At 33.0% G+C, this 72,089-nt stretch overlaps 1 protein-coding gene, 1 long non-coding RNA gene and 1 pseudogene across 2 annotated transcripts; all 3 read right to left on the minus strand.

Annotated features, from left to right (window-relative positions):
• Positions 1-8,771: 8,771 nt before the first annotated feature.
• On the minus strand, positions 8,772-13,779 carry LOC100778616 (L-gulonolactone oxidase 3). The gene is made up of 3 exons (XM_003551100.5): positions 12,900-13,779; positions 11,296-11,554; positions 8,772-9,813 (listed from the first exon to the last, which is right to left on the minus strand). The coding sequence occupies exons 1-3, from the start codon at positions 13,602-13,604 to the stop codon at positions 8,987-8,989; spliced, it is 1,791 nt and encodes a 596-aa protein (XP_003551148.1). The 5' UTR covers positions 13,605-13,779; the 3' UTR covers positions 8,772-8,986.
• Positions 13,780-20,104: 6,325 nt separating this feature from the next.
• Positions 20,105-57,620, minus strand: LOC100779152 (uncharacterized; annotated as a pseudogene).
• A 42-nt stretch (positions 57,621-57,662) lies between these two features.
• On the minus strand, positions 57,663-58,291 carry LOC121173812 (uncharacterized). The gene is made up of 3 exons (XR_005889266.1): positions 58,208-58,291; positions 58,028-58,112; positions 57,663-57,831 (listed from the first exon to the last, which is right to left on the minus strand). It is a non-coding gene; the product is annotated as an uncharacterized lncRNA (long non-coding RNA).
• Positions 58,292-72,089: the final 13,798 nt, after the last annotated feature.

The raw sequence follows: 72,089 nt of genomic DNA on the forward strand, positions 1-72,089 counted from the left end.
TCACTTAGGGTCTTGCAAGAGTTATGACTACTATAGGAGGCATGTTTTTCTCTTTTCATTTCTTTCATTATTTTTCTTCTTTCTTCCTCTCTTATTTTCTTTCTTTCATCTTGACTTATTTCTTCCACTCTTTTTTTTTCCTTTTTCTTTTCTCTCTTGTTTTTCTTTCCATAACCTGAGGGAACTCAACTCATCTAAGATTCTATATAAAGGGTCTTTATGACTAGTACCCTCGCCATTAACACTAGATGAATGATGATTCATGTTAGTTCCTAAGTTGTGGTTCTTTCTTGTTGGGGGTTTGAAAACAAAAGGTAACAGAAACTATGGTTGAAACTAGCCAAAATAAACACTTAAAGAGGTGTGAAAGATAAGGTAAAAAACTAATTGGTAAAAGGAAAGCTATCTAGGCGGTTTGACAATGGAAGGTAAAGGAAATAAGCTATGAAAGTAAGCAAGAAAAGTAAACTAAGTGAATCCTAAGAGTGTTTGGATGACCACATCAAGGCTCCCAACAAAACACTCACTATCCTAAGGAAATATTGCCTAACATTATTACACACAAATGGAAGTTTGGTAACCTATTGGAGGCTCCCAACACACTTCCAATGAAAGGTCTTTTTGTTACAAAACTTGAAAGCAATAAAGGTAAGTAAATTGCAAATTAAAAAATTACAAAACGTCCTCAATTTTGGTGGTTGTTATCTCTTTGGTGATTCACTCAATTTGGAGTGCTTCTTAGTCCAATAGCTCTTAAGGTGGTTGGCCCCTTGCTTCTTGACTCAAATTCTTCAAGGGATGGCACCAATCCTCCTTTCCAATTCCCTATATGACAACTCACAAACAAGGAAACAAAGAGACAAGCAATAACCAAAGACCAAAAAAATGAAATGAAAGCTAAACCAATGGAGTTTTAACAAGACAATTTTTCAAGGATTACTCAACAATTAAAGCAATGAAAAAGGACATAGAAGCAAGCTAGGACTCAAAGAGAAACTTAGAATGACTCTAGAGTAGAGAAAAAAAACTATATAAAAAAAAGACTCAAAAAATCTCTAGCTTTGGCACTTGTTTTCACAGTAATTTTAAATTGAAATTTTGGAGCTAAGATTGGTATAACATAGGCACCAATTATAGAATAAATTTTGAGCCAAAACAACAAGCACACTTCCCATTCACTTTTTTTTTCTGGATATTGATTTTTCTACCAACTAGTGTGATTTTTCTTTCAGCTCAAAATTCAAAGTAACCAATTCTCAGTAATTTTTACAAGTTTGTATGTCCAAGCTACCAGCACCAGCGATTTTTTTTTTAAGCATGGTATATTGATTTCCTTGGGCTTACTTTCAACCTTCCTATGTATGTTGAACTCACTAGGATTGTTTACCACAGTTTTAGGAGTTCAATATTCACTTAGGATCAACATTTCAGCCAGCAATTCAATCACCAAAACTCAAATTCACAATAGACACAATCAAAAGGAAACCTAAAAGTTCAAGAAAAGGTTCACAATCAAAGACTCTCTAAGAATTTTGCATGAACATGTTAAGGACTAATTAACATGACAGATTTGACTCAAATCAAATAATAGGCTAAAAGAATTTCATACACTCATGAACAAATGAGTTAGACAAAGAAACAAGAAAATAAAATTCAGCACAACATAAGAAATCTTATGTGACAAGTTTCATGACTAGACATGACTTCTATGACAAAACTACAATAGGTGAACAAGTCACTCTACATTTTTGAGGTTTTCTTCTACTTTAATATTTTTGTAAGAATTTTATGGTTTAGGTTTCAGCCACAAAAAATAACAAGACAAAACTCAAAGGAACCTAAACTCAACACAATTCATGGTTCAAGAACAAGAACAAGAAATTTGAACCATAGAAAATCAAATCTAGCTTCTATAGCAAGTTTAATCGGTGGAAACTCTAAAGAATCATGTTAAAAACATTTATCACAAGACATGTGAGGATATACATGGAGAAAAAATGAAGAAACAACAATGGAAGAGAAGGTAAAGCAAAAAATTAATGGAGGTTTAAGGAGCACCTACTTGAAGCTCTTGTGCTCTGATTACCACTTGATGGAAGCTTGCTTGTGGGGCTTCTATGGAGGCTGGATCTTTGAGCTTCAATGAGGTCCTTTAATGGTGATTTTCCACCATGGAGATGCAGTGGAAGACAAAGGAGAAAAGGTGAGAGGAGGCGTCATCCACTAGGGAATAAGCCATGGAAGAAGGAGCTTCACCACCAAGATGAGCCTTGGATAAGAAGCTTTGAAGGATGCTTCAATGGAGAAAAAGAAAGAGGGAGAGAAAGAGAGAGGGGGGAGCACGAAATTGAAGGAATAAAAGAGGGAGAGAAGTGGAACTTTGAAGTATGTCTCACAAGACTCTCATTCATCAAAGTTATAACAAGTGTTACACACTAGGTAGCTTCCTTGAGAAGCTTTCTTGAGAAAACTTCCTTGAGAAGCTTCTTTGAGAAAACTTCCTTGAGAAGCTAGAGCTTAGCTACACACACCCTCTCATAAATAAGCTCACCTCCTTGAGAAGCTTCCTTAAGAAGATTCCTAAAGAAGCTAGAGCTTAGCTACACACACATCTCTAATAGCTAAGCTCACCTCCTTGAGATGAGAAGCTAGAGCTTAGCTACACACCCCCTATAATAGCTAAGCTCACCCCCATAACAAAATACATGAAAATACGAAAAATTCCCTACTACAAAGACTACTCCAAATACCTCAAAATACAAGGCAAAAACCCTATAATACTAGAATGACCAAAATACAAGGCCCAAACGAAGGAAAAACCTATTCTAATATTTACAAAGATAAGCGGGCTCATACTTAGCCCATGGGCTCAAAATCTACCCTAAGGATCATGAGAACCCTAGGGCCTTCCCTTGGATCTCTGGCCCAATCTGCTTGGAGTCTTCTATCCAATGCCCTTGCGGGGTAGGATTGCATCACCACTCCACCAAGTATAATAGGGATATAATAACCTATATATTTTCTAACAGTAATTACAGTAAAACAAAATCAAAATCATGAAACTGTAAGATCAAATCTAAATGAAAAAACCTAGCAAAATAGAGAGTGAGAGAGACAAATTGGAGAGAGAAAGCTCCAAACTGAAGTAATACATCTGCGTTTGCTAAAGAGGTTGGGTGAGGGTCTGCCTTTGTGTTCGTGAGAGCGAGTAAAATATCCCACAGATCACATGATCTCTACAAAAATCCCATGTGGATTGTATGGTCGCATTCTTCCCTAGACACACACACACAAGCATTGTTGTTATGCTCACGCAAACACGAGTTTGAGGATGCGAGGTGCAATAGTGTATTGGTGTTGGATCAAGTGGCCTCATAATAATTAAGAAGGGGGGGTTGAATTAATTATTCATAAACCTTTGCTAATTAAAAATTTATTATTCTAAGGCTTTTACTCTGTTGTTAAGTAAATGAAGAATAGAAAAGAAACTTAACCAAAAGTAAAAACGGGAATTAAAGTGCACAGTGGAAATTAAAAGAGTAGGGAAGAAGGAGACAAACACACAAGAGTTTTTATACTGGTTCGGCAACAACCCGTGCCTACATCCAGTCCCCAAGCGACCTGCAGTCCTTGAGATTTCTTTTCAACCTTGTAAAAATCCTTTTACAAGCAAAGATCCACAAGGGATGTACCCTCCCTTGTTCTCTTTGAACAACCTAGTGGATGTACCATCCACTAGAACTGATCCACAAGAGATGTACCCTCTCTTGTTCTCAGTCAACAACCCAAGTAGATGTACCCTCTACTTGTACCATAAAGGATGTACCGTCCAATGTGTTAAGACAAAGTTCTCAGGCGGTTAAACCTTTGAAACTTTGTGAATGGGGATACAAAAGAATTCTCAGGCGGTTAGTCCTTTGAAATCTTTTGTATATGGGAAAGGGAAGAATCAAAAGAATTCTCAGACTGTGTCGTTTTGAATTTTTTGGCAAGAGAGAAGGGAGACACAAAAGAATTCAGGCGGTTAGTCCTTTGTTCTTTTGGGAAAGGGAGAAGAGAGACACAAAAAGAATTCAGGTGGTTAGTCCTTGGCAAATTCTTTTTGGCAAAGGGAGAAGGGAATGAAAAAGATGAATAGCACAAGTTTTGTTTTCAAGGTTTGGAAAACCAGAAAACTTAAGAAAGCTTTTGCAAAGGAAGAAGAAAAAGAAGAAGTTCAAGAAGATGTTCAAAGAGATTCAAAGGTTGTAAATGAATATGTGGAAAAGTTGTTTGTAAAGGTTGTAAGTATTGTTCAAATGCAAATCAAGGTCTTGCTTTTATAGACTCTTCATGTCTGGTCAAGAAAACCATTAGAAGAGTTATAACCTTTAGAAAAACTTGAAAACCTTTGGAAAAGTTACAACTTTTAGAAAAACTTGAAAACTATTGGAAGAGTTACATCTTTTGATTTTGTTCAGAAACTATCACTAGTAATCGATTACCAAATCAGTGTAATCGATTACACAAAGCTTTTTTGTGAAAGGATGTGACTCTTCACATTTGAATTTGAATTTCAACATTCAACCACACTGGTGATCGATTATCAAATCATTGTAATCGATTACAACATTTTGAACTCAATTGGAACGTTGTAAATTCAGTTAAAAGCTTTTTGAAAACCATTTTGCTACTGGTAATCGATTACCAGAGAGTAAAAACTCTTTGGTAAAAGGTTTTGAGAAAAATTCATGTGCTACTCAGTTTTTGAAAAAACTTTTTAATACTTATCTTGATTGAGTCTTCTCTTGATTCTTGAATCTTGATCTTGATTCTTGGAACTTGAATCTTGAAACTTGATTCTTGATTTTTGAAATCAAATTTCCTTTTGAACCTTGAAGTGTTCTTGATTCAATCTTGAACTCATTCTTTGATTCTTGAAGTCATCATCTTTGTTAACATGAAGTGTTCTTGACTTTTGAGCTTTTTTTCATCATCTTTGTTAACATGAAGTGTTCTTGACTTTTGAACTTTTCGTCATCATCTTTGTTATCATCAAAACTCCTTGAATCAATCTTGATTCATCATGAAACTTGCTTCTACAATCTCCCCCTTTTTTATGATGACAACTCTGAAATCAAGAAACACACACACACACTTTTTCCTAGTCGGTCACTCACATAAATTTCCATTCTCCCCCTTTATTTTTGAGTTTATGCTTCACTTGAAATTAAGTTAATTACTTATGTGAGTTCTTGATTTAATCCCTATTTCTCTCCCCCTTTGGCATCAACAAAAAGCCAAAGTGCGTAACAAGTATGAAATATACAAATATAACTAATCATTCTCACAACAATCATGGAAAAATATAAACCAATCATGAAGCAAGAAACATGAATAGATCAAATATATATAAAAACCACATAGTCATATAACATAATTCATATTTGTTCAAACATACCATGCAAATAAAGAAATGCTAAATTGTTCAAATGTCATAATAATATAGATTATTTGGATAAGTCACTGGCATCTAGCAGTCCTAATTCTCTTCTAATGTTGTAGAATGTATCTTTACTTAGTGGTTTTGTAAAAATGTTTGCAAGTTGATTTTTAGTATCTACAAATTCTAAAACAACATCACCTTTTAGAATATGATCTCTAATAAAATGATGCCTAATTTCTATATGCTTGGTTCTAGAGTGAAGAACTGGATTTTTGGATATGTTTATGGCACTTGTGTTATCACATTTTATGGGAATGTGATCTAATACTATTCCATAATCAGATAGTTGTTGTTTCATCCATAGAATCTGTGCACAACAACTACCAGCAGAAATATATTCTGCTTCTGCTGTGGATAATGCTACACTATTTTGTTTCTTGCTATTCCAAGAAACAAGAGCAGACCCTATGAATTGACATGTGCCACTAGTATTTTTCCTATCTATTTTTGATCCAGCAAAATCCGAATCTGAGTATCCTACTAGATTGCATAAAGAATTCTTAGGGTACCATAATCCTAAATTAACTGTTCCTAATAGATATCTTATGATTCTTTTTAGTGCCATTAAATGTGAAAACTTTGGATTTGATTGAAATCTTGCACACATGCATACACTAAACATAATATCTGGCCTACTTGCAGACAAGTAAAGTAAAGATCCAATCATACCTCTGTATTGCTTTGGATCAACAGGTTGATCGAATTCATCTTTGTCAAGATAACAACTGGTGTTCATAGGGGTAGCCAAGTGTTTTGAGTTTTCCATTCCAAATCTCTTAATGAGTTCTTTGCAATACTTTGCTTGGTTGACAAAGATTCCATCATTTGTTTGTTTGATTTGTAGTCCAAGAAAGTAATTTAACTCACCCATCATGGGCATCTCAAACTCACTTTGCATATCAATAGAAAACTCCCTGCACAAAGATTCATTAGTAGATCCAAAAATTATATCATCAACATAAATTTGTACTAACAAGATATCATTATCCTTCTTTTTTATGAATAAGGTGGTATCTACTTTCCCTCGAGTGAAATTCTTTTCTAATAGGAATTTACTTAATCTTTCATACCAAGCCCTAGGTTGTAAGTGTTGTTCAAATGCAAATCAAATACATCCACGTTTGCTAAAGAGGTTGGGTGAGGATCTGCCTCCGTGTTCGTGAGAGCGAGTGAAATATCCCACAGATCACATGATCTCTACAAAAATCCCATGTGGATGGTATGGTGGCATTCTTCCCTAGACACACACACACAAGCATTGTTGTTATGCACATGCAAACACAAGTTTGAGGATGTGAGGTGCAATGGTGTATTGGGACCTGATGCGATCGTGGACAGGGTGCGGTGGGGTTGAGGGCCTGATGCAGCGATGATTGGCTTCAGAGAAAGGCTTAATTTGAGTCATATTTGTGGTTCAGGGTTCGTAGAGTGTTGAGACAACAACATGCTATCGAGGATTTTTGTTTAGAGAGTTCGAGTGTTTGGGTTAAGAAAGGAGCACATGTTTTGGGTTTTGGGTTTTGGGTTTTGGGGCGAGGGAATAAGTTTCTAGAACGAGTCTATTTTGAAATGATCTAAAAATAGAAAGGAGTGCTCATTTTGGGTTTTGGGATGAGGGAATCAGTAATAAATTGAATTGTCTTAAAATTAGATCGGTTTTACTTTTAATTGATCTAAAAATAATTATTTAGATCAATTTTCTTACAATTGTTCTAAAAGTCTTCTTTTAATTACAAAATTGGCACCACATTTTTTAAAAATGGTAACCGTTCTAAAAAGTTTTTTTTTTTTGCAGTAGATCACAATCATACTCGAAAAAAGTATATTTCACGTGAAAGCCTAATTACTTATCTATTGATTTTTGAAAGTATCATTTCATACAAAGATTAATCTTCAAAATGACTATTTTTGAACGTGATACAATAACATATCATTATATTAAAAAAATCATGTCTATTTGATTGATCTCATAAATCTTTAAATTGAAAGTTACAACAATTATTAATTTAAATAAAAAGAACTTGCAATTTCGATTTTGTCACAATAAATAAAATAAGTTGTTTGTGTTTAATGAGAATTAAGAGTGGAAACATAACAAACTTAGGTTTGATTACTTAAACGAATTTCTACAATAAACACATATACATGTATAATATGGTATTGACTTAAGCGCCAGAATATCTTTATAAGTATCCCCCCATCGGTCATACTACGAAGGCTAAAGGACTAACATGAAAGGCTACAACGATAAGGAACCAATATAACTTAAGAGGAAGAGTACCCCAAAACTATACTGCAGGTACAATATTATCCATGATTTGGGGATTTTATTTTACAAAAAAAAAAAAACTCAATGCACCCCTTAATTTTCTTGCAATATCATTTCTTCTTCCATTAGATTTTATATTTATAATGAACAAATTAAATTATGATATAAAATTGTTTTAACTATATATAGATAATATCTTTAAAAAAACAATTAAATTCAATTGAAATATAAAAGTAAAAAAATGAAAAATTGAAAGGGATGGATGATTAAGAACTTTAAGTATATTAAGAGTATATATATATATATATATATATATATATATATATATATATATATATATATATATATATAAAATTCTGTTTGATATTCTCTTCCTAAAATTCTATATTCTATGATTGCCGGTAATTTATTGGAAACACTAAATTTTGATAAGTTTTACTCGTTAAATAAGAAATAAAATCCAATAAAATTGATGTTTCAAACAAATTTCAAATAATCACTAAGAGAGTATGAAATATTTTATTTTAAGCCAAACGGTTCTAACCATTAGCCCATTAGTCCATTTTTGACAATTAGATTAAAAGAAAATGAAAGATGATGAGAAAAATATAAGGAATGCCCCTCAAATTAAAGTTTCTAGAGATTCGCTACTAATCTTACACAATGGATTTGCCTAAACATTTAAAATACACAAGTAAATGCTATTTATCCAATAATTTTAAATTTTTAGAAAACAAGTTATTGTTATTGCAACGTGTGTGCCTATTGCTATTGATGCGAACCCATATGAAACTTCCACTCCTTTGCATGCGTAATGCCGATGCTAACATTTTGTTGTTGCTTGTAAGAAATAGCATGGTTCGAATAACGTTTCTATCGCTTTGATTACATATGAAGCAAAAGAAGACTATTTTATAATCCTATTAATTTTCTTCCTTAACCATTTTTCTTTTTTCCCTCAATCATTCAAATTTATTAACGATAAACTATATAATCTTCAACTCTGAAACAGAAATGTTAAATTAATTAACATGTAGATCGACATTAACAAAATGACATTTATTCTCCGATCGGTTGATGGGGACTACGATCTGAGTACAAAAAATAAAACTACATGTAATATGATATATTATCAAAAGATATATTATTGTAGTTTTCTGACTGTAATTGCAGTCATATTGACTGTAACTACAACTATAATTTAAAACAATGATATGATATAAAGGCACACATCATACTATGGTTGATGAAATGAATGATTGTAAATATCTACATACCCTGGCTTCCTTGTAGACAAGGCCATGACTGCAATAATACCCCTTTTGTGGGCTACAATGTCTATGTTCGCTACAAATGCATAGTCCCTCCAAAGCACACCCATCAACTTTCTCTGATAATTCCTGCCCATAAAGTATCTCATCTGACCATTCACTAGAGAACACATTGAGTGGATCCATTTGTTTTTTGGCTGCAATAAACATGTTAAACTTGGGATACTTCTGATTCACCCCTAAGAATGCTATGTTCCTATTCTTAGCCCAGTGTGGCTTAGCCCCATGCTTGAAGAATGCCAATTGCTCAACTTCTTCCCACACATCTTGATTTAGCCTAGGGTTTGACGGATCGTTTCCGCGATAATAGTTGAAATCAACAACCACAGAATCTTCAGGTTGCCCTAGATAGGCACTTGAGGCTTTGATAAAGCGAATTAGCAACCCGTTGTAGTTGTCCACCCCACAGAAATTTTCTGGCTTGAGGTCTCTAAGTTTTCTCACATCGCCGGCGAAGTCTCCGAATTTCGACGCAGGGAAGATTGCTGTGCTCTCGTAGAAGAATAGCCCTTTGATTCTTGGATCCCAGGCACATGCGGTGTCAAATCTTGATGAATATAAGCATGAACCTGAAGTTTGCATTTTGCCTTGGTAACCCACTACTGGATAGCCAGTGAAGATTTGGCCATTGTTCTTCAATCCATTGCCTACTAATTTCTTGAGGCCCAAAGTAGTAGATGCCGTTAAGCATTTCCCATTTGCATTTCTGGTACTTTCTAGCAATTTTTCTGCATGGATAAAAGTTTCCACACATATAACTATGATTGGCTTAATTATATTTTTTCTTTCTGACCAAAAAGATCGGTGAGTTGGATTCTGGACATATTTATCAAACTCTTAAACTAATTTATTAACTCTTACGAGTTTATGAATCCAATTATCTTATGAAAGTTGGCTCATGAGCAAGCTCTCTTTATAATAAATTCAGTAGACTCTCGAATTTACCATCAAATTAGCGAGTCAACAAGGTAAAAATATTATACTAAAATGTAAGTCATTTTAAGTTATTTTCTATATGTTTAAGGTTCAACATATACCTTCATTTCAAGTGTCGTCTTTGAATCGAACAACCCTTACTTCTACAACAACATCAAACCCTTGACGAAAATCTTCTTCCACGACTATCACCTCCACAAGTTACTAAATATCTAGTAGTGGTGCATTACTATACTTAGTTATTTAAGTATTATAGAATTTATGATTTAATATTTTTCTTTATTATGTTATTAAAATGTTTAATTTGTATGTCATTTATATATATTTTATTATTATTTTTATATGAAGTAGACTCTTGGACTTAAAAACCTTGATTTCGGGGACTCATGAAGATCGCTCACCTCAAGCCTCACTGAATGCTTAAAAGATACTTATGGATCACCCACCAACAAGATCTTCATATTCATAGCGGGATTCAAATATGCATTCTTAGGAGATAAGTTTGATCCTTACTAAATGAATGAACCTTTATGGACCATTGGATTAATTATACTTTTACCACTTTAGAAATAATTCAAATCCTCATTTTCTACTTAAGTTTTTTTATAAATTAACTCCATCGAATTATTTTACATTTCCTACTAGTTAAACTCCATGATCAAAATATATTAAATTTTAACCAAAAAAATAAATATTAAATTAAAGTTTTCCTTATTGAAACTATAATCTCGCATGAAGTGTGGGAATTGATGTATGGTGGGCACGATCTAAGGTGAGTGGGCACGTGAGTGGCAGGTTAATTTTTAATTTTATTTTGTTGAATGGAGTGGAGGTTAATAGAAATAGTTTTATGTTTGTAGTGTATAGCTGACACGTTATGTATTTTTGGTTAGTCCTTGGGCAAACTTTCTTTATATTTTTTTAATTGATCAGATTATAACATAGCTTGCGTTGTATCTGTCATACTTAAGTGGCCTTGTGTTGTATCTGCCATACTTAATAAATATATACTTTTGTCTGGCAAAAAAAAATTATAATCCCACATTTTATAAAATACTTTGCATTTTTTTTAATTGCTCATTAATTTTTTTTACTTTTTAACTTTCGAATTTTTTTCATTTTTCAAATCCTTGGTGATTAACCTCTAATAGAAAATAAGAATTTTAAATAAAAATTATTAACAAGGAGACTTAGGTTACCTTATTCTAAAAATAATATAACTATATATTTAACTATCTACGAATGTTAGAAGTATTCGAGAGATCAATATATACCTGCTGCTCTAACTGATTCAGAGACCAAGATGGAATTGGCTTGAAATCCAATGAAGTCATAAACTGCATCACCGGAGGCATTTAAGGGAACCCTGGAGTCATATCTGTACACAACTGTGTGTCTTGATGGATACCAAGTTAAATCAGCAAATTCATACATTTTTGCATGGTCTACGTACACATCTTCGATGTGATCATCTTCTGCTGTGAAATTGTAGGTTATGCTTCTTTTGAACCTACGCTCAAGTGATAATTTTACCTGTACTTCATCAACTTTTATATTAACTCATACACATATCAAACTTAAAAACAAGGCCACTTAGAATAATTATATAGGAGTACTATGCTAGTTTGTGACTTGTGAGATCACGCTTACACATTTAGTGAGAACATTTTTTTTTTTAAGAATGCAAAAATTATAAAATTTAGTCGTAACTATATATATGTAATTGTTAGTATTAAAAGTTTGTTTGTTTTTTTTTATAGAAAAGTTAGTTAAATCATATAACTACTAAACAAACGTTATATGAATTGAATTTTTAATATTAATAATTTAAAGGTTGAATTATAATTATGGTCCTCAAATTTTTTAAATTAATGATTTTGGTTTCTTTGATTTTTAATTATAGTATTTGGTCTCTTTAGTTTTATGAATTTAATTAATTTATGATTTTAATTAACTAATAATTATGATTATTAAAAATATTAAATTAATTATAAATTAAATAAAAAATTATTAATCATTAAAAATATTAATAAAAAAACTATTAATTCTAATGTAATACTACTTTTGATTAGTGGAGTTGCGTGCAACAATGAAGATGAACGAGATCTTGGCAGAGAAGAGAAGCAGCACAATATTATACAAAATTAGAATTAATAATTTTTTATTTAATTTTTTAATAATTATTGATTTTAATTAATTTATAATTAACTTAATAACTTAATTAACTAAAATTATTTGATAATACTCTATGAGAGGATAGAAATTACCAATTTATAAGATTAAGGATCAGATATTACATTTAAAATTTAAGAAAACTAAAATCAATGAATTTAAAAAATTAAAGATCAAAATTATAATTTAGCCTAATTTAATTATGATATGATAATATATACTTTTTAAATTTTGCACAATAATTGTGAATTTTCTTTGATATAGTACTTATAGATTGACTTATTATTATGTAAGAATTCTTAATTATTGTGAAAAGAAAAATATTTAATTCCCCTAAAAAAAGCAAAAATATTTAATTGTAATCATGCATTAAATTAAAGTTAGATATTTAATTAAGAGTCTATCACAAAAAAATATTTAAAATACCCAATAATTCAAATCGGATATTCGAAGACACATCGAATCAATCATAGCGCATAGAACCACACAATTATATTTTAGTTTATAGTTTTCATGAATTTTGAAAATAAAAAGAAAAACAAAAAAATAATATTAATTATTCATTTGACATATTAACATATTCAAGTGAATTATATTTAAAAAAATAATAATAATATTAATTACTGATTAATAACAAATAAATAAAAACAATTTATTTAAAAATCCAACAATTAAAAAGTAACTGAAGAAATAATTATAAACTGACCTTGGAGATGGCACCCAGCACTCCGAGTGAAACTTTGGCAGCATTAAGCATCGGATCCTGCCCCTCCAGCCTCAAAATCTTGGCATAGCCTTCAGATTTAGAAGCAGGAACAACAACACTAACCCCAACAACATGATCATGAACAGAACCCCCTTTCCCCCACCAAGAGCTGCCATGTGCACCAGTGCTAATAAGCCCCGCAACAGTGACACCCTCCCAATACGGCGCAGCCACCAAGCTGAACCCAGCTTCCTCCACCGCGTTGATCAATTGGCGAAGTCCGACACCCGCATCGACCGTAGCGGTCATTCTGGCAGCGTCGATCTCGATGCGGGAGTCGTACTTCTCCGTGCTGATCAGCAAGGTGGCGGTGCTGCTATTAATATTGTTGTTGTTATTTTCATGTGGGCATGATAATTTGGGAATGGTGTGGGAGAATCTGGTAACAACCTTGACTTTGAGGTTGTTTCTGACGGCGTAGGACACTGCCGAACGGAGCTGTTCTTCGGTTGTTGGGTATGTCACGTTGAGGGCAGAACAGTCTTTTCGGTCGCCCCACGCGCCGTAGGAGTTGCGGAGGGTGCAGCCTGAACTGCTGCATTGGATTGGGGATTGTGGGATCAAGCCATGGACGGTTCTGACTGAACACGAGAATTGAAGTGTGTGAATTAAAATGCCCAAATACCAATAAAGCCAACCACCCATGAGAAGAAATTGATGGTGGTAGCGGTGGTGTTGATGATGGATTTTGTTTCGAATTGCTTGGTTTTGTGTTTTGTTTCGGATTGTTTATTTGTTATCATTTATATTGCGGAGATAGCGGAACAAAAAGGGAAAGATAAAGCTTGCAAGGGAAAAAATTGAATAAAATAATAGTTTCTTGAATTGCAAGTGAGGTTTTGATTTTTCATTTTTTTTATTTAGAAGGAGAGCGAATGTGGGACACGCCTAAGAATTATTAAGTATAATATATCTATATCTATATTTTATTTTGAATGAAGGAGAGCGAATGTGGGACATGCCTAAAATAATATGTTATGAATGACATGTGTCGCTTGAATTAAATTTATAATTTAAAATATATAATTAAAAATGGCCTTTTATAAATATTTTATTTTGATGTTTTATTATAGTTGATAACTCTCAGTTTAAATTGTTTGCAATATTATTTTTCAATAATTATTTCAATTACCAACTCACTTAACATATAATTAATTATTATTTATCTCATTGTATTTTTTTTAAGTCAACTAGATATAAAATCAACTATTAATAATAAACAACAATAACCAATACCTAAATGATTAAAACAGATAAATAAAAATTACAAATCATTTTTCATAGAAATGTTTAATATATATATATATATATATATATATATATATATATATATATATATATATATATATATATGTTTAAAATGTATGTTATATAAATATTAAAAAACAATATTTACCTGTCCATGACACGAGTCACCGCACTCTAGGTTTATTCGTAAAAAAAAACTACTAAATAATTCTTCTTTATTGTCTTTTACTATCTTTTATTTATTTTTATACATAAAATATCTAGACTAACAAAATTATAATTTTAGTCTCTCTTAATTAGTGACACTTATAAATTACAATAGTATTTTAGTCTTTTATCAATATCAACTTTTTCTCTTTCTTTTGTTAGAGATACGAGAAGCAACATGAAGATTAAGCTTTGAAGTTTGAAGAGTTTTATCTTTTGACATGTCCAACTCTTTGAGTGACATTTGTATTGATTGTTACATCTTAGTCTTTATCTATCCATATATTATTTGGTTAGGGAATTTTCTCGGGGAGGCTAAGGTTTTTACTAGGTTATTGGGGTTGGATAGTGATGGGACTATGGGTTAGGGTTGGTGGGTTGGTGGTGAAGGACGACGAAGTGGAAGTAGAGGAGGAGGAACCAGAAGAATGCGAAGAGGGAAGCGAGAAAGCAAAGTATGGAATTAGGGTTTTTGGTGTTTGCTTTCTCCATTTGGTTGGGGAGAATGCTCGCCACGGTGTGCTGTCTCATTGAATGGTGGTTTCGCTTGAACAAAAGAGAGTCATGGAAACGAAACCCTACGATGAGGTGAGGGAATTGGGAATGGAATGAATGAAGGTGAAAAAAGGACGAGTGAGTTAGGAGTGAAAGGGATCGGGGTTTGGGTGAAAAGAGGACGGAGTGGATGGTGAGGGAGCGGGTGCCCATGGAGAAGGGGCCAATGTGGGGGGGTTTGGAGACGAATGATAACGAGATTGCGGTTGCAGGAGAGGTAGGGTTCGGGGAGGAGGGAGACAGAGATTAAAAAGAAGATGAAAGATGAAAATAACGATGAGTGAGAAAGAGACTTCTCGCATTTCCTTCGAAGATATTCTTGCATTCTACATCGGTTTTCTAAGAACCGATGTCGTAATGCATTTTCAAAGACGATTTTCAAAGATGCCTTTAGAAATTTACAAAAATGTCGCCACTTTACTTACGACATCGATTTAATATGTGACATCCTGAAAATTTCTACCCGGAATTTTGTAAACGATACATTTTGAATAATTATATATATAAGTATTATTCATATATATATATATATATATATATATATATATATATATTCCTGGTAGAAGTATGTACATTGGGGGAAAGATACGCGGGTTAGGCTAATTAACAAAGAGAAATCCATAACTGGACAGTTATAGATTAATTCTCAATTAATTAGTCTAAAAATTATCGTTTTGCGTGCAACTTAAAATTTAACAAAACCAACCTCTGAACCACGCTCAGGGTTTCATTCTGAGCGTTTTGATATATATATATTGCTTACTTTCGAAAACGGGCCCCGACGGATGCAGAGAAACACGAGGGACTGGAACCCGAGAAATGGCACACAAATCGAGGCATGATTTTAGCATTCAAAAGGTCAAATTTTTCTCTTCTTGTGGCTGATTATGAGTCACACCAAGAGAAAAAGTAGGCCCTCTTTGTTCCACTCAAAATGGGACAAGTGGCAAGTGCTTTAAAAAAAATAAAATAATAGGAAAAGAAAATCATTTTCTCATAAAAAGCCACGTTCTCTCTCTCCTCACTCAGCAAAAAAATTCAGAAGCTCTTCTCATCTCCCACATTGCTTTTCTTCTCCCTTTCTCCTCCACCATTGTTGCCCATCAAAGCTCCAAACTTTGCTCACCATTTCTACTCCAAATTTCAAAAGGAAGCCATTTTCGGAGTCGTGAAGCGCACCACTACGTTGTGGGACTTCAAATTTCAGGTTTGGGTAGACTTCTTCTCACATAAATTTCGTGGATATTGGGTTTTTGGGAGATATGATGGGTAGTTTTACTAGATTAATGCCTTATGGTAGTTATTTGTGAAAGAATTTGTTGAAAGCATGCTAAACTTGACATGTTTGTTGTGAGCCAAATTTACCCATTCTATTTTAGGATTTTATAGTGATGTTTTGTGATGTTTGTGGGCTGAAATTGTTGGTAGAAAACTGGTAGAGATGATGGGGAGAGTTAACCTAGGGTTAAATGTGAGAATGGTAGTGATGTGAGTGGAAAAGTGTGAGGTTTTGAGGGTTTGAAAAGCTAAATTTGGGGTTAGTGGTAATTGGGGGCTAAAGTGAGTTAATCCTAGTTTAAAATGTTATTTAGGACTTGTGGGAAAGCTTGGGCTGAGCAAATGAGAAAAATGAGTGACAAAGGTGAAAGCAAGAGCCATTTATAGGGTAAATTGGGTGTTGAGGGGTCAAATTTTGAATCGGTGGAGTTTTCGTCGTAAAACCAGTTTGAACAAGTTTAAATTAATGTTATAGACCTGTTTGAGATGAGAGTTTACTCCAAAATTACCTCATTCTCATTTTCACTTCTCAAACCTTGAAAATCCACTAAATTGAGGGGTTTTAGATACCTAGATTTTGAATTGCCTTGACCTGGAGTTTGTTTTTGGTTTAAATACGTTTTATATATCATTTAGGACTTGTAGGATCCAATTTGAGCAAAATTGGATGAGGGCAAGAGGGATTTCGAAAATATGCCCTATTATGCAGAAAATTGCTGTTGAATTGTGCAGCAGAATTTTTGTTCTTGTGCAGAAAATGCTTGTGCATTGCTGGTTATGGGAAAGGTAGTACATATTGGGTTCTGGACATTTTCTAGCAAATCCCAACGGTCAAAATGTAGAATTATGTACTAGGGACCTCCAGTAAAATTTTCGAGTCGATCCAACGGTTAACGAATCAGAACAAAGAGAATGTTACTGGGGTATTTAAGTAGGGAAAGCTGTGGTATTGGAATGTGTTTTAGGCAGAGTTTTCTGCCTCTGCCCTGTTTTCTTGGTTTAGGGTAGTTCATGATGTTTGGATATTGAATTGCTTGGATATTGTGGAAACTTGGAGGGGTTGATGGGGACCCGGTGCTGAGAGGAACAAGGATAAGGGCTACGTGGGGGTACGTGAGCTCAGTTGAAGGTGGGCAACTGGGGATGGTGGGCTCATGTTTGATTTGTGGATGTGGGAGAGTTGATTTGCACCATCGCCCAATCGCCACCTAGTACAACATATGACGGGTACCCCATAATCCTACAAGCTTGAAGTGAGGAAGTGTGGAAGAGCCGGTCTTCCTACTTTTGTTTGGTTGACCACAGAGTGGTACCTGGAGATATGTCGCAGGGGTCAGGAGACCTTGGGGACGTCAGGTGGGGTGCTATTGCCCAAAACCAAGCTTGACCAATCCCGACCCAACCCAGGCATAGTCAGTCAGTGAGAACCTGTGACGTACCTAAACAGGCGAGCTCCTGGCAGTCAACCAATAAAAGAACAAAGACCACAAAGCAAGGAGGCTTGTGTGGTGGCTGGCCAGCTATGGATCTTGAGTGGTATCTGGAATTTGGCCTCTGGTAATCGATTACCAAGGATGTGTAATCGATTACAAGGCTTAAAAATGAAGACAGGAAGTTAAGATGGCCTCTGGTAATCGATTACCAAGGGTGTGTAATCGATTACAAGGCTTAAAATGGAGATAAGAAGTTGAGATGGCCTCTGGTAATCGATTACCAAGGGGTGTAATCGATTACAAGGCTTAGAAATGGAGACAGGATGTTGAGGTGGCCTCTGGTAATCGATTACCAATGTTGTGTAATCGATTACACAGAGTAACAGGGCACTGGTAATCGATTACCAGTTATGTGTAATCGATTACACAGTGTAAATTGCAGGTTTCCATGTTCAGAAGCTATGTAACTCGAGTTTGGGCACTGGTAATCGATTACATACTGTGGTAATCGATTACCAGAGAAGAAAACCCTTGAGACATACCTTTTAACTTTATGCAGCGGTTATGGGACATATTGTATTGTTACCTGTAGTTAGATTTCTTGTGAAAGAGTCTACCCCCTTTCTTTTATTTCTTGTAGATCGTGATGGCAGCACAATTAATCCATGATCGCGTGGAGATGGAGTGCCTAGAGGGAGTTTGGGAGACCCTCGAAGGCAATGAGAGGTGCTGATTCCGTGGCACGATTCGACTCACTGCTACTTCATTGGTACATCCAGAGGAACCCACACGCATGCTTCAGCGAACTGTGGAGTGGATACTACCTACTCCTACTCCATATCGACTAGTGGAGCTAGTCCAAGTGATAGAGGTGTCATCCTCTGAAGAAGACCCTGAGCAGGACCCAGAGGAGTTACCTCCTGAGCCTGTTGTGGATGCTCTTGACTTTCCAGAGGATGATGAGGACCCACTCCCTGATTTGGATTCTCCAGAGGATGTCATGTCAGCATCTGAGGCAGACTCTACGAAGGAGAGCGGCCCTGGAGGGACGACGAATAGTGGAGACTCTTCATCATAGTAGACGGCTCCTTAGACTAGGTTTACATGCTTTTTGTGGGTGGGTGTATCTAGTTCGGACTACTAGGTTTACTCTTTTGATTTTTGGGGTGGGTAGACCTATTGTATAGAAATTTTGATGATTGTATATATGTGGCTGAAGCCACCACAGTTGATACCTTTGCTCTGGATGTCACTATGTATTTTGCAAACTCCCATATTTTGGACAGTTTTAGATGATGAATGTAATTATGTTTAATCTTGTTATTTGAAAAGAAAGTGTTAACAAATTTTATTGAAAAGAGTTTATCGACCGCATTTTATTATTTCTCACGTGACGACCTAAAACGATGGCTGGTTTATTTTTCTTTTTGAAAGAGTAAAATAGTTTAGAGGTTACGAGTGATAAGAAAGAAATGACTCCGAATAGAGTTGTGAACTGGTCATTCAGGACTATATAGTGATAATTTTCCTTCTGAATTTAATTACTATGAAAAAGAGAGAGAAAAGAAAAAGAAAAAAAAAGAATCCCATGGTTTTTGCTATTTAATTTATGACTATTAAACCAGTCATTATTTAGGGACGCCACATAATACATGTGAAATTACAAAACTACCCCTAATACAAAACTAATCTAGGTGTCCTAAAATACAAGGGTTGGACAATCATGATGATGAATTAATTGAAATGTTTTAGAGAGTGATAATTAAGATTTTTAGATTTATTTGTTAGTTATATTTTAGAGATTTGATGATATATTAAATTTTAATTTAAAATTTTAAATATTTTAATCTCAATCATTTATTATATATATATATATATATATATATATATATATATATGAGGAGGATCAAATTACACCAGTACATTGTTACAACTCTTACATCATCTTATAACTTTTAACTGGATAATATTTTCTTAAGATCTATCGTTAGATTGAAAAGTTTCTTTCACATAAATCACATATAAAATGTCATATTAATATAAAATTATTTGATATATCATTCATATATATTAAAACCAGTATAATATAAATATTTTAAAATATGAATCATTTAATTATTTTTTACTGTTCAATTTTAACAAAAATCATAAATTTATATCAAATTGTAAAAATAATATAATAATTATTAAAATTATACTAATATAATTTAATTTCTTCTTTTAAATATATACTAGTTTGCAACCCGTGCATTTGGTTAACGTTTTTTTAGTTGTTTATGGACACCAAAGTGATAAAGCTAATTAATAGGGAAATGGAAATTAACAGTAAAACATTAATCTAGTTGTTCATGGATAATTAACAACAAAATAAAAATATTGTTTGTTGCACCAACAACATATTAACAGTAAAATGATAAAGACAACCTAGTCACTGTCATCATCTTCCCAATCTTCCTGCCTCCTGATTATGATATCCCAAATTTTTTCATAATACCTATAATAAATAGAGATTTCATCTCCATCATCAAAATTCATTTCTTCAAGAAAGTCATACCATGGTTGGACAACACCTTTTTCACCAATAGCAGGATTCAGCGTTTCAACTTTCCATTGCAGTGGGGGCCATGCCGCCTTAAGACTGTCTTGTGGTTGCAGCAAGCTCTAAGAGGAACTTTTGTACAATGGGGGAGTTTTTGTAATTTGGAAAAAGTAAAATGGTAAAAATGGTAAAAATGTGTTTAAAGAGATTAAGATATGAAAGTCAGCTTACCAGGGGTTCAGGATGATCCAGCATTTCCTGAGTAAGTTGAAGAGTCCACATGTGCTTCCTGGATGAATGCCTCTGCCTGCCGCAAGTTTGCCGCTCTAGTGGTGGTATGAAATGTATGTCAAAAACAGAGTGATGGTCACATGCAAAAAAGTTGATGCTGCTTGACTCAGATTTTCAAATCTTTCCGAAAGTTTTGGAGTCCATCTGCTAAATACACTTTGTCTCTGCGTTGTCTGACTCGTATTTCATAAATGGCTCCATTGTATCTGAGATGAACAAACTCAGGATAGTTTGGTGCCCATTGAGTGTGATAGAAGGCTAGAAGTTGTATAGTATTCTAAAAAAAAAGTGGGAAATATAAATGCATGTATATGTAACAATAATAGTAATGGAAGAATTGAGAAAAAAAGATGACCTTGTCATTGTTGAAGGCAGCGATGAATTGCATGATCAGTGGTGGTCGCATGATGCCATTTTTCATCTGTAATCACAGGGATATAAAACCAAATGTCAAAATAAACTTGTCAACCAAAGGAAAATTATAAAATGACAGGGATGCACAATATAAAGGTTTGTAAACAAAACACCAAAAAAGAAAAACAGCAGAAAGGACGAATGTACATACAAACAGAAACCATATGAAAGGCAAAGACATTAAATGAAAAAACTGAACAACGAAAACTATAGAACAAAACGAAAGTGGAAAACAAAAACGAAAATGATAGCCATGCACATAAAAGTTAGAAAAGAAATGACCAAGCCATGCACATAAAAGTTAGAAAAGAAACGACCAAGGAGGGCCGAACACCTTCAAGTCCAGTTTTGTTTTCAAACTTGAAAAAGAAAGAAAGGAAAATGACACAACAAAAAACAATGGCATTGCACAAAACCCCTAAACCACGTGCATCAGACACATAGCAAAAAAACCGCAAACCAAAAACCCATGAAAATAAGAATAAACGCAACAAAAAGGTAGGCGTCGTGAAGAGAAGAGTAGAAATGATTTATCTCAGTTGATGCGGTTGAAGATGTGGTGCTCATTTTGTGTATGGCGCGAAAGTAGAGTTTGGACAGAGGAATGAAAAAGGATTTGCAGAAGAAAGTAGATGATAGGCCTTTAGTATGGTATTTAATATTTGCTTCTTTCCAATGCCACACGGTTGTGAATAAATGTGATATCAATAACTGTGAATTGAAGAGGTACGAAGTAGATGAAGAGTTTTTGTTTGAATTTGAAGCCTAAGATCATTGGTATTGTAGGGCAGTAACTGTCTAAATTTATCTTGGGCCAAGATATGAGCATTGGGCCAACTTCTAGAATTGCTTGTTAACATTTTGTTTTTTATGTATTGTTGAGGGGGTATGAACGAATTATTTAAAGGTGATTATGTCATCTTGCATAACTGCATTTTTTAAATGTAGTTTTTTTGTGTAAAATAAGAATGATGTTGGTTTGAAGGAATGCAGTATATGCAGCATGATGTGCTACATTTGGACGATTGGCATGAACGGTTTTTTAAAAATATTGTTTAAAGCATAATTATCATATAAGCAGTAACATATGAACGTTAGATATTTCATCATTGAACTTTAGCAATTAAAATTTCTATATTTCGCAGAGAAATAAAGAAAATTTGTACATGTAAATGTCAAAGCAAATGTTAAGTTGTGATAAACTGCTAAATAATATAATGTTAAGTAAATGAAATTATAAATGGAAGATATTAATGTGGTGATTAAGATTGCATACCTGACAATGTTAAATTTAACATTGTAATATATGATATCATCTTTGGCTGTATGTTAGAATGTATATAAGTAAGATAACAGTTTGGAATTATTGCCAATAGATAGTACAATTTCTTGTTTGAAAATTTAGAGTTACCTTATAAGATTTTTGAAAACCTCTTTGAAGACTACATTAGTAGTAGAAGTCATATTTTTTTGGTCTTTATCATGAATAAGAACTTTTAATCCTTGCCTTGAATTGACCCTTGATAAAGCAACGTATAATTGCCCATGGCTAAAGACTGGTTTTGGCAAATAAAGCCCAACCATAGAAAGTGATTGGCCCTGAGACTTGTTAATCGTCATTGCATAAGATAACATGATTGGAAACTGTCTTCTTAAAAGCTTGAAAGGCCATGGTGATTGTGAAGGTGACATTGACATTCTTGGGATGTAAACATTATCGCCAACATTTTTGCTAGAAATGATTTCAGCTGTAATGACATGTTTGGCTAGTCTAGTAACTATTAATCTAGTACCATTACAGAGTCCTTGCGTTTGGTCTAAGTTTCTTAGCAACATTATAGGACTACCGATTTTTAGCTTGATACGATGATTTGGTAGACCAGATGTGTTTAGTGAATTGAGAAATTCAGTTGTGATTGATTGGAAATGCCAACTGTCAATGGTTTCTGACTTCTCTATATAATCAGAGCTTAAGTATTCCATTTGTTCACCTATTATATTTATTAGAGGTAGCATGCAAAGTTAAATAGAGAATAAATACTGAGTAGACCTTAGTTTTTGTAAATTTCAGATGTGCATAAATACCTGGAATCAAGGAAAGTATATAATCATTGACCTTTTCAACTGTTTCATTGGTGGAAGCTAATATTGCTCTAGATTTGAAGAATTCAGGATTACTGTGATGTTGATATAAATCTGGAAATGTTGATTTGACTATAGCATCAATGGGGTCATTATATTCAGTAATCAGTAGGTACTCAGGAATTTCAATGGTAGCATATCCATCATTTTGATTCCCAATAACTCCATCTCCAATATCTAGAATCCACTTTGCAAATTTAGTAGTTTCTTGATCATCAATTAATTGGGCATTGCCTTGTAAACGCATGTTTTTGGTGAGTGTTAAGACTTCACAGGAAGGCCACATATATGATGAATTGATTGTTGCATTTATAATGTCTGAATGACTTCCTCTTGGAATGACTGGCAGAATTTGTCAGAAATCTCCACCAAATACAATAACTTTGCCTCCAAAAATTTTATTGGGATTTTTTTTCTTTAATAATGTCTCTTAAAGTTTGATCAAGTGCTTCAAAGCAAAATTTGTGTGACATGGGTGCTTCATCCCAAATTATCATATTTGTCTGATTTAACAATTCTGCTAGCTGACTTCCTTGAAGTATATTGCAAGTTGAGTCTTCAAAAATTGGCACAAGTATCTTAAATTTGGAATGAGCAGTCCTGCCTCCTGGCAATAACAAAGAAGCTATACCGCTAGAAGCAACCATAATCACAATTTGATTTTTTGCCCTCAGTGAACTTGCTAATGTTCTCCATATGTATGTTTCTCCTGTATCTCCATATCCATATAGAAAAAACATGCCACCTTCATTGTTGTTGACAGCTTCCATAATTTTGTGATAAATTTGTTTTTGTTCGTCTAGAATAAAAAATAAGTTGAGATTTGATAGAAATGAAGAATTAACGGATGTAAAATTAGAAAATACAGATGGAATTTAACTTTGTTAAATGCAATTTATAATATATGAATTGGTAGATTACCTGTCATCGATAGAAAAAGATTTTTGAATTCTGATCTAGCCTCATCATTGTTGTAATTAAGTTCAGACAATATCAAGCTATTCTTTAGACACGATGCAGGATTTCCACCCTCAGGATATGGCATTGTAGGATAGTCTCTGAGTGATCTTTGGTTTGGATGTAGAAGTTTTTCAATTTCCAGTAATGTTAAATTTTTAAGTTGCTCATCATCAATGTGTGATTCTAACAAATGATAAAGGAGATAGTTAAACAATGCATATCTATGATGTTATTCAATATAGAAAGTTACAAACTGATTAAAACTAACTTGTGTTCAGAGTTGTTTTTTTATAATGATATGCAATGTCTTCAGCTAACCAATTCCATGTCTGACTCCAAAGTTCTTTAGGTTTAGTAATGACACCTGATAATAGTATTAACACAAATAATTTCCTCAAATAATTAGTTGTACCCCAGTCCTTAGCTTCTTTGATTGCTTCCATAAATTCTCTGTCATCTTGCAAAAAACCCATTGCAAAGCATGCTTCTCTATATGTAAGGTATAGAACATTTTCAACTGTTCTAATATCTTCAAATGAAGTAGCTCCTTTGCATGCAGTAAGCATCATTCTTAGATAAAACAATTCACCAGTGGTTGGTGGAACCCATATTAACCTGCCAATTGTATTGCCTTTCTTTCTAAGGTTCCATGATCTAGCCTTTTGGTTGTAGACAAATTTGGAAACAAATTGTGAATAAGTCAGATTTCTACCCTCTAAAAAACATTTATTGCTATTCATCCAGGCTAAGAATTTTGAATCTGAAATACTTGGCTTTGACAGGATATCATCTATATCATCATCATCTTCATAAAAAACACTGTGTTGTCCTAGCAGATGAAAATGTAATCTCTCCACAACAGGCTTTCTAGCATGTATTGGAAAACCAAAAATTCTCCAAGTAGCTTCACATGGAGAAATATATCTGACAAAAAAATTCATAATTAAAAGAATTAATTAAAGAAACAATGAGTAACTTAAGTATAAATGTTGAAGTAATATTACCTGCAATCCACATATTCTTTAATCTCATCATTTTGACTGATAGCATTCTCAAGTGTACCATTAGCATCATGAATAACAACAGCAGTGACTCTGTCATAACCTTTGTTTATATATTTAAATAGATATTTAATGGAAGTATTTTGATTACACCATTCAACATTTATATGTGCTTGGTATTTCCTCAACAATTTTGCATTGTAAGGTACTATATATTTATTTTCAATAATAACTCCATTCTTTGAAATGGTACGACCATCATTTCTTTTACGATAGATTGGATAGCTATTTGAATCTAAAACAGTTTGAGGGTGAAACATTTTAGGGTAAAAACGGCTACACTTGCCTTCTTTCATACATGGAGACTTAGGTTGGAGAATTCCACATGGTCCATGTACCATATGATTTTGGACTAATGTACAGAGTTCAGGGTCATTTTCATGCGAAGGACTTTCTGCTGATATTATGTGGTCAATGTCATATGAAGATGGATATTTATTATCTGGATGTAAGAATAGCAATAAATGCACATGAGGAAGTCCTCTTTTTTTAAATTCAATTGTGTGCATATATGCAATTGTTAGCTGATTGTATTAATAGTGGAACAGTAATATAGAAATTCTGTATAGTTATATTATATCAAGGAAAAATGAAAAACAATAAACAAATGTGTAACTTTAAAAAGCATATTAATGGCAAACTCACATGCAACTACTTTTCCAAGCAAGTGTTTTTTTGTTAAGTCAAAAAGCATATGCTCATACTTCAATCTGAAAACACGTGAGATAAGATCCGGTCTATCTGTTGCTTTTAGATTCAAAGGTGCAAGCACTCTACGGATTTCAGGCCAATTTGGATTACAGGTTAAAGTAATAAAAAGATTTGGAAAACCCACATGGCTGCATATTGCCATACCATCAAAATAAAGTTGGTCCATATAGCGTGGACTGCCAACAAAGGTTGACGACAAAATCACTCTTTTTCCTTTAGAAGAGCCTTTACTGCTTCCAGCATCTAATGATGTTTGTAAACTACAATACTTGTCAGCTCTAAGTTTTTTTTTATTGTTCCTAATGTAGCTAAGTCTTTCAGACTCAACCATCGTGTATGTTTCAACAATGAATTGTTGGAATAGTTTTCTAGAATGCAACAAAGTTTGTGCTTCATTTGATCTAGACTGTAGTCTATAAGCAAACCACTCTCTCATCGTTAGACGATTTCTCTTCCTTTTTCTGCTGCTAGGTGTACAACGGTGAAGTATATCAGGTCTATATCCATCTTCACCATAAGGGAAAAGTAAAGGGTATTGGAGTCCTAGATAGCTACAGTGTAATTCATGGATTCTTTGTAATTCTCCATTTTGAGTTTCAACAATAATATCCCTTCTTGAGTCTGGATCAAAATCACCAACAATTAGAGCAGCAACTTCAGAAACATTTAGGAGATTGTATGTATGACCATCTTTCTCACGTGTAGCTATCAATCTCAATTTTACATTATCGACTTGAGTATCTGCCAATCTGTCCCTGGCCATTCTAAAACTTTTTGCATGGACATTGTACTCATCCAGCATTTGACTTAAAGTTGAAACAATCTCTGGTTGAATTCCAACATGTTGACTGCAAAAAACAATATAAAAAAAGATCCATTGGTGTGACAAAACATGCTTTCGGAATTAGAATACTTCATATTTGATAATAAAAGAAACAAAAGAAGTACTACCTCATTGTATTAATTCTATTTTCAACTTCATTCTGCGTATCAAAGATATACAATTGTGAAAATTTTGGTTGCTTTCCAGGCATTGGTAATAAGCTGCCTATTCGATGGCATGGTTGACCCTGAATTCTAATTGATTTGTCTAGTTTAATACCAGAAGACGTAAAGGCAAATATCATGTTGTATGTCCATATGTTACACTGATAATTTTTACTATCACTTGCTTTACCATCAAACATAAGTCGTTCAAGATATTTCGGTGGACTTTGTAATAACGGAAGCTCAACTTTCTCATCTCCACAACATAAGGTGAATTTTGGACTTGTTGTATTTCTATCTTTTGAAATTCTTTCATCATACCACATTTTTGCATTGCAATGTCTACATTGCATGGCCTGATCACCCAAGTCAAAATAGTCTGAAATTGTCTAATGAGATAATGGAATTTAATTTAAAGGATATCAGTTGATATCCTTAACGTTATATCAGAGCTATAATTATTACCTTCAGTATCGATTGCAACTTCATTAGTATTGGATTCGCAATTTTCATCATCAGAGAAAGAATTAGAATCAGATGTTGTGACAATTTACGTTAGATATCATAGATATAATTAAAATTTGGGCAAAAAAGTGAGTAAGGATTTTCTATCATCATACCTTGAGGAGATTCAGAATTCATATCTTCTAATGAATCAGCTGTCATGACTTAAGAATAGAGACAAATTAAGTCAAGTTGAACAGATTAATGTATTTATAAAAGAAAACATCTTATTTATAATTTCTCACCATGACATTGTATATCTTTCAGAGTGGAATTTATACTTGTCTCATGTGATCTGTCAGGCTGAGCCTTTTTTTTTTTTTTGCAGGATACCTTTTCTATACATTCTGGCTTTACCTGAGGTACATGCATTTGCATGTGCATTCTTTTGCATGTTTGCAGTTGATATCAATGAAGTTGTTTGGTATATCAATTCACCACAACAAAGATTTGAAATACACAGAGACCAAATTATACATCAAAGTAATTCCAAAAGTTCAATTGTGTAATAAAAACAAAATTAAACATGCAAGTTGAATTTAAGTAGTTTCGAAAATCAGTCATGAAGGAATGATCAGACTCAGCTGTAAAGATATATTATATATAGAGGAGTAAGTTCTGGATATAGAATCGATTATGTGATTGATCCGCATTTTTAGAGGTCAAGAATTTAGAACGCAATTTACAACAAAGGATGGAATATTTTGTAAATTAATAAACAAATGTTAATTGACATCAACCAAGAGATGCCAAATATAAAAAGCCGGTTTGGGGGATTAAATGTGATTTGACGTTTTTATATAATGGATTTCATAATTAATGAGCAAATTTATTTTGGCATCCAAAATTACAGCTAAAGATTCATGCGTAAATTTTAATAAACAAATCTTAATTGACATAAAGCAAGAGATGGCAAATATCAAATATGTGTTTGCTAGATTAAATGTGATTAGACATTTTGACAGTTATCATTATAATAAAAAAAATTGAGCATCAAATTGAAATTACAACACAAAACTACAACTAAAGATGCAGGGTAGAGAAAGATAAAAAAGGAAATTTAGCATTAAATTGAAATTACAACACAAAACTACAGCTAAAGATGCAGGGTAGAGAAAACTTTGATATTGAACGTTGTCCAATCTCTCTTTGATTGATCAATGTGTCATATTTGCAATTCTCATCTCTAATAGAATCGAAATAATCCTTGCCTTGAATCTGTCCTCACTTAGCACTAACTATACTAAATTTCCAAATTAGCTGTGCAACACCAATTTCCTATTTTACTGATTCTAATGACTTACCATTAATATTTGAGTAGTCAAAAATTTGAGTTTTTAATTAGTAAATGTCAGCTTATATTTTAGTTCATGTGCAATTCCCTCCAAAAAAAACCTTAATTCATGAGTTATCTGGACTTGGTAACATTTATCAGCATTCTTGTATTGAATCGAAATAATCCTTGCATTCAATCTGTCTTTATCAGTTATCTTAACTCATTAACATTCATCAGCTAACTTGAATTGATTACATACATTAAGATTTTGACAAAAACAATGCACAGATTGGAATTCCATCACTGGGTTAACAAATAGAGTAATGCAAAGTCCCAAAAAACTACTGTTTCATTTAATGAAAGAGGGGAAAACCAGTTTTGTGTGCAACTACAAAATCAATTTAACGAAAATTAATGTTCCAACAATGTCCTCCATGCAAAGAGTTCAAAAACCACAAAAACTGCGATGGGGTAAATATTACAATTTGACCATATGGTCATAAAAAAACATCCAAGGCAACATTTCAACAACATAATTCATTCAGGCTGAGAATGCTTGGCTAATTTGTTCGAGGAAACTTCAGCACGTGAAATCTCAAAGTTTTTTCACTCATTATCCAACTCATCAGAAGATACGCGCGTAGTTGGTGTCAATGGAATCCTGAGAAGAGGGTCATGATCCTCGGTAACAGACACAGATTGCTGCATAAAATATTAATTGACCAGTAAGCTAAATTCTGTTGACATCATCCAAAAATACACCAGCAAAAACACACAACGATAACCCCAACTTACAGATTCAAACTTTGTAGGCTCACTTGAGCCAAGCATTGACCGATCATGATCAATAGTAATAGACAGAGATTGCTGCATCAAATATTGATTGATGAGTCAGCTAAATTTTATTGTCATCATTGCAACATACACCAAGAAAAACAGAGAAAGACAATGTTAGCTCACAGATTCAAGCACTGTAGGATCGGTCGACTCAAGTATTGAATTCTCGATCTTGCAACATGGCTAGATGATATATGAATCGACAGTTAAAAAACAAATGGAATATATGCATACACTAACAATAACTAAAATAGATTTGACAAAACACAACCTCACTATCGGGAATCATATCTAGCACAACATTGATCAACTCTGATTCATCTGAATATTTAAGAACAACAGAATTCCTGAACCTTGGTTGCACCTTCACTTTGAATGCAAGGAAACAACCCAATAGCCTATCTAGTGCTTGAGGAGAGGCATTTAAATCAACATCCCCATCCTTGTGCAGAAAAAGAAGAATGAAAATCGATAGCAAGGTAACAAATGTTCAGTGTAAATTAAAAAATATTGCATGACAATACAATAACAAATGTTCCGCTGATTGACCAATTAACTGTGCACATTCAGGATCCCAGATCAAAAATTTGGTTTGTTCACCCTTGTGATTAACCATCACCTCAACCCGATACCTGCCAATATAGATACCAGCATAAGAAAAAGTAGTTGATGAAACCTCATACTAATTAAACTGTGAATCAATCACCTCAGTACAGGTTGATCATTCTCTTTGCCACACGGACATGTGAATGGCACAATTTGCATGTCAGCTTTTTTATAACATTGACCACAAGCCGGATAGCACCATGAATAGTTGTCCATCACTATGGTTGTAATCTTGGCGACAGTAACACAAACAAACTCCTGTTTGAAGAAACTGACATTGGATTTTCTATAAAGAAAAGCTACAAATGAATAAGAACATCACCTCTGAACTGGCATTAATCTGAGAGATATTTTTTACTTCAGTCTTTGACAGAAACGCATCTTTTGATGATAATTGAGATGAGCCTGAAACCTGTGAACTCCCTTGTCCAATAGGCGCCAAAATTGATCTAACCTCGATCCCTAAATCTAAAAGACTATAACAATACAACAAATGCAAAAGCCCAACAAACATTACTTATATATTTAACAATTTGAAATTACAATCACATAAGCACCACATTGCCAAAATACCTCTCTCTAAATTCTTGAATTTCCAGCACGAGGTCATTGATCATGAGTTTGGACGCCTTGAAAGAATTACTGACCGATGCCGAATATGATCTTATAGATTAGACCAAAAAAATATATAATCTAGCAAGCATGGAAATTAAGAAATCTAACATTACACTGACCCTGTGCTTCCTTAATCCTAGCATGAGTCAAAAGAATAACGATCGGCCTTTCATCTTCAATATCATTCAAATAAGACAAAAACTGTAAGCAGTAATTTTCCCAGAGTGTACAGGATAGTACCTGGCCACTATCAGAAGGAAACAACAATTAATGTATCAATATATCAGCAGCTAATCATCATCAGTTACAAACAACAATCACACACACTCAAATTAAATTGTAAAAGATAACCTCAAATCCTTTAAATTCAAAACAACCCTCGTATTTTTGGATGACACATATCGGAATACCAATTCATCAACATGCCAATAACATCTAAAACAACCACAAGGTAAATGTATCTTACTTGAAAAGCCATAAGCAAGTCAATCAAAATCAATCCATAAATTGTAAACAACAATCTTACCAACCAAGAGTCCAATTTTAAAATCACCTGAAATGACACTGGAAAAAGCAACAAATCTGAATTTCCTAAAAGGTAACTGTTCCATATCACATTGCCTAACAACAGTAACTCCAGTAAAACATAATTTATATTCATGATCACAAACTCTGAATTTCCCATCATTCTTGATAACTTTAAAATTATGCATCACATAAGCCAAATTCTCTTTCAAATCAGCCTTGCGATACTTCAGCTGATCCTGCTTGCAAACAACATGCATTTCATCTCCCTACAATATAGAAAGCATATAAATATTTCATTGATGACCAATAATATAATAACATAATTTATAATCCCAAAAAACCGCCAAAAGCATACATCAGAATCAACAACCACCATTTCGGCTTGTTCAGTCTTTCTGGGAATCCCAATGAGCCAAAAGATCAGTGATCCTTACAGAAAGCTTAAGAGCTTCCCTTGATCCATCTATCAATTTTATTTTATCAGCAACACGTGCCATAACTTGATAATCAGAAACCCTGAACAACAACTCCAAGAAAAACAGAACATCAGTTAAAAAAGCATATAGTCAAACAGGCAAAAAAATAAACTACCACCTCAACCACTGCAAACCAAAGCTAACAGCCTGTCACCAACAAAACAAAGAAGAAAATTCATAAAACACACATAAGACCACAATAAACTCTATATAAATCAATAAAAATAAACATGTGGACAAAATATCTGCACATGTGACTAAACAGAATTAACATATAAAAATCCATTAACACCAAAATTAACAAACCATACAAAAACAACCATCCTCAACTCAAACCTCAACTTCTCTCAGCCAAACCCAAACTTGGGTACAAAAGTATAATTTCCATTTGCCACACTCAAAACTAACAGCCAAACAAAGCCAAATTGTAAAACAAACTACTCAACCAAAGAATCCACAACATTAATATCACCTTAGCTTCTCCCGATCAAACTCAGCAAAACTAAACTGCAAAACAAAATTGTCAATAAAAAAAACTGCAAAATCACAGCCATGCACAATAGAAAAATTAGATAAAGACATTAAAAAAAAACATTACTTTTTGTTCTCACAACCAACCAAACACCAGAGCTAAACCAAATTGGAAAATAAAAAGGAAAATCACAGTCATGCACAACATAAAAGTTAGAAAACAAACGACGAAACAAACAAACAGTTTTCCTCGGAAACATGAAAATTAAACAAACTGTAAAACAAACCTGTCAAGCAAAGAATATACAACATGAACAATTGCCTTAGCTTCTCCCAATCAACCTCAGCAAAACTAAACTGCAAAACAAACTTCTCAACCAAAGGAAAAATGTAAAATCACAGCCATGCACAATAGAAAAATTAGACAAACACATTCAACAAAAAAAACATTACATTTTCTTCTCACAACCAACCGAACAACAGAGCTAAACCAAACTGGGAAAGAAACGAAAATGACACAACAACAACCAACGACATTGCACAAAACCCCCAAACCACGTGCCCAATCAAAGAGTAGAAGCTAGCTTAGCCATTAAACACATGGCACAAAAATTCCTTGCTGATCAAAAAGTTAACACGTAAACCACTTGCTTAACACGTAAACCACTTGCTAATAAAAAAATCAACACGTAAAGGATCACACCAGTAATTTTCCTATGCTTCTCTTTTATAATATAGGAGTCATGCACAACATAAAAGTTAGAAAACAAACGACCAATCAAACAAACAGTTTTGCTCTCAAATTGAAAATTGAAACAAACGAAAATAACACAACAACGACCAACACCATTCTGCAAAACACCCAAACCACCTGTCCAATCAAACAATGCAAGCTAGCTTATCCATCGGACACATGGGACAACAGTTTTTTTTTAGGAAGAAAACAAACACGTAAACCACAGATGTGTTGCACCCGAAGAAGAAAACAAAAGGACAACAAAATCAGAACAAACCCAGCAAAAGCCAAACGAAAGCTAAAACACACATGCACAACATAAACATTACCTTTTCTTCTCACAGTCAAACCCAGCAACGGAGGAAAAGCAAACCCCAAAAGAAACTTGTCAACCAAAGAAAAACTATAAAATCACAGACATGCACAATATAAAAGTTAGTAAACAAAGCACCAAAGAAAAAAAAACAGCGAAAAAGACTAACACACATACAAACTGAAACCAAATCGAACACAAAGACATTAAACAAAAAAACAGAACAACCCCAACAACAGAACAAAACCAAACTGGAAAACAAAAACGAAAATCACAGACATGCAGATAAAAGTTCGAGCCTCACACCTTCAAATCCAGTTTTGCTTTCAAACTTGAAAAAGAAACAACCGAAAATGTCACAACAAAAAAATAGAACAACCCCAACAACAGAACAAAACCAAACTGGAAAACTAAAATGAAAATCACAGCCATGCACATAAAAGTTAGTAAAGAAATGACCAGGGCCGAGCCTCACACCTTCAAATCCAGTTTTGCTTTCAAACTTGAAAAAGAAACAAACCAAAATGACACAACAACAACCAACGGGATTGCACAAAACCCCAAACCACGTGCCCAATCAAAGAGTGGAAGCTACCTTAGCCATCAGACACATGGCACAAAAATTCCTTGCTGATCAAAACAATTAACACGTAAACCACTTGCTTAACACCTAAACCATTGCAGATAAAAAAATCAACACGTAAACCACCCACGTGTAGAAGTTGAGGACAAACCAAAAACACATCAAAATGACAATAAACCCAGCAAAAGGGACATGTGGCAATTTTCTAAGAAGGGTCACACCAGTAATTTAACACATCAAAATGACAATAAACCCAGCAAAAGGGACAGGTGGTAATTTTCTAAGAAGGGTCACACCAATAATTTTCCTGGGGTTCTCTTTTATAATATAGTAGATTAGATATATAAAAGAAAACAAGTAATAACAATCATAACAATTGAATGTTTACATGTGACGTCTCTCACTTCTATATATATATGGAAGGAAATCTATTTACTCCTATAGTAAGTTTTAAAGGTTATTCTTAATTTGGATCCTTCTAAACTAATGGCTCAGATTAAAAATTGAATGTTTACACATGACGTCTCTCACTTCACAGCAATGAACGAACGTTCTGTCTTCTCCAAGAGAAGTCTGGTTGTAAATTAGTGCCTTTGCACTTGTACACAACTAATTGAGGAACAAAATAGGGAGGAGATGAATTGATATCTAATAATAGTTAAACACGATGCCAACTATGTTTATTTTCATATCAAACAAGTGAAAATAGCCATCAATCTACTCTTAGGGTTTTGTAACTATGAATTGATAACTAAGAACAGTTATATTCGTGGGATCCAAGTTGTGTGAGTAGAGCATCAAGAAGAGACGATCCAAGTTGAATCAAAAGTGACTATGGATTGCAAAAATGCAGACTGTGGATTTCCATTCGTAGGGGATCGATTGGAAGCGAGACGACGTCTAGGAGTGGGCAGCGGCGCAACAAAATGGGCGAAGGCATCTCAAACTGGGATGTGACAACAACGCACCGGATGATGGCGACAAACATAGCTATTGATCTGTTTGTGACAAGAAGAGTTGTTGTATTGTTTGCCTGAGACAGAGAATGGAGAAATCTAATAGGATTGAGAAGAAAAGGTCAAGTGTAGACTTTTAGTCATTTAACCCCAGTCATTAGTTTAAAACAAAATAAATGATCCGAATTAAGAATAACTTTTAAAACATATTCATGGAGTAAGTGAATGTCTCTGGATAATAGAAGAGTGATAATAGTTTTTTACCATCAAAATCATTAATAACAATTATTAGATTATGATTAAAAATAATAAATGGTTGAGATTCAAATATTTAAAAATTTAAATTCAAATTTAATATAATCATTAAATTTCTAAGTAGTGGTGACAATGACAACCTGGTGATGAGTTAATTGAGATATGTTAGGAAGTAATAATTGATATATTTATAGATTTATTTGTTGTTTGATTAATTTTTTTATAGATTTAATAATATATTAGATTTTAATTTGAAATTTTAATATTAATCGTTTATTATTTTTAATTTTCATCTTATGGTTATTATTAGTTGTTTTCATGTAATATAGTGTTCTCACATGAATTGTACTCTATATGTATATAATTTAGTATAGAAATTAAATAATAAATTAATATATATGTCTATAAATATTTGTGCAATTTATTGTCATGTATTAAATATATTAGTATTACTAGGAGAAACATAGAGGTTGTCGTACTTGTGTGTCCGTATTTCTACAGTGTTATCATATTTTATTGTGTTAAAATTTATATATTGAAATAATATCTCTTATTATATGTAAATTGATGTGCATATTAATTTTAGTTTAATATGTTTTGTAATGTATAGATAATTTTACTTCTTATGTCTATTTTTTTGTTATGACCAAATCATTTGTGGTAAATACTTGAATATCATTTAATTTAATAAATGCATTTATGAAATATTGAAATGGTGACATTTTTATATTGTGTTGAATTTTTTTCTTTTTATTTTGATCTTTAATTATCTTTGCTCTTAGGATGCATATACTTCAATTCTAAAGATTTTTTTTAATATATTTCAAAGTAAGATATGTGATGAAGAGAAAAATAAGAGAAATGGATAAATATATAAAGCAAATATAAAAAAATACATGTAGAAAGTAAAGATTATCCAAACATTTTTCTAATATTAATTGCAAAACAAATAAAAAAATCATTCAAACCATGTTCCATTTGATCGAGTTTTTGAGTTTGTTAACATTTTTTAAACATTTGTATCCAAAATTAACAAATAAATTATAAAAATATACATTGGTGTTTATTTTTCCGCTGGTGTTTGATAAATAAGAAATTTATAAGACAATGGAAAATAATTAATTAATCTTTTTTATTTACTTTTTTAGAAGAAAAAAATTAAGGATAGTATTATGTTAAAGTCATTATAGAAACACGTTAGCTTAAAGATATTAAAATTCATGTTATTTTTTTTTTATTGAACATTCATGTTTTAGTGGCTTACATAAGTTCATTTCATAAACTCCCCTTAAAGGAAAAAGTCATCTTAAACACCTTACATAAGTTCAATAAAATTATTTCATAACATTATCAACTATCAATTAAATCATTTCTTCATAATTTGATGTTCATGATCCAAATATAAAATTCAACAATTTTTTTTTATCCAAATACAAGTCCAAAGATCAATTTAATGCAAATTTGTATGAATAAATACTATAAATATGACATGATCAAAGACATATATATATATATATATATATATATATATATATATATATATATATATATATATATATATATATATATATATATATATATATATATCTTTTTGTCTTTAATCATGTCATATTTATATTATTTAGTCATACAAATTTGTATTAAAATTGATTTTTGGATTTTTATTTTTGTTGAAGAAATGACTTAACTTTAATATCTTTAAGCTAATGTGTTCCTATAATGACTTCAACATAACTATCCTTCATTTTTCTTCTTCTACAAAAGTAAATAAAAGACATAACACATAAGAAAACGAATAAAAAGTCTATAAAATGTAAGATTTTCTTACTTGACTCATCCAATTTCTTCTCTATTCTCTTTTTAGATCAAAGACTTTGCCAACATAACACCATATATATTTTCACCATCCTTGAATAACAAAAAACTATATAGTTCCATAACTTTGATTCCCTAAAGGCAGAAAGATAATAAGAAACAATTAAAAAACTTATAGTATGAATGAGCTAAGGGAAAATTATTAGATTTTTTTTCTTTGTCTGTAAAAATACTTAAGAAGAAACAATAGAGTAAACAAAAATAATATAGAAGAAGAAAACAATTAAAAAGTATATAAAATGTAAGATATTTTTTACTTTGTCTATCTAGTTTTTGTTAGACAAGTGGCCTCAGATATCTTAAGAAGGGGGGGGGGGTGAATTAAGATATTCCAAACTACTTCCCCAATTAAAAATCTATTTCACTTTCTTCTCAAGTTATAAATTCCCTTGACAATGAACTTCCTAAATATTAATTCAAATAAAACAATTTGAATATGAATATAAAGCAATAATAAACAAAGGAGATTAAGGGAAGAGAAAGTGCAAACTCAGATTTATACTGGTTCGGCCACACCCTTGTGCCAACGTCCAGTCCCCAAGCAACCCGCTTGAGAGTTCCACTATCTTGTAAATTCCTTTTACAAGTTCTAAACACACAAGGACAATCCTTCCTTTGTGTTTAGAATTCCTTTACAACAAGAGACCCACGGTCTCTTAATCCCTTAGAGAATGAGGAGAAGAAGAAGAATGAATCTCTCTAGAAAGAGATAGATTTTACAGATTAAGCACTCAAATAATTCCTTAATGAATTGCAATTGAATTGGCCAAGGAATTTTTAAGAGGATAGAATGATTTTTGCTCTTTGAGAGGATAAACACTTGTTGTTCTAAAAAACTCTGTCAAAATCGTGTCTCAAGTCACATATATATAGGCCTATGATAGCCATTCAATAACCACATAAAAAGATGTGACTGTTGAGAATGTTTTCTGAAAAACTCCTCTGGTAATCGATTACAATAAGTGTGTAATCGATTACACTCTTTAAAATTTGAATTAAAACGTTCAGAAACTGCTGGTAATCAATTACCATATATGTGTAATCGATTACACAGTGCAAATTTTGAATTCAAATTTTAATAGCTGTTGTAAATCAGTTTTGGCCACTGGTAATCGATTACATCCTCTGGTAATCGATTACCAGAGAGTAAATTTGTTGAAAAAGACTTTTTTAACTTAAAATTCTTGGCCAAACCTTTTGCGATTTCAATTGGAATTCCCTTCCTATTTAATATCCTTTCTAAGACTCTATAGACTGTCTTGATCATCCATCTTGAATATCTCTAATTGCTTTGTCTTGAATAAATCTTTTAGAAGCATATGATTCATGTAATCCTTTGGCATCATCAAAACATTCAGCTTGAACCTTTGTCTACAATCTCCCCTTTTTTGATGATGACAATACCTGAAATCAAGACAAGCTATATACAAGAAGATAGCACGTTCACACAACCCTTACTCCCCCTATCTTTTGGCATGTATGCCTAATTGATTTCTAACCCATATGTGTTCTCCCAAGTTCTCTCCCCCTTTGGCAACATCAAAAAGAACTAGATCAAAACAATCAATATCCAAACATAAACACAATAAATATCCAAACAAAGCCAACCATTAAATCGAAATAAATCCATACAACGTCATAATTAACCAAAACAAAAGCGAGAATTATAATAATAGTGCTAGACTAGAACAAAAAGCCAAATACATGGCGATAAAGCAAAGTACTAATAATATTTGACTACTAATTAAACTAAGGTAGAATAATAACATATAATCTAAGAGGATGAAGGAGGCGGTGGTGGTGGATCAAAGCAAGTTCGGATGAAGGAGACATCTTCTTCAACCCTAGTGATCCTTGATTCCATAGCATCGAACCGCATGTCAACTTGCAATTCCATGGCATCAAACTTGTCACCAACAAAAGTCTGAAGTCCATCAAACTTGTCCATAAGCCTTTGAAGAAGAGTGGAATTATCTTCAATTGGTATGTGGCCTTCATCATCAGCAGGTGGAACACCCTTTTTGACCCAAGAGCCATCACGCTCTTTGCGGTAACCAAAAGAAGCAATCACAGCAGCACCAATTAAAAAGGATCGCTTGATTGGAACATAAGGTTCAGAATCAAGAGGAATTTGAAAATGGCGAAAAAAGAGAGTGACAAGCTGTGGATATGGTAGTGGAGCATTTAATCGCAATGCCTTATGCATGCGATATCTGACTAAGTGTGCCCAGTCAAGTTGACGCCCTGTATGAAAGGCCCACATGATAATTAGATCTTCCTCAGAAACCTGGGCAAGGTTGGAAGACCGTGGAAGCAAAATATGCACTATTAAATAGTGAAGGATGCGGCTTTCAAAAGCCAATGACCCGGCAAGAAGACGTCTAGTCATATCCGCATTGTTGGTGCAAACCAACTGGCGGGCATCATGGGCAGAGAAATCAAATTTCCAGTCGTCATTCAATGTACCTTCAAATGGTACACCGTCACTGGGTAATTTGGTTAAGTCATGGAAAAGGGACTGGTCAATGACCATTTTTATCCCAAAAATTTCAGAAATCAGAGTGTTGTCCTGAATTTCAAGATTACAATAAAAAGCTTTAACCAATTCAGGATAAATAGGCAATTGTAATGACATAAAAGGTAGATGACCTAAGTTCTGAAAGGCTTGAATGCAATCAAAGGTTTCAGCAGAAAAGAATTCCATATCAATAAACTTAGGGTCGATAATGGAACGAGATGAGAAAAGATTGGAGTACCGTTTCTGCTGTTCGTCGGAAGAAAACACTGGGGAAGAGGACAATGAGGGTGGAATTGGTGCTGTGGATGCGCTAGTGGCTCCAGAACGATGAGCCCTTGAAGCGGAGGCGGAAGAACCCTTTCGTTTCTTTGACGATTCTGCCATTTGAGGGAGTTTTTGCAGATTTTAATCGGTGAAATCAAAAGAAAAATGAAAAAGAAGAAGATTCCAATTTACGGGAGTTGATTTGATGAAGAAATGAGTGAGATAGGAAGGTTTGGAGGTTTGGGAATGGAGGTACGGCGCAAGGAGGAAGGGGCTACGTAGGAGATTCTGAAAACGTGATATTTATAGAGCAGGACGCGTGGTAATCGATTACAAGTAATGGTAATCGATTACAGGAGGAGGCACCCTACTGGTAATCGATTACATGAATACTGTAATCGATTACAGGCCATCTGTTCTAGTGTAATCGATTACAATATTCATGTAATCGATTACCAGAACAAAAAATAGCCTTTTCCTTAAAGGAAAACTTATTTCTTAAGTCTAAAAACTTATTTTATTTAAAGAGTTAATTATACTAACAAGAAAAGTAAACTAAATTAAACAAAACAAGCGTCATACTTCATCAAAAACACAATCAATCATTAAAAAAAATTACCTATTCAAATCACTAAGGTCTAAAAGCCCTAATTCTCTTCTTATTGAAAAGAATATTTCTTTTGGGAGAGGTTTTGTAAAGATATCAGCAAGCTGATTCTTTGTATCAACAAACTCTAATATACAATCTCCCTTTAGGACATGATCTCTAAGAAAATGGTGCCTAATTTCTATATGTTTGGTTCTAGAGTGTTGAACAGGGTTTTTGGATAGATTTATGGCACTAGTGTTATCACACCTAATAGGTATACCATCAAGAAGGATACCATAGTCAGATAATTGTTGCTTCATCCATAAAATCTGTGCACAACAACTGCCGACAGAAATATATTATGCTTCAGCAGTGGACAAAGCAACACTGTTTTGTTTCTTACTATGCCATGAGACAAGAGCGGATCCAATGAATTGACAAGTTCCACTTGTGCTTTTTCTATCAGTTTTAGATCCGGCAAAGTCAGAATCAGAATATCCTATTAAGTTACATGTTGAGTTCTTAGGATACCATAATCCTAAATTTATTATACCTAATAGATATCTCATGATTCTCTTAACTGCACTCAAATGTGATTGTTTGGGGTTGGATTGAAACCTAGCACACATGCATACACTAAACATAATATCAGGCCTACTAGCAGATAAATAGAGAAGAGATCCGATCATACCTCGATACTGTTTCATGTCTATAGATTGACCAGATTCATCTTTATCTAAGTAACAGCTAGTGCTCATCGGTGTAGCCATGTGTTTTGCATTTTCCATCCCAAATCTTTTTATTAATTCTTTGCAGTACTTGGCTTGATTGATGAATATACCTTCTTGAGTTTGCTTGATTTGTAATCCCAGGAAGTACTTTAGTTCTCCCATCATTGACATTTCAAATTCACTTTTCATATCAAGGGAAAACTCCTTGCACAATGAATCATTAGTGGATCCAAAAAATATATCATCAACATATATTTGAACCAACAAAATATCATTATGTTTTCTCTTTATGAATAATGTGGTATCCACTTTACCTCTAGAGAATTCTTTTTCTAGAAGAAAATTACTTAAGCGTTCATACCAAGCCCTAGGGGCTTGTTTCAAACCATAAAGAGCCTTTTGCAATTTATAAACATGATTTGGTTTATCTGGGATTTCAAAGCCTGGGGGTTGTTCAACATATACTTCTTCTTGAATTAAACCATTTAGAAAAGCACTTTTAACATCCATTTGATAGAGTTTAAAATTCATTATGGATGCATATGCTAAGAGCATTCTAATGGCTTCTAATCTTGCAACTGGAGCATATGTTTCTTCAAAGTCTATTCCCTCTTCTTGATTATACCCTTTTGCTACTAACCTAGCCTTATTTCTAATAATTATGCCATGTTCATCTAATTTATTTCTAAAAACCCATTTTGTTCCTATGACAGGATAATTTTCAGGTTTTTCTACTAGTTTCCACACATTATTTCTTTCAAATTGATTCAGTTCTTCTTGCATGGCAATGATCCAGTTATCATCTATTATGGCTTCTTTTATATTTTTAGGTTCAATCATAGATACAAAAGCCATATTATTGCATAAATCTTTAAGAGAATGTCTAGTTGTTACCCCTTTTGAGATATCACCAATAATGTTGTCGAGGGGATGATCTCTTGAAGCTTTCCATTCTCTTGGAAGTTCATCATTGGATTTGACTTCTTCTGGAGGATCTTCATTGTTTCCTTTATCATTTCCTTTGGAATCTTGTTCATGAATATTCATATGTTCTAAAGAATCTGCAATATCATCTAGCATATTCTTTCTTGACAAGATAGCATTAGATTCATCAAAGGTAACATGAATGGATTCCTCAATATTCATAGTTCTTTTATTATATATCCTATATGCTTTGCTTTGTAATGAATATCCAAGAAAAATACCTTCATCAGATTTAGCATCGAATTTTCCTGGATTATCTTTACCATTATTAAGCACAAAGCACTTGCAACCAAAAACATGTAGATGAGCAATATTTGGTTTTCTACCATTATATAACTCATATGGGGTTTTCTTTAAAATGGGTCTTATTAAGACCCTATTCATGATGTAACATGCAGTATTGACAACTTCAGCCCAAAAATACTTTGGAAGAGAAGTATCATTTAATAAAGTTCTTGCAATTTCTTCCAATGATCTATTTTTCCTCTCAACAACTCCATTTTGTTGAGGGGTTCTAGGTGCAGAAAAATTGTGTTCAATACCATGTTCATCACAGAATAATTCAAAATCTTTATTTTCAAATTCACCCCCATGATCACTTCTAATGGATGCAATCTTGAGATTTTTCTTGTTTTGTATGACTTTAGCAAGTTTTCTAAATGCTTGGAATGAATCACTTTTATGTGTAATAAATAATGTCCAAGTATATCTAGAGAAATCATCAACTATAACTAGAGCATAATAATTTCCTCCAAAACTCATGGTTCTAGATGGACCAAATAAATCCATAGGCAATAATTGTAAGGGTTGAGTGGTTGAAACAACATTTTTAGGTTTGAATGAGACTCTTGTTTGTTTGCCCTTTTGACATGCATCACATAATTTATCTTTTTCAAATTTCAATTTAGGCAAACCAACTACTAAATCTTTTGAAATTAATTTATTTAAGTGATCCATGTTTATGTGAGCAATTCTTTTATGCCATAACCATGGATCATCATCTTTGCTAAGAAAGCAATGATTGTTTTCTAGTTTTATGCTTAAGTCTATCATGTAAACATTATTGACTTTATGTCCTACATGCTTTATATTAATGTCATGCTTATGTTCTATAAGACATTTTTGAGAATCAAATGATACTAGATAGCCTTTGTCGCATAATTGACTAACGCTAAGCAGGCTGTGCTTAAGGCCTTCAACAAGTAGAACATTTTCAATGGAGTTTGAAGAATTTGTACCTATTTTACCAACTCCAAGGATTCTACCTTTGTTGTTGTCACCATATGTTACGTGCCCGCTTTTCTTTGGAGAGATATGTGTAAAATTTGATGCATCTCCAGTCATATGTTTTGAGCATCCACTATCTATGTACCACTTCTTCCTCAAAGACACCTTCATATCAAATTTTTGGCTTAGGTACCCAAACTTTATTGGGTCCTTGCATGTTAGTATAAACTGAGGATCCTTTTGGGACCCATATCATTTTAATGTTGCTGTAATTTTTCTTGAAGTAGCAAGTTGATATTCCATGTCCTCTTCTTCCACAGTAAAAACAAGTTATATAATTACATTTTTGTGTGGAAGTAGAAAAGTTTTTATAAAACTTTTGTTGTTTTTCAGATTTATACCCTAGTCCATTCTTATTGGAAACATATCTTTGTTTACTTAATATGACATCTAAATTATTTTTACTATAAGAAAATTTAGCAAGTGAATTTTTCAACTCTTTAATTTCTTTTTCATATTTTTCACAACAACTACAAGGATCTAATAGTTTCTTGTCAGAAATAGTGGAGATATTAACTTTTTCATTTGTTTTAGAAATTGAGACTTCATTTCTAAGATGATCTAATTCTTTGTTTAATTTTGAGATTTCATTTTCTAAATTTGAAATTGTTTTCTTTGAAGATGAAACTAATTTTGCAAGTTTAATTGACTCTTTATGTAGATCAACAAATGCTTCTTGCAATTCATCAAAAGAAATAGATAAGTTATTTGAAGATGTTACCTCTTCATCACTTTCGTAACTTTTAGCCATAAGGCAGAGATTTATCTCTTCATTTTCTGAATCTTCAGAAGATTCCATATCATTTTCATCCCATGTGATGTATGCTTTCTTCAGTTTCTTTTCACTAAGATTTTTCTTTTCAGATTTCTCCATCTTTTTCTTGAAGATGGGACAATCAACCCTCAGATGTCCAAGTTGATTACATTCAAAGCATTTTAAAGTAGAGGATGAAGTTTCTATCCTTCTCTTTGATTTAAAATTGGGTCGCCTCTGATTTCCTCTTACTTTAAGAAACTTGTTGAATCTTTTTACAAAAAGACTTAGATCATCATCATCATCTGGATCATTTTCCTGATCACTTTCTTCTTGAATTGAGGATGATGCTTTAAGAGCAATTCCTTTCTTTTTCTTGTCATTTTCTTCATGTTGGTGTAATCTCAATAATTCCATCTCGTGTTCTTGCAACTTTCCAAATAAAGTAGCAAGGGACATGTTAGACAAATCTCTTGATTCAGTAATGGCTGTTACTTTGGGTTGCCATTCTCTACTTAAACATCTTAACACCTTGTTTATGAGATCCTCATTTTGAAATTCTTTACCTAAGGCTGCTAGATGATTTACTATATGTGTAAATCTCTTTTGAATGCTTTGAATATTTTCATTTGCATTCATTCTAAATAATTCATACTCATGAGTTAGTGCATTTATCCTAGATCTTTTAACATCTGTAGTTCCTTCATGTGTTAATCGAAGAGTGTCCCACATTTCCTTAGCACTCTTACAATTTGAAGCCCTGAAATATTCATCCATTCCCAGGGCAGATGTTATTATGTTTTTGGCTTTTAAATTGTATTGTACTCTTTTTCTATCCTCTTCAGACCATCTATCTCTAGGTTTTTCTATAGTTATACTTTCACTTGATGAACTGCCATCTATTGTAATTCTTTCTACTGTGGTGGGTATATAAGGCCCTATTTCTATGGCTTCCCAAATATTTAGGTCTATTGCCTCAATAAAAATTTGCATTCGGGTTTTCCAGTAATGGTAACCCTCTCCATTAAAGATTGGAGGTCTATTGATAGAATTCCCTTCTGGAAATAAGGAGTTTGCTGAGGCCATCTTTTTCTTGAAGCTTCTAAACTTTATACAAGAATGAAGCTCTGATACCACTTGTTAGACAAGTGGCCTCAGATATCTTAAGAAGGGGGGGGGGTTGAATTAAGATATTCCAAACTACTTCCCCAATTAAAAATCTATTTCACTTTCTTTTCAAGTTATAAATTCCCTTGACAATGAACTTCTTAAATATTAATTCAAATAAAACAATTTGAATATGAATATAAAGCAATAATAAACAAAGGAGATTAAGGGAAGAGAAAGTGCAAACTCAGATTTATACTGGTTCGGCCATACCCTTGTGCCTACGTCCAGTCCCCAAGCAACCCGCTTGAGAGTTCCACTATCTTGTAAATTCCTTTTACAAGTTCTAAACACACAAGGACAATCCTTCCTTTGTGTTTAGAATTCCTTTACAACAAGAGACCCACGGTCTCTTAATCCCTTAGAGAATGAGGAGAAGAAGAAGAATGAATCTCTCTAGAAAGAGATAGATTTTACAGATTGAGCACTCAAATAATTCCTTAATGAATTGCAATTGAATTGGCCAAGGAATTTTTAAGAGGATAGAATGATTTTTGCTCTTTGAGAGGATAAACACTTGTTGTTCTGAAAAACTCTGTCAAAATCGTGTCTCAAGTCACATATATATAGGCCTATGATAGCCATTCAATAACCACATAAAAAGATGTGACTGTTGAGAATGTTTTCTGAAAAACTCCTCTGGTAATCGATTACAATAAGTGTGTAATCGATTACACTCTTTAAAATTTGAATTAAAACATTCAGAAACTGCTGGTAATCAATTACCATATATGTGTAATCGATTACACAGTGCAAATTTTGAATTCAAATTTTAATAGCTGTTGTAAATCAGTTTTGGCCACTGGTAATCGATTACATCCTCTGGTAATCGATTACCAGAGAGTAAATTTGTTGAAAAAGACTTTTTTAACTTAAAATTCTTGGCCAAACCTTTTGCGATTTCAATTGGAATTCCCTTCCTATTTAATATCCTTTCTAAGACTCTATAGACTGTCTTGATCATCCATCTTGAATATCTCTAATTGCTTTGTCTTGAATAAATCTTTTAGAAGCATATGATTCATGTAATCCTTTGGCATCATCAAAACATTCAGCTTGAACCTTTGTCTACAATTTTTTTTATCTTTAGATCAAAGAGTCTTTGCCAACACAACACCATACACCTTTTTACCTCCTGCAATATTAGAAAATTATATATTTCCATAACTTTTGTTCCATAAAGGTACAAATATAATAAAAAAGTAATTAGAAAAACTTATAGCATGTGAATGAGATAAGGAAAAATTATTAGATTTTTTCTTCTTTACCTATAAAAATACTTAAGAAGAAACAATAAGGTAAGTAAATAAAAATAAAGCAAAAGATAGTTAAAAAGTCTATAAAATATAAGATGTCTTTTACTTACCTTTATCTTTTAATTTCTCTCTTTAGATTAAAAGAGTCTTTTGCCAACACAACACCATACATCTTTTCACCATCCTAGAATATTATGAAATTATATATTCCCATGACTTCATTTTCCCAAGGGCACAAAGTTAAAAAAAAAAAACAAAAAACTTATAGCATGTGAATGAGATAAAGAAAAAAAATCATTTGATATAAAATGATTGACATTATTACTTGCATACATAGAAAATTATTGATTAGTATGCTCGGGAGACTTTGACTACAAATGTGACATCCGAAAAACTCAGGAACAATCAATCAATAACGAGTTTCTTTTTCAAAAAAAGAAAGAAGAAGACTTTGAATGCTTTGGATGCAAGAGAGTAACTTAATGTTGCAGGAATTATAACCAAATCTTTTTTATGTTGTGTGTCATGTTCAATTCAGTCCTTCCAAATGTAATCAAAATAAATATTTAAATATCATGTAAACCAAATTTACACCTGAAAGAACTATACATGAAAAAAAAAGTTAGAGAAGAAGAGAAAAAAAAAGTAGATGGAAAAAAAGAGGTTACAACTAAAAGGTTGAAGTAATAAAAGAAATTATAAAATGGAAATGTGATATTTAATTTGCCTATTGTTATTAGTTTGAAGAAAGTATATAATATTAAATTGTAAATTTTAAGCATTTTTTTTAAAATAGAAATAAAAAATACTAAATAAAAATACTTTAATTCATTAATTAGCATATTGGGTAGGTTTCTAAATCTTTAAAATGTTTGTTTTATATTATTATTTAGTTTGTTAAAATATATTTTAATAACTAAAGTTATCAAATGTTAAAATATTTAGTAATAAATTAAATATAATTAAGTATATAATTTCTCTAAAACAGACATTATAAAAAATTAACAAATTCAAACCGTATGAATCTCTTAAATGAGAAAGAGAATTCTTTATCGATGCATGTTGCTTCAAGGAATAAGAAATTTGTTGAACTTGGTACAGAAAAAAAAAATTGTGGACGGGTACGGAAAACATTTTAAATTTTAGATTTTAATTTATTAATAATATGTGTATTTAAAAGTTAATTTTTGTTTGCCTTAGTCTTCAACGCCATTGGCAATTAACTATAAATGCTCTTTAATTACTATTAATGAGAAATAATGTTCGCGAAGGTATGAAATAGCAAAAGGAGGATATATATATATATATATATATATATATATATATATATATATATATATATATATATATATATATATAGAAAATTAAATAATAAAATATTATATATGTCTATATATATTTTTATAATTTATTTTTAAAATTATTGTAATGTAGTAAATATATTATTATTACTTTTATATAATTATTATTTAAAAATATATCCTGAAATCAACGAAGTTGTAAGACTATAAAACAAATATAACTGTTCTAAAATGATTAACCATTTTTTTTTTACAAAATTTTACATAGAATAAAATCAATGATTGTTATTCAATTATTTACATTAATTTTTAATTTGAATTTAATCAAATCTCAAATACTAAATTATTTGTTAGTGTTAATAATAATAATAAGAGTAATAATAATGATAATAATACTAAGTAGTAACATTTTATTTTAGATCATTTTTTTAAATTAATATTTAACTAGCAAAATGAAATAATAAATATAATAATAATAATAATATTAAGCAGTAACATTTTAATAATAATATTAATTAGTAAATTTTTAACATTAAAAAAAATAAAAGTACTAAATACTATCGCCTCATAATTATTAATAAAGTATAATTTTATACATAAAAATAAAAATAAAATACTAACCATTTCCGTTTTCAATGATATCATGTTCCTTTAATTCATCACTGAATTTTATACCATGTGTTACACGGATTTATTTAAGTTATTTATTTTTATATTAGTATTTAACTATTTAAAATATATTTTCATAAATAAAATTATCAAATTTTAAAATATTTAATAATATATTAAATATAATTAAGTATATAATTGTCATGAAACAAACATTATAAAAAAAGATAGCACGTTCAAACTGTATGAATCTCTTAATTGAGAAAGCGAAATGTGTATCGAAGTATGTTGCTTCAAGAAATAAGAAATTTTGTGGGCTTGGTAAAAAAATAAAGAACAAATTTTATGGACAGGTACCCAAAACATTTTAAATTTTAATTTATTAACTAGTGGAGTGCCCGTGTGATGCACGGGTCGGTATTTTACTGTAAGCGAAATAAATACTATTTGTTAGGGTGCTGTTTGTATCATTAGAATGTAAGTGAAAAAATAATATTTGTCAGGATGCTGTTTGTATATTTTTACTCTAAGCGATATAAATACTATCTGTTAGCATGCTGTTTGTATATAACATAAAGATAATTTGCATGAAGACTTGATTGTGTTGAAAATATTTTAAAGTTGATTTAAATTATATAAAAGAAACATGGGGAATAAATTAAAAATATTTTTTTTTCTGGAAAGAAATTATTTTAGATGTATTTAATTGTGAAGAAGGACTAAATTTTAAAAATAATTTTGTAAAAATGTTTAGTGAGCATATGAAAATAATATTTTGATTATAAAAGATAATTTAGACTCATAAAAAAACTATGTTTTAGTCTTTGTTTAAAAAAATGTTAAATAATTTTGTTATCTCTATAAATAATAGTATTTAATTCTGATCCTAAATAAATTTTAATTTAATTCAGCAAAAAAAAATTCAAATTTTTAGTTATCTGTTACAGGTGGTGGCAGTATTGAGCTATGTGGTTTTTTGTATAAAGCTGAAATCAGACAGCAGTGTGTATGAGAATGAAATCAAACAAAGCTGACACATGTTTTTAGTATTTCAGTGCAAAGGAAACCGAAAAAGGTAAAGACACAACGAATGGCAGCAGCATACAAATAGAAGGCTTAATCCTGCGGCTACACTTTTGATCAAAACAGTTTGACTAATTGCAACCATTTATTTGAAACAGAAATTCGAACCATTATATTATTATGGAATAATATAATCTAAACTTAAATGTTAATTTGATTTCATCATTTAATCTAATTTAGAAGCCAATATTGACCTATCGCTTCAACGTAGTTCGCAAAATCAATATAAAAATCAAACGACAAACAAAGCGCTGAGAAAAATTAACGAAACGTAAATATTTGTAATATTGAAATGAGGAAATTGTCTAGTGGTTGTAGCATGAAACAAAAAACATAAAATATTAAACTTTTAAAAAAAAGATGAATATAAAAAAACTTATTCATCAAAGTCAAGGTTGGTGTTGCTGTTGTTCCATTCGATGGCTTTCCTTATGAGCAACTCCCATGCATGGTCATGAAAACGGTAGTAAAAGACTACCTCATCTCCGGGTCTTAAATTTTTTTCATGAATCAGGTTGAACCATGGTTGTGTAATGGCAGGGATGTCATGGTGGATGGTGAGTGGCCATTTGGTGGATTTTGAAAGTCCGTGGTGGATGGTAATACTTTTTTTGGAGCCATACACAAATTTGGAAGCCGCTGCAGGAAGTGTCTGTAACATCAAAAGAAAGGATGGTTAAACAAATTGATGAGGAAACCACAAAGTATGATAGACTGAAAAAAGTGTAGTATAACGCACTAAAGGTAGGTTCTGCTGTAGCATATCATCTATGATATCAACAGTAAAGATGTATCTCCTTCTATAAATGATGGGTTTTAGGCTAGAGTGGTGGTGTGCAGGTCCGTCAATATAAACGGTGAAAGTGGTGTTTTTGTCACCGGCGACCAAACGTAGAATCACGCTTTCGTTGAGGTTGTATGCCCTTCTAAAATCATTCAAGCCATCAGCAAAAAAGCATTTAGTACCAAGTGTTCTTACCCTAATGAAATGTATCTCGCCATCGTAGTGGAATAAAACGTATTTGGGGTAGTTGCGCAGCCATTGCCTGTGATAGGTGAAAGGAACTTGGAGAAGGTTCTGCAGGCAAAGAAAGTAAGGCGAGACAGTTGATAAAAAATGGAAATGCAGTTAAGTAGAAAGCGTTTTTTTATGTGAAATGTTACCTTCTGAACCTTGAAAGGTGCGGTGAATCTTATGCTGTCCATTGGATTGCGTGGAAAACTATACGAATAATGTGAAAATATTAAGTAACCAAAGGAATAGAGGAAAAAGATATAAGAAAGATGAAAATGAGAAGAAGAAGAAATAAATTACAATAGTGGAGCGTGATGCGAAAGTGACCATAAGAATGCAAAGAAGATGAATAGGGAGTCTAGTTTGGTTTGGTAGGATGCGAAGAGGATGAATAGGAAGTGCAGTATAGGTATATATATGTGTATAGGAGTGTTGTAAGTGTTGGTGGTGTTATATCGATATAATGAATGATTTAATTAACAAATTAAATGGTGACTCTTGGATGCAAAGAAGATGAATAGGGAGTTTAGTTTGGTTTGGCAGAATGCGAAGAAGATGAATAGGATGTGTACTATACGTAGATATATGTGTATAGAAGTGTTGTAAGTGGCGGTGGTGTTATATCGATATAATGATTGATTTAATTAAGAAATTAAATTAAATGGTGACTCTTTGTTGTTGAACGATGCAAAAAAGAGTTGTGAAGAGTCACAACCCTATACAGCGTTGACGTCTCTCGATAATGATTACATTTGATGTAGTATAGGGAGATACAACTGCAGTAATTGTTTTAGTGCATTTATTATGATAGTGCCTTAGTGGTGTAAGTTTTATGTGGGATGGGAAAGCGGTCTTTTTTTTGTAAACAAAGTGGAAGTTCAGAAGGCAATCTGATAGCAGAGTAAGCGGGGATATGAAGCGTGTAGGAAGCGTGTACGTATCGGGAAAAGTAAGGGTTGAGCAACAGTTGTGCAGTGTATTTACTAGGAATACGGATTCGTTGGTGTAATTTTAATTTGGCAGTGAATATAAGTTGAATTTATTTGTAGAGTAAGTGGAAGTTCAAAAGGTTATGGTATAGGACTGAAAGCATGAATAAAAACTGTGCATGGTTGGTCCAGCATCCCAGGGACTTCGAAAACATTTTCATTAAATTAAATCATATGATATTTTTCGAAAGTATGAGTTTTCTGTCCATAAACAACTGTCATACCTATTTTGTCCATAAAACGTAGTATTGAGCGGATCTAATTTGGTTGAACAGTGTGTATAAATTATTATAGGATTTGTGGATTGTATGGTACAACAAATCTATTATCTAGTTCAATCCCATTTTTCATCACTGCACGACCATCATTTCTTCTCCTATAAACTGGGAATCCATCTTGGTCAACAATTGTTGCTCCATGGAAATTTTTTGGAAAACATCTAATGCACTTTCCATTGACCATACATGGTGATTTTTTATTTGCAAACCCACATGGTCCATGCATCATATGGTTGGACACAATTTCAAATAATTGTGCCTGGCTCTGTTTGTCAGGTATTTCTGCTGAAATCATTTGATCAATATCGTGTGGGTTTGGTAACTTGTTTGTAGGGTGCAGAAAAATTAAAATGTGGGCATGTGGCAATCCTCTTTTTTGCCACTCAATTGTATAAATATCTATAATAAACTTGCATCAGTGATATTATAAACATCAACTTAGAAAGTAGGGAAAAAGTCATATAATTTTTTTTTACTTACATCCAATAATGTTGCCAAAGATATTGCCATGTTTTAAGTCATTCATTAATTGATTGAGTTTTATTTTGAAAACTCGTGTGATAATATCAGGGCAATTATTGGGGGTCAGATTGGATTGTGTGACCTTGCGTCGTATTTCTGGCCATGTTGGATTACATGTCATTGTTAAGAATAAGTCTGGAAATCCAAGATGTCCACAAATTGCCATACCATCAAAATACAGTTGCTCTATATATCTTTGACCACCAACAAAACTACTTGGCAGTATGATTCTCTTTCCTCTGTCCCTACCAAGTGTTTGAGGATGATCATTAGAGCCAATTAAATTGATGTATTTGTCAACCCTGAGTTGTTGTTGATGCTGGCTGACATAGTTTAGTTTTTGAGACTCAATCATACAATATCCATCAACAATCCATTGCTGAAATAATCTTCTGGAATGAAGTATAGTCTGTGCTTCATCAGTTCTTGACTGTAGGCGGTAAGAAAAATATTCGTGCAATGTGACTTGTTTCCTCTTTGCAGCATGTATATTGGCATGATCTTTGTGAGGTATATTTAGTCTGTAACCATCTTCTCCTTTTGGGTATAAAAGTGGATATTGCAAAGGCAAATATGCAGGATGAAGTTCATGTATTCTCTTCAGAAGTCTGGACTGTTTTTCTATTATAATATCTCTTTTATCAGCTGAGTGTTCATCGCCAACAATCAAGGCAGCAACTTCAGTGGTAGTTGGTAAGTTATACAACCTTCCGTTTGTTTGTCTTTGACTAATGAGTTTCATCTTCAAGTCTGGAACTACAGCAGAATGCAATTTGTCCCTTGCCATTCGAAACTTTTGAGCATAGTGATTGTGATGATCAAGCATGTCTTTGATTGCAATGATAATCTGTTCATCAAGCATATCATGCATCCTGTAAATAAAAAATTAGCCAGAACAACATACACAACTATTTGAATATGTAATTTTTTACATGTGTGACATAAGTATGAATACTAACGGGTTTTGCGAAAGTCTGTTGATGATCTCATTGTCTGTATCATAAATATATAGTTGTGCAAACTTAGGTGGGTTATTAGGCATAGGGAGGAGGCTTCCAATAAGATGATGTGTTTGTCCATGTATACGGAAAGTTGGAGGTCCTTTTCCAGTGTTATAGGATTTGTCAAATTTGATACCGGGAGATGTAAAGGCAAACATTAGATTATATATTCGTATGTACTGCTGGAAATTCTTAGCTTTAGGATCCTGGTTATTGAAAAGTAAGTGATTTAATGGATGGGGTGGTTCATGCAACAGAGGTAGTTGTATTTTTCCATCAGAACAACATAATGAAAACCTTGGTTTGTTTGTTTGTTTGTCTTTATTTATCCTCTCATCATACCACATCATAGCCTTACAATGTGGGCATTCCCATACAGGATCTCCGATATCAATGCAAGTACCACCTATAAATAAGGTATGAATAATAATTAAATATATCAAACACATTTGAATAAATTTTATAGTTGGAAGATCAAACCTATATTTTGGTATGCCGATGAGGTAGATAGAAAGGTCTGTTCATCATAATCATCAAGATCATCTATTGTTGGGTCATTTAATGAGTATTCTATGCATATTGATATGGTATAACACACATCAGTAAAAAATATTCGATTTATTTATTTGATCATCAAAGAAACAGAATATAAAAAATATAAATGATGGATAAATACCTATATCAATGTTTTCCTGTGTCATATTTACATCATCATCACTGGAATCTGAGCTGTCATAGCCGACAAATTGATCATGCTGTGTAGTGTCAGCTGGTCTCTGATGTTTATCTGGATAATAAACATCCAATTTGGCATTCTATATATAAGTTGACTGTAGAACAAAATCTGAAAAGAATGTAATAATAAATAAAATGTGTGCATGTAGATATTTGATAATAGCTTAAGAATAAAAATTACCTCTGTGAATGTCTAACTGTGTTATATTGGAATAAGCATAGGCTTGGTATGTTGATGTAGAAGTAGTTGTTATATTTTTTTGATTGTCATAAGATGACATCAAATTTCTCTGAATGGAAGAAACATTGACTGCATGTCTTTTTGAGCATCGTTCAGAATCATCTATAGATAAAGTCTCGTGCGATGGTGGTGTAGATTGGAAGCTTGTAGCAGGATTATTATTATGGTTAATAGTTGGACTACATTGTGAGATACACTGCAAGTTGTCTATAACAATATTTTTTGTAAGTATAATATAATATTAATGTGATCATATGAAGAATAATAATAATCTATAAATGAATTGCAAATTACAAATTACAAATCTGTATTAAGTATCACCATTAGTAGCTGAACGTTGTCTTTTTCGTTCTTGCAAAATAGTTTTCCTACGCTTCCTTCGTTCAGCATATATGTCCATGAGTAGTTGATTTCTACAACAACTGCCTTATAATTGCCAAACAACAGGAAAATCAAATGTTGAAACTGAGTTAAATAAGTTGTTGTAGTAGGCTGATTTTAAAATGATACCAACATTATAGTTATTTGCATTTGCTTCACCGAGTAAAGGGATATGTATTTGCAATAGAAAAAGCAGAATAGAATAAAACAATAGAAAAATTTGTATTCTAACGCATTAAATTTCATACTTTGTAAACATGTAATTTTTTATGAGGGAGGAAACAAAATGTTGGAAAATAAATGGGGCATTGCCAGATGAATCGGAAGTAAGAAAAGTTTTTTAACAATTGTTTGCATAACATTAATATTGATATTGATTGATGGACATCAATGGGGAATTGACAAAGGCCGTTGAATGAGGGAAATAAGTTGGTGGAGTTGGTGAATCCAGCTAACCCATGAAGCTTAGTCAGTGTTGCCGGTAAACGTGTATCTACATGTGTTCCATTAAATGCATTGAGACATTGAGTGTGGCATTCCAAAAAATAGCCGCCTATAAAACATAGAACAATGATACCATATATTTTCATAGCTGCACACATTAAATGCATTTGTAGATAATGAGGTCAGTAACAAAATAATAATAATTGTAAAGTATTCAAAAAATCAGTGCATTGAATATTGTATATATGAACAATAGTATATAAATAATAATAAATTATGGAAGTCTGGCATGCGCTAAGCATGGGTTAATTTTTTTAAAAATTATTATTATCATTATTATTATTATTATTATTATATTATTATTATTATTATATAATTAGTATAATTTATTATTTATTATAATTATTAAAATAGTAATAATAATAATATTAATAGTAATACTAATACTAATTGAATTAAAATTTAAAACCATATATAAATATATAATAATACTGATTCTAGTGTAATATGCCAACATATTTGAAAGCAAAAAAACAAACCCTGCCATATGCTTGAAAAAGGAACGAAACACTGTTATAAGTGTTATCCCTTGCCTGTTATATATAATTTTATATAAAAACATAAATAAATATGAATATAAGAATAAATAAATTAAACCATTAAATGACATAAGTTAAATTTTTTTGTTTCATGTTTAAAATCTTAAAATTAATTGATTGATTGTAAGAATTTAAAGTTGATTGCTCCTCATAGATGTTTAAAAGCTAATTGATAAAATACAACAGCAGTTTATTGCATGAAACCAAGTATTTTGTTCGTTATACAATCAAACTTGACTTATTAATATGCAAATAAAGCAAACCCAATCGATTTATATGCTATGATATCGCAATTTGAATAGTTAATTGATATAGTTGTATGTTATTCATTTAATTAATAATTGTGAAATTGTCATGGTATTCACAATGGTAAAGAGTATAACACGGATGAATACCAATGAAAAGTTAAAGTTTAATAAAAAATTATCATATATCATATATATTTGATATTTGATTGTTTATACATCATTTTCTATGAAATGATGGTGGACTGCACAAAATATATTGTCATATCTACTCAGTAAGCAGATTCAATATGATCAAATTGATGTTAAGCAAAACATAGAAGCTGAAGCCACAGGATTGTCAAAGTCCCAATTACTCAGCCTTGATATGTTTGTTAGTTGATAACTGATACTGTGCATGCTCATCAGAATCAAAATCAGAACTGGTTTGCTGACAACTAATCCTTTTGGTTGGAGTTAAACAGGTAGAGTTTCCAGGATCGTAATCAGAAGACTGTGACAACGATGGCTGTGAACACATTTACCAATATATATATTAAGAAAAATATCATAAGTAAATGTTTGGCATGATGCAATATTAAAACAAAAGACCCACCGTGGGAACAAAAATTGGTGGTGAACTTTCTGGCTCAACAGCTATTCCTTTTCCCTTACTTGATTGTTCCTGCATGAAAAATATTAACACAGGAGAAACACCATTTATTGTTGTTAACCTTATACTGTGATAAACTTATTTAGTTATTACCTTCAACCCAAGGGTGGCTATCAATGATTGAATATGATGGAGTTCTTCACTCACATCCAACACAGATGATTGGCGTAATTGTGAACGGAACTTAAATCTGACAGCCCAAGTTTTCAACAGGATTTCATCAACACACGTTGGAAATACCTTAATATCATCCCCAGCCTAGACAGGTGAAACAAATGGTATCAATGACAAATCACAGAATCATTATTTAATCTATGGTTCAATTGTGTAGAAGATACTGCTATAAACTCATCTCGACATTCTCCAGCAGTTTTACCAAACAGCTTGATACATGTTGCATCCCAGAGAAGGAAGTTTCCTTTGTCCCCATTATGATCCATCCTAACATTTAATTTATACCTTGACATCCATAGAAATTTCAGGGAAATTTGCTAAAACAGCAAAGCGTGTAAATAAATAATCAGTACAAAAAATGATCATGGCTAACCGTGGAACTGTATCGACCACACTGGTATGGCAAGAACGGCAAGCTGAGCCACCTTTTGATGGATCAAATGTCGTTGTACAGTTAGGACAACTGTCACAACTCCATGGAGCATCAATAATGATTTCGTCAACTGTTCCAACAGTTAAGCAGTAACAATCCTGTAACACGGTGAATAATAGATGAGGAAACAAACATGTGGTAAAGGCCATATTAACAAAAGCATTGTTCAACTATGAACCTGTCTGAGATTGTTGATTTCACCTATATTGACCACTTGAGCATTCTACAGAAATTTTTCCACCACATTACTCTGGCTAGATTGGGACTGAGAACCATCTTTATCATTGATCATCCCACCAGAATAAAATGGCATAGACAAACTAAATGGACAACAATATAAAAAATTAGAGTTCAACCATTAAAGCGTATAAAAAATGCAAAGGAACTAAAAAGCATAAATGTTGCAGTATACCAATACTGTTAAAATGCAAATTTAATGACAAACCTTTGACGAAATTCGTGTATCTCTGTAATATCAGCGTTGACATACAATTTAGATCCAAATTTGATATTCTGCACGCTTAGGGGATACTTGTCTGGAATGATATCCATCAATATCATCAACAACATACATATTTATTACCTAGAGTAAATCAATCTATATAATAAAGACTAACCAACACCAGACACACCTGTAGCATCCTTGATTTTACCTAAGGTCAACATAACAACCAATGGTTCCTGAAGCAGAAGGTTTTTGTCAATAGCATCATGTAGCTGAATAGCATAGTCCTCCCAAACAGTTATTAGAATGTCGCAGTTACTATGACCAAACAATCACAATCAGTATGTTAGTTGTTGCTAACCCATTCATCATATCATATATCATATATCATCATATAAAATAATAAGGACAAACTGCAATCGTCTTATTTGTTAGTGTCTGAACATATATATATATATATATATATATATATATATATATATATATATATATAAATATATATATATATGTATACCTGTTATCCCTGAGCCTGACTATCATCCTGTGAGGGGGATTAACTGTCTTAACATCGATCAGATCAACAATGACACCAACAATATCTTGTCAAACATGGTCAGGCAAGACAAATGTTAGTCTGACACAAAGATGCATATAAAATTGTTGGTTAAACAAAAAACTAAACAAGCAGACCCACTAAAGTATGGCGTGGTGCGAGGCCAGAGATTATATCAGTAAAAGGAGTTATGAGATAAACATTAGAAGGAATTTCTGGATGGTGAATTTCCTTGACAAATGTAGTTTTTAGGAAATAAACCAAATATGGAGCTGGGCTGACTCTGTATTCAGATTGGTTGTCAACAATCCTCAGGTTCTGAATCAAATACGAACAACCACACTGTAACTTGTCCCGCAATTCAGTGAAGAGTTCTTGCCAGAGAGTAGTTCCAATTTTTGAACCCTGAAACACTTAAATCATAAAATGAAGTGACATGACATACAATACAAATTAGTAATAACAACAATCAGAAAGAACAAAACAATAACCGTTTGGTCCATCAACACCATCTCAATCGTTTGTTTACTATTTTGCTTTCGAGCTTGCCAAAGATCAGTGATACGCACAACTATTTTCCATGTTCCTTTTCTGGTGTGTAACTCAGATATCAGATTTTCTTTGTGAGACATCACTACAACACAGATAATAAAGACCATTGCGAATCACAAAAAGAGAGACTAATGCAAAGAAAATAGGAATCACATTCAACAGGAACAAATAGTTAGGACAATACCAACATTAAAAACCTTTTTGTCATTGCAAAAAACCTCGCCAATCAGAAATGCATAACTCAAAACGTGGTAAGAACAAAACAACAGCAGACATTAGCAAACCTTTTTGGTTTTGCAAACAACAGCAAACAGGAGCAATCCGGCAAAAAAAGTTGGACGAAAATAGAAACCTGCATATAACAGAAGAAAATAGCAACACACGTCAGTAAAGCCCAACAAAAAAGTAAAGGGTAACAGGGAAAAAAATAGCAATGAAAACGGACAGAAACACAATAACCATACACAAACCTGGAAAAAGAAGAATCAAATGACAGCTTCATGGCTGGATATAGAAGAAGTCAAACAGTACTAATCAAAATGAAAATGACAATGAGACAAAGGTTACATTTATTTTTAGTCCAAAGAAAAAATCAAAATGAGACAACATTTGTTTTCAGTCCAAAACAATATACAACCAAATACAACGAAACTAAATGACAATAAAAATGAGACAAAGCTCAAGTATATATATATATTTTTTTCAGTACAAAGCAAATATACACAAAAAAACCCAACTACAAAGGCAAAGCTTTAAACATGAAGGAAAATGAAGAGTCCAAAACAATACACATAAAAAACAAACACAAAGGTAAATATGTTTTTGAAGACATGCATGCAAACAAACATAAAGGCCAAAACGAACACATGCATGCAAACCTGTTAAAAAAAAAAACAAAATAGAAACAGTTGTAGGCATCAAAACGAACAGAAAGGCATAAACAGTAGCAATGTAAATCAGAATCAGGCAAAGCTCACGCATGTTCTCAGCACTTTAGTCCAAAGGAAACTAAAAAAGCTAAACTGACAATGAACACATAACCGAAAAAAAAGAAGCTAATGCAACACAAACCAAAAGTTCAGAAAGCAAGAGCAAAGGAGAGAAATAGTGAACAGAGTGAGCACAGAAAATGCGAAAAGAAGAAATGGGAAAAAAATGTAAAGCAGAAAAGGGAAGAAGGAAAAAGGGACAGGATGGACGAACATAAACAAAGAGATAGCACACGTGCACTGAAGTGAGCAATCAACAGGACAAGTGGCAACACACGGGAATGAAGAAAGAAGAAGCATTAAACATGACAATGAGCAAAAGATGAGCAAAAGAAGGCCTACAACTGGACAGGTGTCAACAGGACAGAGAAAAAGTAATCAGGGCCTTGTTTGTATAATTATATAGATAGTATGTGTGTATAAAAGTTAATTTTTGTTTGCCTTACTTTTCAACATCGTTGGCAATTAATTTATAACTGCTCTTTAATTACTATTAATTAGAAATAATGTTCATGAAGGCATGAAATAACATAAGGAGGAGGTATATATATATATATATATATATATATATATATATATATATATAATTTAGTATATAAATTAAATAACAAATTATTATATATGTCTTTATATAATTGTATAATTTATTTTTAAAAAATTATTGTCATGTATTAAATATATTATTATTATTAGTACTGTTATATTATTATTATTATTTGAAAAAAAAACCTGAAATCAATGAACGTTGTAACACTATAAAAATATTTAATTATTCTAAAATGACTATGCTTTTTTTTTTTTTACAAAAGATTTACATAGAACAAAATCAAGGATTGTTGTCAGCAAAAAAATTGTCACAGTAATGCCGCTGCCATTACTTATTTTTAACAACGATATAATTGTTGCTATCATTTTTATACATATGTTGTTGCCATGAGTAATTTGTAGCAAGCACATGGGGTTGATGGTTTGCAGACTATCTTTTAAAGCAGCCCGTGGATGTGGTGAAAATCTCTTTCTGTAATCTTATCAAGGGTATTTTTTATGACCCTTCTAATATTGTAGAGATTAATGAAACACTTATTCTAAAGATTGAGTCAATAGTTAATATGAAACATTTCATGCCAATAAGTCTATGCAATGTCTCCTACAAGACAATGATCAAGATATTCTCCGCTACATTGAGAAATGTTATGGAAGAGTTAATTAATCCTTGCTAATGTAGTTTTATTCCCAATAGAAACAATGAGGTTAATATTATAATTGCATAGAAAGTTACTCACGTTATGAAAAATAAGAAGGGCCAACAGGGGTGGATGACAATCAAAGTAAATCTGGAAAAGGCATATGATAGGCTGAAATAGGAGTTTGTGGTGGATACATTGAGACATATTGAATTTCCTGAAAGTTTTGTCAATTTGATTATATGGTGCATTTTATCCCCTTCCTTCTAGGTTTTGTGGAATGGAGAAGATCTTGAAAAATTGCTTCCTTCCAGAGGAGTCTGGGCAGAGGAATCCTATCTCCCTATATCTATTTGTTCTTTGCATTAAGAGATTATTTCACTATTAATCACGCAGTGGAGAGAAAAATTTGGAAGCCTATTCATTTATCTAAAGGTGGTCCGAAAATTCCTTACCTTGCTTTTGCAAATGATCTTCTACTTTTTGCAGAAGTAAACTTGGAGAAGTGAATGCTGACAAAACTAGAATTTTCTTCTCTTATAATGTTCACTAGAATATTATAGATAATATTGTGCACAAAGTTGGCTTTCAGAGGACGATAAACCTTGGGAAGTATCTTGGTGTCCCTCTCCACCATGACAAAGTGTCCAAGCAAAACCATTAGTTTATTATTGAAAAAATTAATCAAAGGTTGAGCAATTGGAAAGTGTCCAATTTATCCATAGCAGGTAGAGTAACTTTAATTAACAAAAGCTATTATTCAAGCCATGTCTACCTATGTGATGCAAACTACTCTATTATTGTCTTTGGTGTGTGAAGAAATTGATAAAAAAATGCCATGATTTTGTTTGGGGCCACACAAGTACCTCTAGCCCAATTCATTGGTGAAATTGGGATTCTATATGTATTCCAAAAAAATGGCGGCCTTGGTTTGAGGAAAGCTAGTGTTATGAACCAAGTTTTTTTAACGAAGGTGGGGTGAAAATTATGTGTAGGACCTACGTACAAGTTGCACGTGCAAAATACAAATGTGGTAATGATGTACTATTGATAAGCATCGGGTTAGAACTAATTTATGGAGGGGAATTGTGAAGTGTTGGGATAAGTTATTGCCAAATATGACCTAGAGAGTGGGCAATGGTAGAACAATGCGGTTTTGGAAAGATAACTAGGTCCCAAGTAAGCTAGATCAATATCGAAGTGGACAAACCAGTCATGGGGAGAACATTCTAGTATGTTTTTATGTCAATTCCGGTTGGTTTCATTTAAAAAAGACAAAATATTTTTTTAAAAAAATTATAAAAACAACATCGGTTCTGCCAAAACTGATGTTGTAATGTGCTATACAACATCAGTTCTCCCCAATACTGATGTGGTATAGTAGCAAACACAACATCGGTTCTGCCAAAACCAATGTTGTTATACCACATCAATTTTGGGGAGAACCGATATTGTATAATAGATTTCAATATCGGTTTTTATAACCGATATAAAAATGAACTATTTTTAACGACAATCATTTCAACATTTGTTCAAACTGATATTGAATGTCCTCTAAAACTGATGTTAATGACCTATTTTTTAGTAGTGAAAACATAAGGAGGATTGTTTTCAAAAGAAAGGTCGAGAAAATTGTACTATTAGAAGTTGATTAATTCACTTATGTGTGTAATGTATACACGGGTTCTGAATTTATATATTATAAATTAATAAATATATAGATACTTGTATTTAAATCAATAGCAAAGACTAATAAGCTCTATTTGAACATTGAAGCATTATTTGGTAGTGAGACTCTCTTTACTACGATCCAATAACTTTATAGTCCATTCTATGTTTTTCAATTCATTGTAGGTTTACTTTTCAAAGATTTTTAATTAGACCCCACTCTTGCGACTAGAATTGTGGTGGAAAATAGAAAAGAAACATTAATTTATTTTTAGAATTATATTTTGGAGTCATTAAATTTTTAAAAAGTTTGGAAATCCTTTTATAAAAAAAAATTACAAAAACCAAGTTTAATTGGACAAAGAGTAGAAACTTAATCCTACAACAATCTTACTACTAAGTCTATAAAAAAACAATTGTCTAGTAATTGCTAAAATTGTTTTTTTTACTACAATGATGGCCATAAAAATTGAATATAAGTCCTCAACATCTAATTTAACTCCCTATACCACTAGACTAATCCTATATGGTTCTTATGCTATTATTGTTATTTTTAAAATATTTGTCTTAACCCTGTATATTTTTTTTAAAAATGAAACAAGGATAATTATTACCAAAACACAATTAAAGTTTATTTTAGTACGATAGTAAATTTTCCTACTTCGATTCGATGTAGCCCTCGGTACAATCAGAAGCTCAAAGTTATTGCATTCTTAAAAAAAATTGTGAGTTAATTAAAAACAAAAGGTATGGAAACTTAGAATTATTAAGTTAAATGACATTTATGTCTTAAAGACATTAGTGCTCCTAATTATTTTGATTAGATGCATGTAAATACAAATGATAAAAGGTGCGTCAGATATGCTATCAGATCATGATCTGTCTCTATGCGTCTGAAGTTTTTGGATGATGCCTTAATAAGACAATATGATATAGCATTTAAACAGTGTATTAAAAACCTTCACTTAATGCTCTATGCCTGAGATTCTTTCATGCAGAAAACATTCTCCTAGGATCTGTCAAAGTCCTATGAAGAATAAATAATTCTCCTAGAATGGAAGACGTTGATTCTCATCAAAAGGTGTATTTTGTTGTTGCAGACCTACTATGATGAAAGAAGTGACTTCTCTGTTGAAGTACAAGACATATTATCCTATTAGCATAGTTTTTGCATGAAAAAAGGACGTGTTGCAACAGACTCAAGACATCAAACGAAGACCAAAGCGAAGAATCCAACTGTTGAGAGATAACAAATACTTGGACATGAACGCTATATATAGAAGAAGCATTCAAGAAACAAGACATGAATCACCTACGTGAATCATTCTTTCATTCTTTCATGTAAAGATTTCTGTAAATTCTTGTAAAGGTACAAAGCTCTTAAAACACCTTGTATACCTTGAGATAAAAGACTAAAAGTGCTAAGTGATATATTCGTCTATTAGACAATCATACTTTAGTCAGTGAGCAATCTTCCAACAAATCTTGTTGATTTGCTTAGAGCCAGTAGTGACTTGGTAGGACAAAGAATACTGGGTTTAAGTCAAGCTTGGGGTAGAGCTTGCAAGTGTAAGAGCCAGAAATGGTAGTGAAAAATACTTGTAACTTTGATAAGTTAGTGAAAACTTGGTGGTTGCCAAGAACTAGACGTAGTCTTGAAGTTGAGATCAACCAATATAAATTTTCTGTGTGCTTTCTTGTTTAACTGAAAAAGGGTTTTTGAATTTTTTTTAGATCTCATATCTTCTTCTTAAAGAAAATTGTTTTTTCTCATCGTCTGATCTATTTATATTCATCAGATGATAAAAGTGTTTTACATACTTAAGAAAAGCCATAGATTTCTAAAATCACAATTCAACCCTCCTTCTTGTGTTATTTTCTTCTATAGTTTGGTATCAGAGCTAAGCCTCTAAGGGTTGAGCACTTAACAATGTGTAGAGGAAAAGATCTAGATGACAAATAACCAATGCCAGTTCATCACTGAGGGAACATCTTTCACAAGATCACCATGCTTCTCTGGCTCATCATCACCAATAGGGATATTCCCATTACTAGACCTGAAGCTGAATGGATAAATGGTGATCTGGCCATTATGGAGCTCATCACTAAAACCATATTCACTCTGGCATATGCCCTATAAAAAAATAAGTACAACAAGATATGCAGACTGAGAACTACTAAAGAGATTTAGGACTCATTGAGCATAAACTATAAGAGCACTAAAGATGTCAGACTGAGGAAAGTCATGACTCTAACCAAACATTATGAAAGCTTCATCATGAATGATGGAGAGTCTGTGAATGACATGTTTGGAAGACTTCAAGTTCTTCTAAACAATCTAGATGCTCTTAGATAGACGTACTCCAAGGCTTAGATAAACTTAAAGGTGCTAGACAACTTTCCCGAGGTATGGAAACCCATGACCACAACTAACCAAGAAACAAGAGATCTGAAAAAATCTTGCATGGGATGAGTTGTTAGGAATTTTGATAGTCCATGAAGTTCAACTTCAAAATAGGGAGCATTTGGAAAAGAAGAATTCTACTACTCTTAAGTTTGAAGAGACAAGCTTAAGAATAGAAGAGCTTGTCCAATGCTCTAAAAGTGTAGATGCAGGAATTTGATGGACTAGACAACTCTGATGGATTCATAGAAAATGAAGTGGCTCTCATATCTAGGAAGTTCAAATAGATGATGTAGAAGAAGGGAAAGTTTCAACACTCCTCAAGATGTAAAGGTTCCAGATTAAAAAGAAGAACAAGGAGAAAATCAATGAGATCATCTACCTTGAGTGTAGAAAGACTGGACATATGAAGGTTAAATGTCCCCAACTAAAGAAGAAGAGATACTCCGGGGACAAGAAGAAGAAAAGTCTGATGGTCACCTAGGATGACTTGGACAGTGAGAAGAGTAGTAGTTCAGATGATGAACAAGCCAACATCTATCTTATGGCAGATACAAATGATAAGATCAAGGTAAAAACTTGTTATGAATCTTATACCTCTTCTTATGCTTCATCAAATGGTGAAGATATGCCTTATGATGTTCTTCTTTAGAACTGTCATATGATTTTTCTTCAGTGTAAAAAGTTTAAAGAAAATTTCAAAGCTTTTGCTTCTAAAAACACTTAATTAAAGAAATCAAATAAGGATCTAAAAAAGAAGATCTATACTCTAGATGAGAGTCTGAGCCTAGCTAGTAAGATTGATGAAACTTCCATTGTTGAAAAACTAAAGGAAGAAATAACATGTCTTACTAATGACTTTGGAAGTTCCTGGAAAGTTCAAAGACTCTCACCACTCTTTTGAAATTCCATTAATACCCCATGATAAGTCTAGCCCAGGCATTGAAAATTGAACAACTTCCACCAAGTCATAGTTTGCTTTAGACAAATGTGACTTATGTGCTAAATTTGGACATTCCAAGTTTAGATGAATCTATAAGAAGAAATAGATGTCTAAGGGTACTAACTATGCTAGACCTAAATAGATATGGGTATTAAAATCTCAAATAGTGCATATTGCAAATATCTTTGGTAGGAAAAGGCCAGGGTTAAAACTAGTACCTGGACACTGGATGCTCACAACAAACGGCAGGGGAAAGGTCTATGTTCCTAGACCTAAGGCCATATGAAGGAGGAGAAGTTTCCTTTGGAGGCATAGGCAAGGGAAAAATCTCTGGTATAGGTAAAGTTGATATTCCCTCTCTAGCCTCCATAGATAACGTCTTATATGTTGAAGGTTTGAAGTATAACCTACTTAGCATATGTCAATTTTGAGACAGTGGTTATGTTTTCAACAAAGACAAGTGAATAGTCAATACAAAATATGACAAGTCTCTTTTTACCACCAAACGACACAACAATCTATATGAGGTTGATATGATAGATCTTAGTGAATAGAATGTAACATGTTTGTTATCCAGAGAAGATGAAAGATGTCTTCTTTAGCATAAAAGACTTGGGCATGTCAACTTAAAACATATTTCAAAACTATCCAAAAAGGATTTAGTTAAAGGATTGCCCAAGATCTGTTGGAAAACTCATGTTCTCTATGAAGCATGTCTGCAAGGGAAACAAATCAAAACTTCTTTTAAATCTAAAGATGTTTTTTCCACTTCCAAACCATTACAGCTATTGCACATAGATCTATTTGGACCAACTAGAATGTTGAGTATAGGAGGAAAGAAGTATGGCTTTGTCATAGTTGATGACTATTCAAGATATACTTAGGTATACGTCCTTGCTCATAAGCACAAGTTTTTCAAGGTCTTTGAAATATTTTGTAACAAACTTTTGCATCTCTTATATTAGGAGTGACCATGGAATTGAGTTTGAAAATGCTGAGTTTAGATCATTTTGTGAAAATAATGATATTTTTCGCAACTTCTTTTCATCGAGTACACCTCAACAAAATGGGATAGTTGAAAGGAAAAACAAAACTCTACAAGAGATGACTAGAACCATGCTTTGTGAAAAGTCACTTCCTAAACACTTTTGGGAAAAAATAGTTAATACAACATGCTATGTTCAGAACAGAATATTGATCAAATTGTTGATAAAAAAAGGCTCCCTGTGATTTATGGAGAGGAAGAATACCTAATATTTCATACTTTCATCCATTTGGATGTGAGTGTTTTATCTTGAACACTAAAGATCAACTAGCTAAGTTCGATTCTAAAGTGAATAAAAAGGATTTTTCTTGGATTTTCTTATACATCTAAAGCATATAGGATTTTTAACACTAGAACTTTAGTTGCAGAAGAATCCATTCATGTGAAATTTAATAATGGACTAATGTCTGATAAGAGACTATTAGATCTTAAGGATGATTTTGCAGATATGCAAATATGATTGTCTATACCTCCTAAAGAAAGAGAAATTAAACAGTATGAAGAAATTCTTCCTTAGACTGAAAAATCTTTAGATCATAAGCATCAGACGAAGGGCTGGAAGTTTGTCTACCATCATCCACATGATCAGATCATTGGAGATTATACTGAACGAGTCAAGACCAAATCATCATTCAAAGATCTTGTTTCATGTACTCTTGTGTCTGAAATAGAGTCCAAGACCATAGAGGAAGCTTTGATAGATGATGAATGGATCATTGCTATGGAAGAAAAGCTTCACCATTTTACCAGAAACAACGTCTAAACTCTTGTTCCCAAACCTAAAAACAAGAGCATAATTGGAACAAGATGGGTATTCAGAAATAAATTGGATGAAAAAGGAAAGGTGGCAAGAAATAAAGCTAGGTTAGTAGCTCAAGGATATAACCAACAAGTGTTGGATCGAGTGGCCTCAGAATAATTAAGAAGGGGGGTTGAATTAATTATTCCTAAACCTTTACTAATTAAAAATTTACTCTTCTAAGGCTTTTACTTATGTTGTTAAGAGAATAAGGAGTAGAAGAGAAACTTAACCAAAAGTAAAAGCGGAAATTAAAATGCATAGCGGAAAGTAAAAAAGTAGGGAAGAAGGAGACAAACACACAAGAGTTTTTATACTGGTTCGGCCACAACCCGTGCCTACATCCAGTCCCCAAGCGACCTGCGGTCCTTGAGATTTCTTTCAACCTTGTAAAAATCCTTTTACAAGCAAAGATCCACAAGGGATGTACCCTCCCTTGTTCTCTTTGAACCTAGTGGATGTACCCTCCACTAGAAACAACCCAAGTAGATGTACCCTCTACTTGTACCACAAAGGATGTACCCTCTAATGTGTTAAGACAAAGATCTCAGGCGGTTAAACCTTTGATACTTTGTGAATGGGGATACAAAAGAATTCTCAGGCGGTTAGTACCACAAAGGATGTACCCTCTAATGTGTTAAGACAAAGATCTCAGGCGGTTAAACCTTTGATACTTTGTGAATAGGGATACAAAAGAATTCTCAGGCGGTTAGTCCTTTGAAAACTTTTGTATAAGGGAAAGGGAAGAATCAAAAGAATTCTCAGACTGTGTCGTTTTGAATTCTTTGACAAGGGAGAAGGGAGACACATGTGACATCCTAGAATTTCTACCCGGAATTTTGTAAGTGTTACATTTTATAATTATATATATATATATATATATATATATATATATATATATATATATATTATTCAGTGTATATATATATATTCTTGGTAGAAGTATGTACATTGGGGGAAAGATACGCGGGTTAGACTAATTAACGAAGAGTAATCCATAACTGGACAGTTATAGATTAATTCGCAATTAATTAGTCTAAAATTTATTGTTTTGCGTGCAACTTAAAATTTAACAAAACCAACCTCTGAACCATGCTCAGGGTCTCATTCTGAGCGTTTTGATATATATATTGCCTACTTTCGAAAACGGGCCTCGACGGGTGTAGAGAAACGCGAGGAATTGGAACCAGAGAGGCGGCATGCAAACCGAGGCCGAATTTCAGCATCCAAAAGGTCAAAATTTTTCTCCTTTGTGGCTGATTATGAAGTCAAATCAAGGGAAAATGGTGGGCCCTTATTGCTCCACTTAAAATGGGACATGTGGCATTGCTAAAAAAAAGGAAAAGAAAATCTTTTTTTAAAAAACAGGCCAAAATCTTCTTTCTCTTCATTCAGAAATTTCAGCAGCTCTTCTTCTCCCTTCCACGTAGCTTTTCTTCTTCCTTCTTCTCCACCATTGAAGCCTCCATTGAAGCTCTAAAATTGCTCATCATTTCTACTCCAAATTGCAAAGAGAAGCCATTTTCGGAGTCTTGAAGCACACCTCTACTTCGTGGGGCTTCAAATTTCAGGTATGGGTGGACTTCTTCTCACATGAAATTCGTGGGTGTTGAGTTTTTGGGAGTTATGATGGGTAGTTCTACTAGGTTATTGCCTTAGGGTAGTTATTTGTGAAGGAATTTGTTGAAATCATGCAAAACTTGACATGTTTGATGTGAGTAAAGCTACCCATTCTGTTTTAGGATTTTATGATGATGCTTTGTGATATTTGTATGCTGAAATTGTTGATAGAAAACTGGTAGAGATGATGGGGAGAGTTAACTTAGGGTTAAATGTGAGAATGATAATGTTGTAGGTAGAAAAGTGTGAGATTTTGAGGGTTAGAGAAGCCAAATTTGGGGTTAGTGGAAATTGGAGTCTAAAGTGAGTTGATCCTAGTTTAAAATGTCAATTTGGACTTGTAGAAAAGCTTGGGCAGAGCAAATAAGAAAAATGAGTGACAAATGTGAAAGAAAAGAGCCATTTCTAGGGTGAATTGGGTGTTGAGAGGTCAAATTTTGAATCGGTGGAGTTTTTGCCTAAAAACCAGTTTGAGCAAGTCTAAATCAATGTTATAGACTTGATTAAGATGAGAGTTTACCCCAAAATTACCCAATTCTCATTTTCACTTCTCAAACCTTGAAAATTCACTAAATTGATGGGTTTTGGATACCTAGATTTTGATTTACCTTGATCTGAAGTTTGTTTTTGGTTTAAATATGATTTATACATGATTGAGGACTTGTAGGATCCAATTTGAGCAAAATTGGATGTGGCCAAGTGGGATTTCGAAATCTGCCATAGTATGCAAAAAAATGCTGTCAGAATTGTGCAGTAGTTTTTTTTAACATAGTGCAGAAAATGCTTGTGCATCACTAGTCACGGGAAAAGTAGTACATATCGTGTTCTAGATGTTTTCTAGCAGATCCCAACGGTCAAAATGTATATTTATGTACTAGGAATCTGCAGTAAAATTTTCAAGGCGATCCAACGGTTAACAAATCGGAACGAAGAGAATGTTACTGGGGTATATGAGTAAGGAAAGCTGTGGTATTTGAATGAGTTTTGGACAGAGTTTTCTGCCTCTACTCTGTTTTCTTGGTTTAGGGTAGTTCATGATAAATTGAATTGAATTTTTGGATATTGTGGAATCTTGGAGGGGTTGATGGGGACCCGGTGCTGAGAGGAACGAGGATAAGGGCTAGGTGGGAGTGCGTGAGCTCAATTTGAAGGTGGGCAACTGGGGATGGTATGTTTATGTTTGATTTGTGGAAATGGGAGAGTTGATTTGTGCCATCGCCCAATCGCCACCTAGTACCACATATGATGGGTGCCCCATAATCCACTAAGCTTGATGTGAGAAAGCGTGGAAGAGTCAGTCTTCCTACTTTTGTTTGTTGACCACAGAGTGGTACTTGGAGATATGCCGCGGGGGTCAAGAGACCTTGGGGACGTCAGGTGGGGTGCTATTGCCCAAAACCAAGCTTGACTAATCCCGACCCAACCCGGGCGTAGTCAGTCAATGAGAACCTGTGATGTAACTAAACAGGCGAGCTCCTGGCAGTCAACCAATAAAAGAACAAAGTCCACGAAGCAAGGAAGCTTGTGTGGCGGATAGCCAGCTATGTATCTTGGGTGGTATCTGGAAATTAGCCTCTGGTAATCGATTACCATTCGTGGGTAATCGATTACAGGGCTTAAAAATGGAGACAGGATGTTAAATGGCCTCTGGTAATCGATTACCAAGGGTGTGTAATCGATTACACAGGGTGATAGGGCACTGGTAATCGATTACCAGTTGGGTGTAATCGATTACACAGTGTTACCTGCTACTGGTAATCGATTACCATTTAGGTGTAATCGATTACACAGTGTAATTTTTAGTTTCCCATGTGCAAAGGCTGTGTAATTTGTTTTTGGGCACTGGTAATCGATTACATACTTTGGTAATCGATTACCAGAGAGGAAATCGCTTGAAAAAGACATTTTGATTATGCGTAGCCGTTATGGGATGCATTGTATTGTTACCTGTTGTTAGATTTCTTGTGAAAGAGTCTACCCCCTTTCTTTTACCTCTTGTAGATCGCGATGGCAGCGCAGTTGATCCATGATCGAGTTGTGATGGAGTGCCTAGAGGGTGTTTGGGAGACCCTCAAAGGCAATGAGAGGTGCCGATTCCGTGGCACAATTCGACTCACTGCTACTTCATTAGTACATCCGGAGGAACCCACACGCACACTTCAGCAACCTGTGGAGTGGATATTACCTACTCCTACTCCATATCGACTAGTGGAGCCAGTTCAAGTGATAGAGGTGTCATCCTCTAAAGAGGATCTTGAAGAAGACCCAGAGGAGTTACCTCCTGAACTTGATATGGACGCCCTTGACTTACCTGAGGATGATGAAGACCCACTCCCTGATGTTGATTCCCCAGAGGATATTATGTCAGCATCTGAGGCAGACTCTACAGAGGAGAGTGGCCCTGGAGGGACAGTGAATAGTGACGACTCTTCATCGTCGTAGACGGCTCCTTAGACTAGGTGTACATACTTTTTGTGGGTGGGTGTATCTAGTTCAGACTGCTAGGTTTACTCTTTTGATTTTTGGGTGGGTAGACCTATTGTATAGAAATTTTGATGATTGTATATATGTGGTTGAAGCCACCACAGTCGTTACCTATGCTCTGGATGTCACTATGTTATTTTGCAAACTCCCATATTTTTGGACAGTCTTAGATGATGAATGTAATTATGTTTAATCTTGTTATTTGAAAAGGAATTGTTAACAAACTTTATTGAAAAGAGTTTACCGACCGCATCTTATTATTTTTCACGTGACGACCTAAAATGATGGCTGGTATGTTTTCTTTTTGAAAGAGCAAATTAGTTTAGAGGTTTTGA

This window comes from Glycine max, chromosome 17 (assembly GCF_000004515.6).
Source record: "Glycine max cultivar Williams 82 chromosome 17, Glycine_max_v4.0, whole genome shotgun sequence".
Lineage (NCBI taxonomy): Eukaryota > Viridiplantae > Streptophyta > Magnoliopsida > Fabales > Fabaceae > Glycine > Glycine max.

Coding starts and splice junctions, on each gene's coding strand:
- LOC100778616 (XM_003551100.5), bottom strand. CDS start 13,604: ATGGGTGGTTGGCTTTATTGGTATTTGGGCATTTTAATTCACACACTT. Junction 11,555..12,899: donor TGCTGGGTGCCATCTCCAAG/GTCAGTTTATAA, acceptor GATGAAGTACAG/GTAAAATTATCACTTGAGCG. Junction 9,814..11,295: donor TGAATCAGTTAGAGCAGCAG/GTATATATTGAT, acceptor TTATCCATGCAG/AAAAATTGCTAGAAAGTACC.